The sequence below is a fragment of the Balaenoptera ricei genome, chromosome 12 (assembly GCF_028023285.1).
Source record: "Balaenoptera ricei isolate mBalRic1 chromosome 12, mBalRic1.hap2, whole genome shotgun sequence".
Taxonomy (NCBI): Eukaryota; Metazoa; Chordata; class Mammalia; order Artiodactyla; family Balaenopteridae; genus Balaenoptera; species Balaenoptera ricei.
Genome location: NC_082650.1, coordinates 66,822,997 through 66,895,085, shown reverse-complemented (window position 1 = coordinate 66,895,085; position 72,089 = coordinate 66,822,997). Strand labels below are relative to the sequence as shown.

The following is a 72,089-nucleotide window of genomic DNA, read 5'->3' as shown; positions in this document are numbered from 1 at the left end:
GCTCAGGCCTGACACCAGACCAGAGCACTGAGACCCTGTCAGCCACAAAGCTGGAACCACATCAGAAGAGCAAGGAATAGACAGGGCTTCCTCAGAACTAAAATCCTCCCTGTTGTCCTCCTGGCTGGGTCTCTGCAACACGTAATCCCTTACGTCATAAGCTGATGGCAGGTCCAAAGCATTGCTCTCCTCTGACTGGGTTCCTGGAGTGGCTTCCTGAGTTGGCATAGTCTCCCCCCGCAACAGCTGCTGCCTCGAACTGGAAGTGATGGTGCCACGATTGTTATTGGAAAAGTGGAGTTTGAAAGGAAGTCGCCAGAACCATCTTTTGGCAAAAGTCATTTTATTTAGTTGAGGTCTTCTGATACCAACTGTTCGTTCACCACCATAGATCTGTTCCAATGTCCATTTAGTGAGGATCACTGAGAATGATTTGTACAATTGATTGGTGACACTGAGCACAGACTTGATGCTTCCTCCTTTCGGGAGCCCTTTCTAGAGGAAACAGAATTGTCAAAAAAAATGCAGGATAGTATTTCATCTGGGTGACACTGGATATCACAGTTGCTAGAACTCTGCTTATGTAAATCCTGCATATTTTCTCTCTGCTTTTTGACACCAAGCAGGGACTAACTCCCCTGAATACTAGAGTGTTTTATATTTGTATTCATGGTAGCTGTGCACTAAAACTACTGCAGATAATTTAGGTAATTGGCAAACCACAGGGGCACTTAGTCTGCTCACCTAACTATTTTAGGTTGCCTCATCATCACTCTAATTGGCAGTGGGTAGTTACTGGTCCATTTGCCATGTATTATGACAAAAGATGCTGATGGAGCCCGGCAGTGGGTGTGTTGTACCTTTGCCCTGCTTCTGGCATGCAGAGAGCAATCCCACTGTTTTTGCATAGCAAGTAGCATGGCTGGACATTTTTCCTACGTCAAAAGAGTTTTTCCTCTTGTAAAATGACAACTTTCCCCAGCAAAGGCCTGATCTCAGAACTGACACATATCCTTTCTCTCAACCACTGCATAGGACATTGTCCCTAAAAACAAGGGTGCATCAGTCAAGGTAATTTTCGTCATTTTCACCACATTTTTATTATCAGAACTCCTCTGAAGCTTGAAATTGAAATCTGTTTCTTTCTTGACATTCTTCTCTATATTGGACATGTAATTATGGGCCCAAACTAAGTTCAAGGGGAATGGATCAACAAAGCCCACAGTTAAGTACACTAAACTTTTATCTTGAAGGAAAATATGAATTCCAAGGTAGATTTGGGCAGCTGTGCTATGAATGCCACAGTGAACAACTGTGGAATCAGAAGAAATATCCCATGGTTAACTGACTTTTTTTTAACATAAATGCAAGGAACATAAAAACAGAAATCCAGCTCTCCTAGCACAAGAGAGTGCTTCTTAGTATTTTGAAGATAAGACCTCATTTTAAAAATAATAAAAAGGTGTCCAGTTGATAATAATTGTAATTCTACCATTTATTGATTGAGAATACATTAGTCTTAATTAAATAATTCAAAGAAAATATTTATTTTATTAACTACATCAGCAACCTCATATAGAGAAAAAGACAGTATAAAGAACATAAATTATTCTCAAAACTGTGTTTTGTGTTAATAGATAGATTGACAGATACATTACAATAGGCTTGTGGCTTATGGTCTAAAAATCTCTGATGTAGGGCCTGCAGAGAAAGACCTAGTTTAGTTTAGGTTTGTCGTCAAATTGTGGTGATAAACATTCATCAGGCTAAGAAAATGGGTTAACGATGTTATGACATTGTGTGGGAAGTAATCATAGGTGTGTTTACATTAATTAACTAAAAATTAACCTAGAACTAAGGAAAAATAATTAATGTTTACTGATTAGAACGCTGTTAAATTATCTTTTATTTCCAATTCTTTGCCAGTTTGAAGTTACCTGTAGTCTTTAACACGAGTTGGTAGGTATGCTAAATTTTTAATCGTGTGCTCAAATTTTAGACAACATTATGGAATTCATTCAGAACAAAGACTGCAGGCTCTGGCCACATTTTCATGTCATGGCATTAATAATTAGGTAGAGGATTTTTAAAAGTTGATACTTTCGGAATGGCTGCAGTATGCTCCTGCCTACAATTCTATTCTCATCAGTTTCAGCTTGCCCCGGACATTGCTTTCTGCCTGATTTTTAGCTGGGATAGACCCAAGTACACTTGTATTTGCTATTCATGTTTGAAGATGCTGCTGATGAAGAGTGTAGTCCGTTGAATGAGAGCAAAGTTACCGATGTGGCCCACAGCCTTGTTTTCTCTGGTGGTGGTATAGAGCCAAAGCTTCGGGAAGCTTTAACACTTCAGTTGGGATCTCTGTCAAAGAGCACTGGAAATAGTCATGTTTTGAGGCTTGTCCGCCATATGACTTTCCCATCATCTATATGGATACCACTTTATCAGCTATGCTACTCCTTGGGGCCTTACATATTTTGTCAGAGCACTTTGCTAATGGTTATCTCACCTCAGTCCGTCTATGGAGGTCTTACCAGCCATCTTATCTCTGTTTAAGTCACAAATGGTACATCTGTGCTAGCTTAACTCTATTCTGGGACTTCAGGATAAGTGTTCCCTGGACCAAGGTTTCTCAACCTTGGCCATATTACATTTCGGAACAGGAGGACTGTCTGTGCCTGGTAAGGTGTGTGGTCTCTGCCCACTAGATGTCAGTAGCACCCACTCCCTGGGTGGTGACAGTCAAAATGTCTCAAGACTTTGCCAATGTGCTCGTGGAGCTAAAATCATCTCTAGCTGAGAACCTCTGCCCTAGTCTGTCAAGTGATGCTCAATATGGCCCATATATAAGAATGAAGAAGATGTAAGAAGGTCGATATGATATTTATTATAGGCCTAAAACAGAGGCCTTTAATATAGGCCTTTAATCAGAGGTAAAATGGGACAGTATTGTGACCATTGCTGAAATAACTTTCTAGGCTCAAGATGGAGCCGCTCCTGCCAAGGGTGCCACATTAGCAAACTCAAACTTAGATCATGTTCACGTCCCTGTAGATGCTCCACTTGATCAGAAACGCAATGTATTCAGTCAGCCAGTCCCCAGACACTGAGCCAACTCTGGGCCTTCTCACCCCAGACAAGTTTGGCTCCAGCCAATCAGAAGTTTTCTATTTTTCTCTCCCTTGTTCTTTATTCTTTAACCTATCAAAGCTTTCTGCCTCCTGCCCCATTTTGCAGTTCTCCAAAAAGAGACTGTTTGCTTCATGAAGTGTTAAAATTTGTTTGCATCACCTAAATTGTCTTCTTCAATCATTTTAAAACACCATTTTATAGCTCTTCAGTTCAGGGAGGATTACAGGGTCACATTGTCTCTGCACAATATCATTCTAGCTTCTAAAGGAATAACGAATGGATACATAAATCATAAAGGGGTGTGTGTGTGTGTGTGTGTGTGTGTGTGTGTGTGTGTGTGTGACTTTTTCAGTATGGTTCCTCTGGAGGTAAATGTGCTAAAGTCAGGTATGGGAATGCTTGGTTCTAATATGTAAAGTCATAGAGAAGCAAATTGCCTGTTCCATGGACTTGAAATTGAAAGGGATTTGTAAATGTTATCACACTGATTTTTTTTTTTTAGCAGAGTGTGACCTTAGTAGGTATATAGAAATAAACTATATATATATATATTTTTTTTTTTCTGGTCTTTTGGGAAAAAAAAAACTTGATCCAGTTTAAATAAAAAGCCTATGTATGAATAAAATGGGTTCCTCACAGACCTTAGGAAAATATTGGAATCAGAGACTGGAAAGCTGTTTGGAGTCTTTTCATATTTGTTCATGCGTTCTTTTAACAGATATTTATTGAGCACTTCTTCTGTGCCAGGGCTATGCCAGCCTCTGAGTACATATTAATTGTCAAGGCACACATGGTCACTCACAGAGCTTGGGCTTTGTCTGTCTCTCTCTTTCTCACTCAACTCCCTGCATTCCTGCTTCAGTCTCTCTCTGTATCTCTGAAGACCAGTTTTCTGTGTTTCCCAGTGTCTATGCAAAACATAAGTTCCCCTCATAGCCTATAAATGTTAGAAATCGCTCCCAACTGAAAATATAATCTCTTCCTGCCAACCACAGATCTCAGAGGGAGGGACTGTCATTGGCCAAGTTGGGTCAGCTGCCCACCCTGGACCTATCAGATGTGCCCAGGGGATGGTATCCCAGAGGACAAACACGTCTGCTGGGAGCTTTCTCCCATATGAATGGGGAGGCAAGATTCCCAGGGAAGGGAAGTTGTGTAGATCATCCTCAAATATCTTGTACCACAACTTGGAGTGAACTGCTTAGTGATAAAATGCAAATGTGCAGCATAATAAATGAAGAAAATAAGAGGAAAAGGGTTCCAGGCCATAGATGGACCAGTGTGTGCTCTGTGATACAAGTCCTCATCTTCAGAGAAACAGAAAGTTAAAGAGAGCAGACAGAATTGGAATCAGTGGGACTAGATATGGTACAAGGCACAAAAGTGGCTTAGTTCCTTTCTCTCTAGTCCTTTAGAAAGTCAGGGGACATCATCTGAGGATAACTCAAGAGTAAGTATAAATAGTCACAGTTATGAGAAGGAAGTAAAAGACCCTGGGAAAACCACAGAAGCCTTTATTATAAGGTTCACACAGACCAATCAGCTCTATGGCTGGGGAGTGTCAACCTATAGATATCAGAGGTTGTTCGGGAGGCCACGAGCTGGAGGATAATGAGAGAAGGAGAGACAGGAGGCAGCTCCTTTATAGCCATGCAGGCTCCACTCCAGCCCTTCAGTAATCTTGCCTTTTATCACCACTGGGTGCAACTGTACAGCCCTGGGGTCCTCTGCCATGTGTGGCCTCTACAGTTAATCTTGGGATCAGCTGACTCTTCCCAGACCTCTCATCTCTGTAATCCTCATACACTACCAAAATTTAGAGAGGAGGGTTATTGTCATCTTTGAAAAGCTAACTCATAGTTGAAAGAGGCACACTGACCTTGTAGTTTTGTATTTGATAGGACCCTGAGCATCCTACTTCCATCACGGTTCATGAGCACTTATGTTTGGGAGGAATTGTGCTGTGGTCTAGCTAGTAATGAAGCGCCTCATTTCCCAGTTTTTCTTCATTATCTTCTTCAGGAACCCACGGAGGAAAAGGGTGCTTTGTAGATCATGGCTTGGAGAGTCCAAAATCCTGTAGTAAAATAATACCAAATGCTCTCAAACGTCCATCCAATTCCCAACCCCGCCTCATGTATGTATGCATTTACTTACGCGATACAGACAGAAAAGATAACCATGATCTTAGTTTCTCAAGGAAAGAGTAAAAATGCTTTCAGAAAAAGACCAACAACTCACTTGCTGTGAATGGCTATAAGCAATATGTAATATATGTTCTTTATTCATGGTATAATGGTACTCCTGGGTTTACTGCACATCCAAACGTGATTAGTGTTTTCATCTTTAAAATCACCATGTAGAATACATTTTATTAAAAAGCAAGTGATAAAAGTAAGCTAATTTAAATCTCAACTGTAATGGTAGCAACTGTTCAGGCTTAGACTTTTTTTAAACAAAAAAAATTTTTCTGGGAAGGATATTTAATCACTATCAGTGTATGTCCATAATATAAAGCAGACCGGCTTTTAGTTGTTTTTATTATTGTTCTCAAATTCTCTATATGCAATGCAGCCTCTCATTATCTGTCAATCTATCTATCTATACCTATCTATCTATCTATCTATCTATATCTATCTATCTATCTATCTCTATCTATCTATCTATCTATCTATCTATATCTATATCTATCTATCTATATCTATCTATCTATCTATATCTATCTATCTATCTCTATCATCTATCTATCTATCTTTCTATCTATCTAATCTATCTCTATATACATTGCTGTCCCTCATTTTACACATGTATAAATATATCTAATATATACATCCTTATCCATATATAAACTTCATTACATTGTGTGTATTGTATATTGAACTGAGACAGACAGCTTCCCCTCATCTCCCATGTCCCCCACTGATACATCACTGCCTCTGTTTTGAATCATTTCCTCCTCTTGTGTACTCCTCAGTATTTCCCACATAGGGATAATAATAGAACCTACTCTCATATATTTATTTCATATGTTGTGAGGGTTCAATAATATATGTGTCTGGCATATACTGAGAACTCAGTTATTGTTACTGATTCAAACAGGAAATTGGGATATGTTTAGTACCTCACATTTTGCATCACTAGGCAAGCTGTAGACTTCAACTGGATTGATGAAAACCTTGCTAAAAAATGCTAAGAGTTCCAACATTTTTTGAAATTACCATGTAGTGAATCAGATGACATTTTAATTTTCCTGGCAGAAATGCAGGGAAGCCCTTATTACAGAAATGTTTGGCAGTGTCAGTAGAGTTTGGATCTACCTATAACTAAACACATTTTGTTGATCTGAGAAGTTTGCCATGGTGCTAAGGCTCTTCACTATGGTAGAAATAATCATACTGTTGTTGCATTCTTTGTTGTCTTGTTACACTAGGGGGTAGATAGCATTTTTAGTGACTCTAGTTTCCTTTAGTTTATATGACTGTATCCAAAAAACTATGATGCAATTTGGAAGCTGACATCTAAATACATTTCTCATTCTCTTGAAAATGTATTGCTTTCTACAATCATGGTCACCCAGACACACACACACACACACAAGTAAAGAAGAAAATATTACTTCCAAATAAGGTTGAAAAAAGAAAAGATTTCCTAAGGAAAGCAATTCTGAATTGTTTGGGATTGAGGTGGTTTTGTTGAAATTTCTCTTTTAAGGGTTATTGAGATAGGATTGGTTTAACATGGAAAAGTTAATAAATGTGGAGCTGGTGAAGGAGGGTTGTACTTGCTAAAAAGAACATGGGTATGAAGATATTGATATCTACTGTGTATGTGTATGTGTGTGTATATATTACAGTATATAAAGTGTATAGTATAGTATAGTGTAAAATGATCTTGCTGTTGGTTGACAGAAAGGAGGATTTTATAATCAGAGTTGCTGTCTTGTAATGCAAACCACTACTGGGGTCATTTGGCTCCAGTATATTCCAGTTTCTCAGGTATTAGAGTTTCTCAGTAATATATTAGTGTGTTTCAGGTTTAAACTCATTAATCTTGAGATTGTTTTCCTTCTTTTTTGCTCTAGTATACCACCTAAGTTTATGGATATTCAATGTCCTATGATGGCATAGGGAGTGCTGGGAAGGGAGATTGAGAAACAGGGGGCTACACAGTCTGGTCCTCTATTTTTGTTTGTCCTTATTGACACCTCTTGAGTGTCTACATTTCCATTTAATTCATCTCTGGTTTATACCGTATTCCTCTGTGGCATCCCCTTGTCAATTCCCCAAGACACCTTCAGGTCTGTTGACACACAAACTCTCACTCTCAACTAGTGTCCCCTTCTGAAGGGCACATAAAACTTCAGCTGCTTTCCAAAGTCATTTTGTGCAGTAGGAGACACTGAAAGTGCTGCCTCAGGCTCTCTCTACACCTGACATGTCATGCAGTGCCTTGTTGCTACTCTAATTTTCTGACTATGGTGACATGGAGAACTTCTAAGGAAGTGTTACCTTTACTTTCCAGTGTTGCTGATGGGAAGCAGGTCCAAATCAACTCTTTTGTATTAAGATTCTCCATACTTAGATGGTTGGTAATATCACCTTCCATAAACTCCTGTTAACAAAGGATAGCCCTTTGTTGGTATGTTAGAGGGTGATCATAGCTCCTTTTCAGACATCCCAGTCGGTTACAACTCTTTTGCTTTCTTTAGAATATTCACTTCACTTTTCAGACCATGGAAGTTTCACCAAGTATAGGATAAACAAACAAACAAACAAACAAAAAACTAGTGAGCTAAAAGAAACGTGACTCTTATATCACCATTGTTTCCAAGTTCATTATTTATGACATGGGTTTGGCTTTTGGGGATCCTTGATTAAGATTTTTTTGACTCTAAGCCCTTTCCTTGTCACCTCCATTCTCTGGGGCTATGGGAAAGGTGAGCCCTACCTGCTGCCATGTGGTGATAGAGGGGTGGGGAAAGGGTTGCCAGGCAGAAGGGAATTACAAAATTTGAAAAGAAAGCATTGGTTGTTATCAATGAATCACCGTGCTATACATATGACTGTATGCATACCATTCAGGGTCATACCTTGAACTCTACTAGAGTGTGAGCTTCTTGTGGACAAGGAGTCAAAATGCAGCTTTTTGTTAGCTGGCATATGGTAGGTACTCAATTTTTTGATAAGTGAATAGTAGTTATTGGTAAATAATTTTCCATTGACGGGTTGATCTTTATTAAACTGAGCTTACATGCTTATGGTTTGTAGGTCTTCAAAATTCTAGCAAGAAGAGACTCATGGAAAGTAACAGTAATTCAGTTCCATAAGATGATTGAAATCTCAGGTATTTAATATGCTTATTCTTGAAAGTCCACTTGATAATTAAAGTTGATCTTATTTTTTAGAAAATAATATTTGATATTTATGATTTATCCATGTTCCAAGATTATAAAGTTATTTGAAGTATTCTGTACAGGAGAAGTGAAGACATAGAAACCAAATATTTGATTACAGTAGGTTTAAATTAAATCTATCATACTTGGTTAATTCATAGTCTGATTAAGAAAAGAACGTTTATTCTTTAAAGTCTCCAAATAAATATACCATGAAATATTAAAGTGGAAAAATGTATATATTTTCTCATTTGTCTTTATATAACAAAGCACACATGAAATAAATAGAAACTTTTTTTTCTTTTTTTTTACTAAAAATGTGTGCAGTAAAAAGTAGTCTTCCTAGATTGGACCAAACTCTTTTTTTTCTTTCATTTGATCCTAAACTGCATCAGGAGAAATAGTTTTTGTATGCTTTGATTTTTCTGAGAATTGGAGAGAGAAGCTAGTATACCGCAAATTGCCACTATTGTTCAAAGCCATCAGACCAAGCCTATATAAACCTCAATAAGAGCACTTGTAAGATTCTTTTATAGGGATAACTACAGTGGAGGAAGATATAGCACTTAGAAATGAATATAAGGTGTTACAAAGGAGGATTGTGGACTGTTTGAAACCCTGTGTGATAGTTACAGAATTGGATTTAACTCTTGAATTACTTTCAAAACCCATCTCTCTCTCATGTTCCATATATGTATTGATTAGCTTGGGAGGTGATACCACCCCAATATTATAATGATTTACATAATCAATGACACTGATTACATTAAAAAGAAAAGTACAAAGAACAATTTTTAAAAACTACTAAAAGCTACATATTATGGTCCTTAGCTTCCTGGGAAAGATAGTCTTTCTTCAATATATTTCCCATCCTAAAATGGATAGACTTTTCTGTTCTGAAAAGAAACAGTAGTTTAAAGAAATAAAATGATCATGAACCTAAATATACTAACAATATATCTTTTGATATAGGATATATCAAATATATAAATAATAGATAAAAGTAGTTAAAGAAACAAGGCCAGGAATGTAAGAAGAGGTAGATAAATTAAAAATTGTATTTGGAGGTTTTCAACATAACTGTATAAATATTTGAAAGATCTAGCAGACAAAAAAGACAAGATTTGATTAATATGCTTAAGTTTATACTTCTATATGTATCTGTACCAATATACATATTAATAGAAATAACTTTATACCTAACAGAGAATATATTTATTTTTAAGGTGATGTTGAATCAACCATTTCTTAGGCCGCAAAGGAAGTTTCAGTAAGAAAGAACCACCATCTTCTAGTCTGTGTTTTTGGGCCATAATTTAATGACATTAAAAAATAAATAACAACATGAGAGTGTCAAAATAAAAAAAAACTCTTTATGTCAAGAAACTAAAACTGTCAGCATTTCGGTAAAAGAGAAAATCATAAAGGAAACAATAAAATATTTATGCTTGAACACCAATGATGGCATTATTTTTCAGAATTTGTGAGGCCCAACTACAGTACTTAGAGATAAATTTATAGCTTTAAATACACAATGGAGAATAAATAAAAACAAATGAGCTAAGTATTCAAAATGACATGAGAAAAAGAGCAACAGAATAAGCCCAAAGAAACAAGAAGTAAGAAAATAAAAAATAAGAGCAGAACTCAGTGGAATAGAACATAAAAATAACAACCCCTAAATTATGCATATTACAAAAGAAAGAAAAAGACTATGACATGAGACATTAAAAAATATTACGCTCAAATCCATAAATTCTAAACTTAGACAAAGTAGTACAGTTTTACAGGGAGAAAGATAAAAATTGAATTTACTAATAACCATTAAAGAATATTAAAATAGTAATCAGAGCTCCTCAGTAACAAAATCCAAAGACAAACTAAGCAAACAAAATCCCAACAAACCAAGATCCCATAAGACATGCACTCCTCACACTCACACCCATATAGTTGTACAGGTATGTTCTACCCAACTTTACAGAGACAAGTAGGTTGTTGCACAAAATAGAAAATGAGAGAATATGGTCCAACTCATTTTTAAGGCTAGTATAACCTTAGTTTTTAGGGCAAATAGTCCTTGAAAAGAAAATTATAGCCCCACTTCATTTTAAACATAGATACCAGAATTTAAGTTAAATATCAGTTAAGTGAATCCAGGCATATATTGTCATGAAGCACTATTTATGCTACAAACATGAGAATATTCACATACCTATAATTTATCATATTAATGGCCTAAAAAAGAAAATCACTTGGTTATCTCAATAGATAAAACAATAGCACTTACAAATATTCAATATCTCTTTATGATAAGTCTCTTGGAAAGAAATAGGAGGAAATATCCTGAAATTACAGATTCTATCTAACAAAAATCTTAAGTTAGCATCATACTTAGCAGAAAATTTCCCTGTATATCATTCCATTGGAGGTCAACAATAACACAGTGCTGGGAAACCCAAAACTGGAAGGCCCTGACCATGTTTTCACTTGGGTTATTTGCAGGATTGTTGTAGCCTGAAATTCTAAAAAGTGAGATAATGCTTTGCCAGAGTAGGTCACATAATCCTGCAATAGATCTGGTCTCCCTTCAGACAAAGTGCAGTCCTCCTAACTGCTTGTTATAAAAGCACAGGACTCCTCCCCTTTGCAGAACCCTATTGTGTATGGAGGCTCCGCCCAGCACTTATGACACCCTATAGGATTTGGGGCTTGGGGAACTACTGATTATGTTACTACTCTGGCTACTGCTATTGTTATGGATAATAAAGTCCTTTGTGTCTGACCCTGGTGTTTTATATCTTCTGCCAGCATCCATGAAACTCTGGCAAACCAGCTTATTATATTTTAGAGCTATTTTGGTGGGAGTTCTCTTACTTCAAGCTCCCCCCTGCACTGTCATACTTATTTGAGTCTGGTAAAATCTTGATATACAAGAAAGCTATCCACTAGAACAGCTGTTATTGAATTTAATACTAGAGGTATTGGTCAAAGATGAGAAAAGGAAAAGAAATAATAGCTATAAAAGTTGAAAGAGGGCTTCCCTGGTGGCACAGTGGTTAAGAATCGGCCTGCCAATGCAGGGGACACAGGTTCGAGCCCTGGTCCGGGATGATCCCACATGCCGCGGAGTAACTAAGCCTGTGCGCCACAGCTGCTGAGCCTGAGCTCTAGAGCCTTCGAGCCACAGCTACTGAAGCACGTGTGCCTAGAGCCCGTGCTCCGCAACAAGGGAAGCCACCGCAATGAGAAGCCCGCACACAGCAACGAAGACCCAACGCAGCCATAAATAAATAAATAAATTAATTAATTAATTAAAAAAAATAAAAAGGGAAATCTCTTTAAAAAAAAAAGTTGAAAGAGACAAATGGTTCTTTTTTACAGATGCAAATTATCTACATATAAGATTCATCAGAATGAACAGTCCCTCAACAATTAGAACTAATAAATGAATACAACAATATTGTTAAGTTCAAGGTAAATTTACAAGTTAAGACTGCTTCTCTAAACCAAGAATAGAAAGCAGGAAAATATGACAGGAAATGAAATACGTTCATGAAAGAATTAAAGCTATAAAGTATTTCAGAAATAACCTAATAAAATAATGCATTAAAACTAAAATACTTTAAAGGAAATAAAAAACTAAATACTAGAGGAGATAAGTAAATAGGGAATAACTAAATAGTAAAGAAAATAAAGTAATGGAACAACTAAAGTAAATAAAAACTGTAAATGAAGAGTTAAACTACATTTATAGATGATATAAATTACAAATATAAAGATATTTTTTCAAATTAATCTACAAATGTAGTGCCACTATAATCAACATTGCAGTAGAAATTTTGAGAAAATTGATTCTAAAATTAGTAAAGAAAAATACATGTTCATGATTAGTTAAGATTAAAGAAGGAGACACCCTCTACCAAATACTAAGACATACTACTTAGACAATTGGGACAGAAAAGGCTCCTGTCTAAATGGTAATCTTGTCAGATCATGGTAACACCATTAATCAGAGAGGAAAAGATAGGCTGTCCCATAGACGATATGGAGAAAGTGACTAACTGTATGGGGAAAAATAAAGTTTAATCCCTGCCTGAGAACATATTTAAACTTTTAACCTCCAGACTAAATACTTAATATGAAAGGTGAAGCTTTAAAAAGATAGAAAAAATATAGAAGAATACCCTTATAACCAAGGGATGGGAAAGAACATTTTAAGCATGACTCCAAAAGCACATACTGTAAGAACAACTAAATTTGACTATTAAAATTCATTATTTTATTTGTTTAACAAAGGACACATACAAAGAACTAACAGGTAAGTGACACAATATTGAAGCAATTCTTCAATAGAAAAATGGACAATGGTTATAAATTCACAGGACACGAAACTTTAATGGTTACAATGGTATGATAAAGATGTTTAATCTCACTAATAATCAGAGGTATTCAAATTAATACAAAAAGTGAGATACCATTTTAAATTCATTGGCATGACTAATTGAAAAATCATGCAATTGCAAGCATATCTGTTCATGTTTTCTGTTAGTTTATGAGTAATAGAATATCCATCTAACATTGGTCTAAGCAACCAAGACATCAAAATATCTTACACAGTGATGAGTGTAGAGGTGGATGGCTCTCGACTGGTACAAAAATTCAGCCATGCCATCAAGGCCACCTTCTTTCCTTTGGCTTCCTCATTTGTTTGGCTTTTCATCTTAAAGTGGTCACTTTGAGGCGATAAGGTGGTTGCTGATATTCTATGCATTATATGGTCACAAGACAACATTCAGAGAAAGAGATGAGCGTGTTCAAAGAGGGTCTCCTTGCATGCTTGTCTCTTTCTACAGGAAAATGAAATAATTCCTAGAAGAGTTCCTCTTGCATCTCACTGCTTAGAAGTATGTCACATGACCAGTCCGTAGCTGCAAGGATGCTGGAAAATCATGTATCTAGCAAAGAGAAATCAGCTTAGAACAATTGCCCCTGGAACTCATTGTCAATCCAAACAAAATTAGTAAGGCAAAAGGATGGATGGAGGACTTTGGAGAAGACAATTAATAGCTTCTCCCACATTGACTGTTGTGAGGATGTGGAATGATGGAGACATTCATGCACTAATAGTGAGGGGCATGCAAACTGCTACAGACATATCAGGATTTAGTGAAATTAACTCAGCATATAAATTTTGAGCCAACAATGGGCACAGAATTAAGAAAAACTCTTACAAGATTCCACATTGAATAAGTCCTGACACAGAGTGAAAAAGAAAGCCAGGAAGCTGGATGGGCAGCTGGAGACCTGGGTTCTGACCAGTTTTGCTAATAACAAGATGTCATTAAATGGGTTGTTCACTGCTCTGGGGCTTGCTCACTTCATTTATAAAATGTGGCAAAAAGATTAGATTCATGGTTCTCAAACTATGCTCTTAAGGAACCCTAAAGCTTTATGGATTTGGTCCAGCTTTTCTCTCGATAAAATGAAATATTGGAGGTTTTTACCTGACACTTAAATACTGAACTTGAAGTTTTCCTCCAATCATTTTTTTCTTTAACTTTTGGTGACTGCTACTATTTTCCTGCTACTGTGTGTTAGCAGATGACAAAACAAATAAATTATATAAATAATGAAAACATTCTGATATAACCAAAAATAGCTTATTATTCTAATGCAAACATACGGCCTTGGTTGTGATGCCATATTTTGGCATCTGATATAGACTTATTTTTTGCTAATAAAGTTATCCCACATTTGTTTGAAGCCATTAAACAACAAAGTTGGCATTTCACAAAGAGCACCCGAGGGTCAGGTGTCTCCTTTTGAACAGCTGGAGGGTCAGGTGTCTCCTTTTGAACAAGCTGGAGGGTCAGGTGTCTCCTTTTGAACAAGCTGGAGGGTCAGGTGTCTCCTTTTGGACAAGCTGGAGGGTCAGCTGTCTCCTTTTGAACAGCTGGTGGGTCAGGTGTCTCCTTTTGAACAGCTGGTGGGTCAGGTGTCCCCTTTTGAACAGCTGGAGGGTCAGGTGTCTCCTTTTGAACAGTTGGAGGTCACACTGGGACCCTTACAGTTATTTTTGCCTTCATTAGTCTCTCCTTTAAATACTATCTTATGACAATAACAATTACATGTTTATAGCACTTCTGACAAGGTTGGATAATTAATGAGCACTTATATTTTTGGGTGGAGATATTCTAAAACTAAATTATTAATATAGAACCTCATCTATACTCCTAGGAAGAACTTTAATTGTGGGAAACTCCCTTCTGCAAATTATTACAAGCCTTTCTAAAGAAAAGCAAACTTTTTAGAACCTAATTGTATGTAGCTCTTATAGTACATACATAGTATAGATTTTATAGTACATAAATAGTTTAAATTTTACATACTCACCCTAAACAAGGTAGTAAGTACAACTAATAAAACAGTGGAGACAAATAACATATTTCTGGCTCCCCCTGTAAAAAATAGTATGACCTCCTTAAATTCTAACACAATAATATTAAGATTTCAGCATTGGGATCTCTTTTTCTCCTCTCACCAGGGACAATAATATATTACACTAGCAATTTTGGCAACTATCCGAGTCCAAAACTCAATGTAGAAGAGCTAATATGTTTGTTTTATCAGCTGGGGAGTACTTTGTTCAAATCAAATAGTTTATAAAACACATGCACACAAATGCATGCTGGAACTCCCTGGGGAGGTGAGAGGGGTGTCCTATGGATGAGTGTGGACAAAGCCTCCCCACCCACTTCCCCTTGCAAAGCTTTTCCCCTGGATCCTCCCACCGGAAGTGAAGAAATCAAATAGAAGCAATCCAAGAATTGAGAAAATAAAATCTCTTCCCAAAGAAAGGTTCCCCCAAATGGTTTTAGGGCAGAGACTATGAGAACGGCCCCTCCTCTCAGGGTGAAGGCTGACATTCTAGAGGCTGCTGAGTAAGCATATACAGGCACGTTGCCCTCCCCAAAAAGCCCAGTGCTTTGATTCAGAAAGGCATCCGAGATGGTTTCCCCAACACACATAGTAACAACCACAGACGGGTTCTGCTTATGCCAAATTATTAGGAAAGCTAAGAAACTCTGATTTCTCTCAATTTTAATGTGAATGAGAAACAAGGGAAGATGGTAAAACATTGAAGTGACTCTTTTATTCACGTGCAAAAAAATGTACATCTTTTTTCTCATAGAGCTAAATAACTCTTAGAGAATGTATCACCTCCTAGCTGGCCTATTGCAAGGGGGCTTACAGAGTCTTTTTATTGACTTGGAGTTCATGTTCAAACTTATTCATGAGATGTGATAAGCGTCTTTAAAATTCCCCTGGATATTTGGACTTAAATGTTACAGCTATAATAACATTGTTTATTTTTAATAACTTGCTTGTTTTTAATAAAAGTATGCCAATAAATTGCCACATGTAGTCTTAGTAGAGAGAGAGGGGAAACTTTCATAATGAGAGACAGATTAGTCCTCCCTAATTGTAGACTGAATAATTTTACTCATCTATCACTTTAATGAATTGGTACATTGATAGCTACTTACGTTAGAAACTTAATTTCATTGAGCAAGTTTCATAGTTATTAAGGACCATAGATGACGCTACTATGTCTTCACTGTCCTGAATCTCAGACTTGAAGATATTGAGATGACCCTAAATCATCTTCCATCACACTTGACCCATATTCCCCTTTACACCATAAGTAAATTCTCCGCTATCCAAAAATTAGATTTACTTTCAGGGCAACTGATCCCCTCAAACAAGGGAAGAGCAAAGATGTGGCTCTATAACGCCTCCACAATATCTCTTTATTTAAAATTACGATTGCCTCATGATTATCAAGAAAAGAACAAGGCTTCTCTATTGGACTCATCTTGTTTTGCTTGCGTGATTACTGGGTAGTACCTCCCTGCTCCTTTGTCTGAACTGCATGATCAGGACCAGAAGTCTGTAATGTGTTCAAGACCGGGACAGAAGCTCATCGCAGGTCGGTCAGCGTGGGGCCCCGTGGAGGTCTGACTTCTGCTTGGCTGACAGGTGAGGAGCCTGGCCTCCTCCTCCTTGCAGAGCCCACAGTCCCCACAGTCCTATGGAACTGCAGATGGAAGGGTTCTCTGCAGACCATCACAGAATTGAGATGAATTTCTGTGGGAGCCCCAGCTTTGTTTTCTGATTCATTTTCCATCTCACAAAGGCAGCTATCTTAATTTGACAAGTGATAAAATCTCAATATTAAATTCTTCCCTCTTCACCATCTCAGGAGGATCGAGGTAGAAATAAATTGTTTACCTAATCTGAAGATGCTGTACCAGGGACAAAACCCTTCTGCTGTCTGATAATACCCTGACAATGTGTTGTTACGTGACAAATCATGTGCCCACCTAGACGTTTCTAGCTAACAAGTTGAATTTAAAAATTCTCCCTTTGTTGCTGTTGGCAAATTAGTGTAATGCACTTCTTTCGCTAGTGTTCTGTTGAAGATTAGTGCTTCCAACAAAGAGACAGCCACAAAAGACAATTATTTGCTTTAAAATATTTTTTGACAAATTTCAAATTACGCAATTGCCTGTAATAGACAGACGTAACTCCTACGTTGAGTAGAGATCACTTGATATGTTGTTGAACTTTAGTTCTTTAAATTATGAAAATGTACTTCTTGGAGAGGTGAGAATGACCTTTTCTGAACACTTCTAACTTATCCTCTGCTTGGAGGAGAGAAAAATACTTTAGATAAACCATCTGGAAAACTTCTAATTTGTTCTATGAAAAACTAAACATTCTGCTCGGTAGAAATAACCCAACTGGCAAGTCTTCTTTCCATTTGGATTATTTCTTATCTAGCCTTTATTATTGTTGTAAATTGAATGCTTACATCTGAACTCGGCACCACATAAAATACAGAGGACAGCTTCCATCCTGCTCTTCTATAAAATGTTTTAGAGTAGTGTAAAGATAAATAGATATCTGTATGTAGTTGGCCAAAGCAAAGTGAAGACTAAGGAGAAATGTGTAAATTATGTGGTTGTTTGTCCTTTCGTACCCACAGATTTTAACATGAGGGTCACTTTGTTTAAATATATATTAGCATCAGACAGATTTTGGTGAGGAAACTTCTTGGTGCTATGTGCGACTTAAAAATTTAAACACATTTAAGGAATGTCAAATTTGCCACACAATCAATTGTTAGCATCATTGTGTGTTTTCTTTGTTCCTGACCCTGTACTAAATGCCTTAAATGGGCTAATGAAATGGACAGTAGTATCATCCCATTTTACAGATTTTAAGAGGTCCAGGCAGATAAACCAACTTATTAGTTCATGAGCCTAATAAGTTTTAGAACTTGGATTTGAACCTAGGAATTCTGTTCTCAGAGACTGTTAACTCAAATGCTATTCTGCTGGAAGCTTTTATGAAAGAGCAAGTGAGTTTTAAGGATAGAAGGATACACTCAGTCAACCAATACTGTTTTAAATTCTATAGTTTTAATTTGAAAGACTTTACATATGGGCTTTTGCTATGGTATATGGTCAGTGGACATAATGTAAGTATATGTAAAATAGTGTGAGTGCACATAGATGGTAACTTATTACCTTTTAAGAAGTAGAAGTGAAATAAAACAAAATGTGGTAGCAAATAGGCATGAATTCAGGAGCTGCTGCGACAGTACAGGAGCAGCACACTGGTTGAAATGGAGGTGGTTTACAGGTGGTACTGTGGTCAGAATCTTGCCCCAATGACCCAACTGCTGAGGTTGAATGGGCAGAGCTGGGCGGAGACACATGCCATGTAAACACTCCCAAATGAATCCTCTCCTTTCCATCTCCACTGTTATGGTTTATTCCTTTTATTTCTGTCCATGTTTAGGTCAAAAGGCTCATTGCTGTGTTCCTTCCTCTGGTTTTCCATCTCTCCGACCCCTAATTCACCAATCCATTCTCCACACTGCTGCCTGAATGAGTTCTATACAGTTCAATTCTTCTTCTCACACTTTTCTATTTAAAATTCTTCAATTGCTTCCCATTGCCTTCAGGACAAAACCCAAACTCCTCAGTCTGACATCCAAGGCCTTTCATGTGCAGTAGCTATAAATATCCAAGTTACAAACTCTGATGTGCAAAAATGTAACTTCCTTTATTTCAATAACTCAATCTGATTTTTTGACTCTTGGAATTCTGTATAATGACAGACAACTTGATCTAGACCCTTTCCAGGTTGCTCTGTCCAAATCACACATTTTTCAGTCAATTCCTGTTTGAAATACAGTCATAATCAGGGTGACTCCTATACGTCTTCTGCCCTGACCACATCCCTCAGGGGGTTTATTCAAAGGGCACCAGGGTAAGTGTGATACAGGGTGCAATTGTGTGTGAAATCTGATCTGAATGGGTTCCAAGCTGGTTTCCCTAAGGATACTGATGTCACGCCCATCTTGGGTCCCTGGAACTGGTGGTCCAACCTCCTTAGATTATTATTGGAAATGGTTCACTCCCAATATGCTGTGCAGTGCCCTTGGCAAGTCCCAGAGAGTCTTTCTCTCCACTCACTTCATCATCCTGAGGGGCCATTGGAAAGTTCAATATTCTTGTTTATTTCATCAAAGAGGAGTTCGAGACTCAGCAGGGCTCTCTCTGGAATTCTTTCTTCCTGGACCCATCCCACATCCCCGTATATACCCCCTCACCATGCCCTTGTGTCAAGGGGTGCATTGGTGAGGTAGAGTTCCAGAAGTAAAGAGATACTACTCCCAAATTCTGAATTCAGATTCTGCTAAATCAACAAATGTGAAGAACTGGTAAATAAATTATCATGTCCCTAGGTTATCTGAGGGAGGGGCAAAGTGGATCCTACAGTACATCTAACTCCCCTCTCCTCTCCAAACATGCTCTCCTCCCAGGTTGAAGGACATTCCTGCTCTTGGTGTGCGAGCCAGAAAAGGACTCTTTCAATTTGACAGTGTCTTCTTTCAAACTTATTCTGTTTTATACTCTTCTCACAGTTACTTCAGGCTGGAAGTGGAAATCTGGTGCATTTGTTCAGCCTAATAATTCCTATCTGGGTGAGCCGGTCTTCATGTTTTGAGTGGGAGATGCTGCTGGGACAGTGCTAGGAGAAGAATTGTTGATAATCCACAGTGAATATTCCAGACTATTATTCCATCACACACGTTGACTTCCAGTTTATAGTTTCTAGCTGCATCTGTTTCAATTATCCATCTTGCAACACACATATGTGTACATGTACTTCATCTGGGTAACTTTTAATTACCTTATAATATTCAGCAAAGGGATCGCCATACAACCTGTGAAATCTGATTGTCTTCTCGGACTGCCCACCCCACATCAGCCTGAATTTGGTGTCCTTCCTATTGTTTCCATAGCAGCTTTCATTTATCTTCATTATGACACTATAATGTATTAACATTTTACTTGTTATTTTTCTCAGTAGACTGTGAACTCTTTAAGAACTCTTATTTTATCTCTTGGTAACTGCATACTCCCAATCTCTCACACTTTTCCCAATTACTGACACTTACTAGTTCTTTGTATATGTTGGATTGGATGAATGAACAAATGATGAGCAAATTGGAGCCTCAATAATTCAGAATAATGTAGGGACGTGGTCCTCAAATAATTTTTTTTCTTTGCATACTCCGTAAAAGAATGTTGAACATTATTTATCTTCTTGCATATTTTTAAGGTTGATATTTTAAAATCTTCAATATAAGTTTAGATAATTTTAAAGGGTATAATGGTCAGAATGCACTAAATATTGAGATTTTGAAATAAAACTGTTGTATTTTTTTAAGCGCATCAAGTGGAGTACAAATAACACAGTGATTTGCTATCTTCCACTGTTCATTTAAACAATACATGAACAAGTGCTTCTTAAATAGTTGGAATTTTTATATCTTTCCTTTGTCTCCCTGAACTTATGTTTCAATTCCAAGTTCCTTCACAGACTTTTATTCTAAAATAATATCCTCTAATGTTTGGAAGTTTTTATGGATCATCTATCATTTCCTTATAATCCAAAAAAAGGTGTGGATTGAAAATTTAATTGTTTCTATTAACTTCCTGTGACCATTTTTTTAAATGGTCTTGCTTGCATTATTACAACCATTATTAGTAATATATACTTGATCAAAGCATATTAAGTAAGAAATTTTGATAGTAAAAATAAAATTTATTGAGACTGCATTTCTTAATAAAAACTATTGGAGCATGTGCTTCTATTAAAGGAGCTGAAAAATTATTCCTTTGTCTGGCACTCTAGAGGTTTTCACATGATTGTAAAATGCCAGCTGAGCGAGGGGTACATCTTTTATTTCCAACTGGGAGAAATGTGATTCTGAAAGGAGATGTGGGAAAGGAGAACTTGAGGTCTGACCCTTTCTTGGCAGATCACTTTTGCAAAGAGAACATATGAAATTTGAGGATCTGGAAGCTGGATTTCTTAAATCAGTTTTTAGACACTCAACAGAAAACCTTTGTAGCTGTATGTGGACCTGAGTTAAAGTCAGAACCCTGATCTAGAAGATGCTGGTATTGTTTAATAAGTAGAAATCGTAGAAGTTTTAGCTGATAAAATGTATTTACTTTTAAATAATGCTAAACAAATAAGTAGGGTCACATTTCTCTGAAGATAGTTTGAACAATGGAGTTAATGAATCAAAAAGGATTTTGTGATATCAATACATTCATGGATTCCATGCAAGTAGAGAACCCTGCACTACATAGTAATACTTTAGGGCTTTCCTGGTGGCACAGTGATTAAGAATCCGCCTGTCAATGCAGCGGACACGGGTTCAATCCCTGGTCTGGGAAGATCCCACATGCCACGGAGCAACTAATCCTGTATGCCACAACTACTGAGCCCAAGATCCACAACTACTGAAGCCCACGTGCCTAGAGCCCATACTCCGCAACAAGAGAAGCCACCGCAATGAGAAGCCCGTGCACCACAATGAAGAGTAGCCCCCGCTCTCCGTATCTAGAGAAAGCCTGCGTGCGGCAACGAAGACCCAACACAGCCAAAAACAAATAAATTAAAATAAAATAAAATTTAAAAAATACTTTATTCTTCTGAGTAAGGATATTTTCAGATAACCTATAGTTATTTCTTGCTTGGCAATTTCCTTTGAAAAGATTATGCTAAGAAACACTTAAACCTAATTAAATAGTAAAAACCTCAGAACTAGTAGTTTAATAAGATGCCTAAATTTTGGTTCAAGTTATACATAAATGTATATATTGCTTGTTAAAGATTTCTTTCATCAGAACCTTTTAAATTAACTGAAAATAGTTTCTTCTATTTTCAACATTTTTTCCCCACCCTCAGTAATATGATTTTGTATGTGTGTTTGCTGTTTCCACACGGCTACCACAGATACATGAACATGTCAATGCAATACTGGGTGACTCTTAATTATGCGAATGTAAAAATTCAGCAAAATATACTCAAGTGTGTTATGCATATACTTTATTTGCAAAACTTTCACATATTCCTATAAGTGTAATTAAAAAAAATTTTCAGTCTTAGTTGAATGCCTTCTTACATTTTATTGTGGCCTCTGCATACCCTTCCCCTACCATGTCCCACTTAACTCATTTCAGGCTTTATTATGCCCACTCTTGCGGTGAAATGTCTAGGATCATCTTAGTCCAGTTATTTTTACTCTGCATGTAGAGCTCCCTGAATCTCTCGTGTACAGCCAGACCCCACCAAAACAACACTGCACCTGGGCTTTACCCTTAGAGTGTAAATGAGAAAGTGAAGGGCATGAGGCATAAGAAAATCTCACCTCTTACTGATCCACTACCATCATCCTCTAAAGGGTCATGTCTTATAAATACAGTGGTGGTTGAATGTCTTCACCTAGAGGATAGACCAGACCAAAACTCTAGCTGTAAACCGTATGTGGGTCGAATTTAAAAATGATACCAACGGGCCAATCTCTGGGGATCTCAGAAGGAGAGATGAAGTGTGAATGGGAAGGCCCTGAAGACCGGAAATTTTCTCTATGATATTATCTTACCAGCAAATCCTGACCCCCAGGGCCTAGTTGGAGCTCCCTAGAGGACGATCTTGACTCCCAGCCCTTCTGACACTCACAATCCAGGTAGACTCCTGGCCAAAGCCAAGGGCACCCCAGCAGCTTGGAGTTGGTCCTTGTTCTCCGTGGTTGACAGGTATGAGCTTAGTAAGAGTAATGAGCACTCCCCAGTTCACATTATGGTGGGCAGGGGGTGGTGGGAGGGGAGGAAGGGGAAGGTTTATAAATTCCCCATGAAAGTTCATGAAAAACATATTTAGTTAGGGTATTTCATCTTATTGCCTTCACAGATATTAATAGTATAGCCTTATATTAATTTATTAGACATTAGGATGCTTTTGTATCATAGACTAGGACTTTCCCCCTCATTTATAATCATTTTTCTCCTAAGGAGAAATATTTTATAAATTTTCAGGAGTGGATTTTAAGAATAATTGTATGGAGAAAAATCAATTTATATATTGGTAAATGCCTATATGTATAAGTGTGTGTTTGTGTGTATACTTATACACGTACACATGTACACAAATACATATACACACATGTGTACACACATATAAATTTAAATTGAAGATGAGTTGTGAACAGAAGAAGGGACACTTGGATTCTCTAAGCACTGGTACTCTGGCTTCTAATTTGACACCTATTTGTTTCTGTACATTGCAGACAGATCTTTTGGATCTACATATTGAGACCTCTGCCTCTGCCACATGATGAATCATGGAAAGAAGATTCATAAATAACTAAGTTATAACAAATTATTGATTAAGATAGGGTCATGCCGCAATTTGCAAAGAGAAGATAGTATACAGTGTGAATGGCTGGGGGAGGGGATTCTGGAAAGGACAGCAGTGGGAAGGGGCAGTATTGACAGCTCTTTGTCCAGTCAAGTCTTTCTCCTTCCTGGGCACATGGCTGACCAGACTCCCCTGAGGCCAAGTGTGAACAGTTGAATGTGAGGGAAAGTGAGTAGCAAATTTTGGGTCACTTGCCTAAAAGTAAGTCCCTCTCCCTGGACTTCCTCTCTTTTCCTTTCTCTTGATTCAGAACAAGGAGATGCCCACATCCAGCTTCAACCATGCAGATGAGGACAGGGCAGTGGAGATGGTGGGGACACAAGATAGAAGGAACTTGAGTTCCTGAATGACTTGAACACCATTGCATTTTTAAGTAAGGTCACTGTATTTTTGGATCTCTTTGATGCCACTACCTTTACAACTCTAAAAAGGTTCAGGATTGAGTCTGTAGTGAAGAAGAAAGTCTCTGGGTAATGTGATTCCATGTGGTAGATATACCAAAAAATCTTGGATCTTTCGGAAAGACTATGGATAGAGGAAAAGATAGACAAAACAAGCCCATAGAAGAGATGAACATTTTAAAAGAAATGCTGAGAGAAGAGCTTGTGGAGGAAGTTAGGAGAACTGGTAAGCAACTTCATGCCCAAAGACGGGAGAAAATAATTTGGGGCCCTAGAGCCATGCTTCTCATACATGAATGTGTATCAGAATCACGGGGATGGTTTGTTAAAACACAGATTGCTGGACCACACCCCAGAGTTTCTGATTCCGTAGGTCTAAGGTAGAACCTGAGATTTGCGTTAGTAAAAAGATCTCTGGGGCTTCCCTGGTGGCGCAGTGGTTGAGAATCTGCCTGCCAATGCAGGGGACACGGGTTCGAGCCCTGGTCTGGGAAGATCCCACATGCCGCGGAGCAACTGGGCCCGTGAGCCACAATTACTGAGCCTGCGCGTCTGGAGCTTGTGCTCCGCAACAAGAGAGGCCGCGATGGTGAGAGGCCCGCGCACCGCGATGAAGAGTGGCCCCCACTTGCCGCAACTGGAGAGAGCCCTCGCACAGAAACAAAGACCCAACACAGCCATAAATAAATAAATAAAAAATTTAAAAAAAAATCTCTGGTGATACTGATGCTGTTGGTTGGTTGGGGCGACATTTTGAGAACCACGGCTAGAGAGTCTAGGGAGACTTGGAACATTTTCCAATTGGTCTGTAGGTTTTTTTCGGAGAAGAGTCTTGACCACCACTCATCAAGGGAGTTGGCAGCCAGACTGAAAAGACCACTCTAATCACACATTGGATGCTGCCCAGGGGGTTGAAAGAAGACCCCTGCGTCTGTGAAAGCCAAGCCTTCACAAACCTCTGCCAAAATGAACTGAGATATGTGACATTATGCACCTGTTATCTATTAATTCTGTTTAGAATTTGACCTTAAACATCCTTTGCATTTATAATAAAATAATCTTGTTTTCACATAATACTGAGTGAGCTTTCTGTCTTCGAGGAAAATCTGTAAAGAAAAGGGGAAATGGCTGTGGATATTGGTCTTTGGAGGAGAAACCATTCTGCAAAATTAACTCAAGAACAAAGGCGTGGAGAAATTGAAGCAGGAAGCCTTTTTATTGAGATGACTTTCATGAACTTTATTGTCTTTCTATTAAATATAAATTATTGAGGATTTGCCTACAAGTAAGAACTAGAAATTATTGTTTATGCAGATTCTGAGCTGACAACTTGTTTCACAAGCTGTTTCTGCCAAGTCTGAAATCCATATTCAGTATTCAGAAGACGAGCTTTTGACTATGCATTCTTGGTCTGACAATCACACTGCGAATGTTGGTCCCTAGAATGTGACACTGCTGTTCATTGCCACTGTAATAGTAACATTTCTTAAAAAGGCTATAGTAATAATAATAGTAGTAGTAGTAGTAGTAACGTTTAATGATCCCCCAAATACATACATGCGGAATATTAGATGTAGATATTTATAAAATGCTTTACTATTAATTCAAATTCATTTGTACTATAATCCAATAGAGAGATTTTAAAGTTATAATACTCTCACAGGGAAAACTTGATGCCCCCAGCTAATCACTGTTTTCCTTGATGTAGCTTGTATAGAATATGCACTTGAATGCACTCAGAATGTCTGAACTTGCTTTAGCTGACTCAGAGATTGCTTCCATAAATGCCTTCTTTTGCAACCATGAAAACCCTCATTTTGGGGGGCACTTATTATTCTTTATTTTAACCACCTAAACATTTCTTGTATCTTTTTGTTTATGTGACTGTTGTCCATCTTTCCTAACGGACTGCTAGGAACCGTAAGTGAGGGATCATGTATGTTGCATTCATCAAGGTATCCTCAATGCCTTACACAGCATCTGGCTCCTAGGAGGACAAACATTTGCTGAATAAGCAAGGACTAACTGAAAACAGGAGCTATGGGTTGACTAATTTTATGCTAGTTAATTAAGTACATACATATTTGTGTGTGTGACTTATGTGTATGCACACACACATACCACCTTGCATAGCACTTCCTTACTATAAATTTTGCTGTGTTTTAACTGAAATCAGCTATTTCCATTCATTATTAACATATATACAAGAATAATGATAGTCTTTAACAGTTCATATTTCCTCCACCCAACTGCTATTGCTGAGTGGTTCTGTATCTTTATATTCAGTGAGTTATATGAAAAAGTTTACATAACCTTTAGTTCTTTGAGACACACAGGCTTGGGACACGTCTTTTATTTGCAGTGTTTTGCCCCTGCTGAAAGGTTTCTCTGTTTTTCTGTTGGTTTTTGTCCTTGGATGGAACTATTTGGAAAATGTCCTTTTGCCTTTTAGTTTTGGTTAAGCAAGAATCTCTTCCTTTGTAGTTATTTTTCCTTTTTTTTTTTTGGTTATAACAATGTTTCAGAATCTTCTGTTCTTTTTCAAAAACCATTTGATCGCGAGGGAACTGGAATGTTACCTTTCAAAAATTGAACGCCTCATCCTGAGAAATGAAAAGCTTTGAAATGGAGGTATCCAATGTCCTTGCATTTAGACTGGAGCTCAGAGTCTGGACTGACTTGAAAGCTGAGACATCAAAAGTATACAATTTAGCTGAGTTTTCTCAAACTAATCTTTAAGACAGCTAAAATGCAAGCTTTGCTCATTGGCCTCTTTTGAGTTCCAGTATCTTGTTCAATTTTTGAATCATAAGAATAAAGGTTTTATTGGAAATTATCAGTTAATTGAACCGTGGCTATTGTATGAATAAGAACGAAGGGACAGACAAATAACGACAAAATTTAGGATAATTTTAACATTTTCAAAGTAATTTCATCACTTGTTAATTTAAATAACTTAAATTCAATAATCTTTTCTTTGAATTATCACATAATCAATACATTTAATATTTTTTAAATTTTTATTTATTTATTTTTTAACATCTTTATTGGAGTATAATTTCTTTACAATGGTGTGTTAGTTTCTGCTTTATAACAAAGTGAATCAGCTATACGTATACATATATCCCCCTATCCCCTCCCTCTTGTGTCTCCCTCCCACCCCTCTAGGTGGTCACAAAGCACCGAGCTGATCTCCCTGTGCTATGCAGCTGCTTCCCACTAGCTATCTATTTTACATTTGGTAGTGTATATATGTCCGTGCCACTCTCTCACTTCGTCCCAGCTTACCCTTCCCCCTCCCGGTGTCCTCAAGTCCATTCTCTACGTCTGCTTCTTTATTCCTGTCCTGCCCCTAGGTTCTTCAGAACCCTTTTTTTTTTTTAGATTCCATATATATGTGTTAGCATACGGTATTTGTTTTCCTCTTTCTGACTTATTTCACTCTGTATGACAGACTCCAGGTCTATCCACCTCACTACAAATAACTCAATTTCGTTTCTTTTTATGGCTGAGTAATATTGCATTGTATATATGTGCCACATCTTCTTTATCCATTCATCTGTCGATGGACACTTAGGTTGCTTCCATGTCCTGGCTATTGTAAATAGAGCTGCAATGAACATTGTGGTACATGACTCTTTCTGAATTATGGTATTCTCAGGGTATATGCCCAGTAGTGGGATTGCTGGGTCGTATGGTAGTTCTATTTTTAGAACTATAGTAAGGAACCTCCATACTGATCTCCATAGTGGCTGTATCAATTTACATTCCTCTTGCACTGTTGGTGGGAATATATTTTTTAACTCAGCATATACCAGAGAGTTTGATGATGTATTATAGTGTCTGAATAGCTATTTACACGTCTAACCATTGTTATTACTTTAACTGACAGCAGAAAGTTTATAAAATTTTGTTCAAGGAATCTAATACACTATGTTTTTACATCTTATCTATTTTTCTTTTATTTTCATTATAAAAATTTTCTAGTACCAATATATGGCTGCATGCCCTTTTTAAAAAAAAATTTCATTATGTGATATACATTCATTGTAAAAATGTGTCTGATAGACAATATTAATATATTTCTTTAACCAGACACGTTCATATAAAGTTATATTCTGTCTGTTTTCCAAGATGGCTACTTTCATGTTTTGTTTTGTTTTTTAAATCAACTTTTAACATTTTACTTATGGACTTTTCTTTATTCTTTTCTGAATATCAGAAATGCCTCTTTCTTTTCCCATTACACTCAAGTTAAATCATGCCTGGAAATGACCCTAAACTCCCTGCTTTTATGAGAAACATCTTTAACAAACCACTTTCTTGTGATTTCCAATTGAACATATTGTTTATATCGTGCTTTTGCCACATTTTAAACAACAGATATTTTAAAGCAACTACTGTTTTCTCCTGAAGTTATAAACAATCTCAGGTGATTTTTGTAACTTGCTAGCAAAATAGATGCACATAAAATTGTGAAAACACAGATTGTATAAAAAATAAAGCATTAGAATGTCACAAGTGAATTACTTTTAGTGATGTGGAAGTAAAGAATAACGTAGATTGACATGCTTCAGTGATATTCAGAGTATTTGGTGAGTAATTTTGATGCAATGAGGTAGTGTCCAAGCAGAGCGACAGTTTTATGGAGATGTAAGTGGCACATATTGTAATTCAAAGTTGCTGGAGGAACTTACAGGGCAGGGCACAAGGGAAGTGAAAGCTTTGTGTGTGGGGCATGGGGGTGGAGGAAGGCATCTCTGTGGAGGTTCACTAGTTCACTACAGGTTTTCACTCCAGCACTGGGCTCCACATGAACAGGAGAAACTTCCTAGACTTTGCAGAGAGGGTCCCGCAGGGATAGGGGCTGAACAGAGCTGCCACCGGATGTGAAGTACTGAGAGATGGTGGGGCTCTGGCACAGCTGGGGTGGAGAGACTTCACTGAGTACTCTGGTAAGAAAGCCAAAGCTTCCAGGTAAGAACCATTCTTAGGGTAAGGGTCATCTCTAGGAGCTAAAACTCTTAGAACCAAACCGAGCTACAACTACCCTAATAAAGAATAAAGGCGAGTCATTCAGGGACCCAGGATTCTTCCATCTTGTATCTCTTTCATCTTCAGCACTGGGCTCTCAAGGTCATCATGCTGTTTGTATCAAGCAGCTGGAAGGAGAAAAAGATGAAGATCTCATGTGGGAGATTGGTAAGAGCCAGGCATGGAAGAAGTCCATGTTATTGGTGTTTAGATCCCATTACTTAAGAACACAAGCTCATGTCCATGCCAAACTCCACGCAAAACTGGGAAATGTGGTCTGGCTTTAAGCCAGTAAGGAATGGAATTAACTCTGGTGTGTAATTAGCCAATCTCTATGCATAAGAGGTGTGGAGGGCCTGTCGGTAGCTGGGGAAGGGAGAGAGGCTGGAGGGTTTCTCTGCCTGTGGAAACATGATCTACTCTGGATCATTCATCCGGTCTTGGACCCAGGAGCAGACATGTTCTGCTCAAGAGTACCTGCCCAACCCTTTCCCTTCCATCCTCAGAGAGAAAAATTGCCAAAATTGTATGAACTTATGTTAAGTGATCTCACTGTGGACAAACTCTGCTGGTTCCAGAAAGTTCATTTTCCATGAGCCAGCATATCAGCTGCTTTGACTTAAGTTTGCCGTAGGTCCAGATAGATGGAACTACAAATGCCTTCTGTAGGACTTCTGCTGTCAGCAAGAAGCGGCCAAGCATCTGAAACCTGGCCTTTTCTGACTCCAAGTACGTGCCTAAATTCCTTGCCCATCCAAACACACAATAAATCGTACACAGGTACTTTAGACGCTTAACAATTTGATATTTATGGTCATTTGAGAGTTTAGTCTGTGAGTACATAGAAATGAGTCAAAATACATAATACGCGTATTTCTAGCAGATGAATGTAAGGAAAAAAATATTTCAGAAGGCATCTGTGCACAGTGGATTCTTTTAACGTTATCAATCAAATTTATTACCAAAGAATCTGACACACGTCCTCTGTTTTGCTTCTACTGGCACAGGAGAAAGGTGAGGGGGTGGGAAGGGAGGGGAAGAGTGAAAGAAGATGAAGCAGATGGAAATCAAACCTCCAGTGCAGGCAGCGTATGGGGCATAAATGGCCATTCCCGGTAAACTCTGGAAAAGCCTCCTTTTGTCTTTGTTGATGGCAATGATCCCATGTGTGTGGAACACTGGAGCCCATTTAGATTAAGTGTCTCTCCAGCCTGGTTCCTAAGCTCTTGAAGATCCTAAGAGCAGAGAACAGAATGATGCCAGGGATCTTATCCTGAGCTTTGAAGAGATTATTCCCCCAAGCTGGCTGGCAGGCCTGCCAAAGGTGACCTGCCTGTTTATGTCAGAGCACTCCACACCGTGGAGATCATCAACACCATTATGGCCCATAGCACCCGTAAATGCCCTTAAGCAGCTTTAGATAGAAGATCTATGGCTTGGGCTTGGAGCAGCAAATTTCATCACCACGATTTCTCTGCTGGGCCCTTGTTTAGGAACATTGCTCACATCTTTTGGTTTGACGGGAAAACAGCAGCTGTTTTCTGATCATGCGGCCATCTGTTCTTTATGGCTTATATTATTAACATTTACAAGGGCTAATTGGTATTTTGAAGTGACTAAGGTGATTGATCAAGAAATACCCAACTATGTTCCTCATAAAGTCTGCCTTAAAAATGCCAAAGGTAACAGGAATTACTTAATATTATCTCCACTCCAACTATGATGTGGTCCTCCTGACCAAATTCTCTCAGTTTTAATAATCAGAAAGCAAGATGAAAATAATTACTTTTTTTGTTTTAAGTTAAATCTGCTTAGCCAAAGTCCTTCCTGGTCAGTCCACACGAAGCCTCCCTGACTGGGGCAGTCCGTAACAATCTCTTTTTCACTTAATAAGTATTTCAAATAGGCCTGGCATTTAAAAATCTATTATTATTAATTATGTGTACATTGATTTATTTATTATTTTTATGTTTGCCATTATGTCCTTTGTGCTAGGTTAGTGTCTAAGTAATATGCTTTCTCGAAGGCTAGGACTGTATTTTATAATTCTATCTTTTCGCGTCACCATATAACATATTGAACAATGGCCGGCCCTTAGTGAATACATCCTAAATGTTTAAGAACAGACAGCTGTGGTGTGAGCCAATTCTAAATGATAAAATAATAGTAGAGATTCTGTTTTTGGATTTGAAGAGTGTAAACTGTTAAAATTGCTGGTTTATACAACTAACATTTATTGAAAACCTCCCAGGTACAGTCATTTTGCCTGAATTACTATAATACCCCTCAGCTTCTTTGTGTGCCTTTAGCCTTTTCTTCCTGAGTTCGTTCTCCATATCACAACTAGAGTGCATGATCCTTCAATGATGCAAATCCCTTCACGTTATTAACCTGATTAAAATCTTTCAGTAGTTCCTTATGTATTTCAAGACAAAGTGCAAACTGCTTGGCATGACACTGAGAATTCATCATGACCTGGCTCCTGTAGGCCTCCCTGCCCTTGCCATATTATCTAGTTTTATCCAATTACGTGTAAGTCTTTATGTTATGGTCCCTCATGTCCCCTTCCTCTGCACAAGCTCCTGTCTCTGCCTAGAAAGTATTTCTCTCTTATTTCATCTGGAAAAAACTCTCTCAGACCATAAAGAGTTGACAAAAGTGTCTTTCTCCAACCTCCACCCCTCCACCAGCACTGGATTATATCCCATCCCTGTGTTCTCATAATACTTGGTACATCAATACCCATCTCTCTGCACCATGTTGATCACATACTACTTTGCTCTCCTGTTATGCTTTAAGCTCTAGAGTTTAAGAGACATCGTTATTTCTCTCTTTCCAGAGTAATCACAGAATCTGGCATCCATAGTTTTTCAATAAATGTTGGGTGAAGATTTATAAATAAAAAATTAGAGCAACAACATTATTAACTGCTAATCCTTTTTTTAGCACTTAAAATGTAAGTATAAAGTGTTTGTCATATTCATTATCTCATTTAATCTTTATAATAAGCCTTGGAGGAAAGCACAACTATTTTTTTCTCCACTGTATACCCTACTCTATGCTTGGAGCAAAGAAGTGTCTCAATAAATATGTGCTGAATAAACCCTCATAAGAATTCTCTAATACAGGTACTACAAACATAACCATTTCATTGGGATCACACTTAGTTTTAAAGAAGTTAAATAATTTGTTCAATATCTGATGTTGCTAAATATGAGATTCAGGATTTGAACCAAGATGATTTCCACAACCTATGTTCTTTACCACTCTTAGGTACTACATCTCACATATAAGTAAATTCTAGATTCTGAGAGAAAGAAGAATACAAATATTAAGACAAAAGTATAATTATGCTAAAGCATTTATAATCTATATTACAAGACAGTGTGATGAAGTTCATACTCAAAAAGTAAATGAGATGTGGTCAGTTGGCAGTGAAGTGCACCAGAATTCTACTCTTGGATATAAGGGAAAACTAATGCATAAGAAGTATTAAACTGAACCTTGAATAGTATCAAAGACATATAGCTAAGGAAAGCCATACTCAACTTTGGGATCATGTACAAAATGCATAGATTTTCTCGGTATGATCAGGGTAGAGAGAGTGCGACGGGAGTGGACATGATGGGAGAATAAAGAAAATGCTATCAGTTGAAATCACAGAGCTGAGGAAATGCCTTGAATTATATGCTAAAAACTTTAGAACTTCATTTTATAAATACTGATTAAGGGATTTTGGGAAACAAAAAAGGACTAAAAGACACATGATCTCTGATTTACTCTGATTTACTTCCAAGGGCTACCTTGGAAGAGAAAGAGATGAGAAGCTGTCCATTAGGAGACTACTGCAAAGTCCAGGTAAGAAATGACAAAGGTTCAAATAAATCAAGGGCAGTGAGGATGGAAATAAAGGCGTAGTTATAAGCTGTATTGCAGATTAAGAGTCCACTGGATTTTAGTGACAAGATGACTATGGAGTATAAAGGAGAGGAAGACATCATAATGAATTTTGCAGCTTGTGTTATCATAAAGCCTTGAGCTGCTTCATTAGAACTGATTTAGAATATTGCCTCTCATCAGAGAGCCATATTGTAACCATGGTAACATTATTTATTTATTACTGAAATGCATTTATATTACACCTGATTCCAAAGGTTATATGACAACCCATACTAACAATAATAGGCTTTGTATTTTCAAAAAGTAAGACAATTATTCTTTTCTTGCCAGAAAGGGCAGGCTCAATTTTTATGTATCAGTTTCTTCTTAGGGAGATTGCATTTTCTTTCTGCTTCTTTTCTAACATCAGGTGCCTGAAAATTAGCAAATCAAAATCCAGCATTCAGTAATTTGGAAACTACCAAAATCCAATGACTAGTGTAGGAAACAAAGACGTTGGAAAGGAGACTAATGTCAAGTGTTTCTGGTCAGATAACAGAGAAGGGAATCAAAGGAGAGATACAGGCGTGCTCCAGTTTGACATTTATGAAAGTCAGGGTTATGTAAGCTTCATAAGTTTTTTGGTTTTTTTAACATTTTTATTGTAGTATAATTGTTTTACAATGGTGTGTTAGTTTCTGCTTTATAACGAAGTGAATCAGTTATACATATACATATATCCCCATATCTCTTCCCTCTTGCGTTTCTGTCCCTCCCACCCTCCCTATCCCACCCTTCTAGCTGGTCACAAAGCACTGAGCTGATCTCACTGTGCTATGTGACTGCTTCCCACTAGCTATCTATTTTACATTTGGTAGTGTATACATGTCCATATATACACTACCACTCTCTCACTTTATCCCAGCTTACCCTTCCCCCTCCCCGTGTCCTCAAGTCCATTCTCTAGTAGGTCTGCATCTTTATTCCCATCTTGCCCCTAGGTTCTTCATGACCATTTTTTTGTTTTTTAGATTCCATATATATGTGTTAGCATATGGTATTTGTTTTTCTGACTTACTTCACTCCGTATGACAGACTCTAGGTGCATCCACCTCACTACAAATAACTCAATTTCGTTTCTTTTTATGGCTGAGTAATATTCCATTGTATATATGTGCCACATCTTCTTTATCCATTCATCTGTCAATGGACAATTAAGTTGCTTCCATGTCCTGGCTATTGTAAATAAAGCTGCAATGAACATTGTGGTACATGACTCTTTTTGAATTATGGGTATATGCCCATAATTCTCAGGGTATATGCCCAGTAGTGGGATTGCTGAGTCATATGGTAGTTATATTCTTAGTTTTTTAAGGAACCTCTATACTGTTCTCCAGAGTGGCTGTATCAATTTACATTCCCACCAACAGTGTATGAGGGTTCCCTTTTCTCCACACCCTCTCCAGCATTTATTGTTTGTAGATTTTTTGATGATGACCATTCTGACTGGTGTGAGGTGATACCTCATTGTAGTTTTGATTTGCATTTCTCTAATGATTAGTGATGTTGAGCATTCTTTCATGTGTTTGTTGGCAATCTGTATATCTTCTTTGGAGAGATGTCTATTTAGGTCTTCTGCCCATTTTTGGATTCGGTTATTTGTTTTTTTTGATATTGAGCCGCATGAGCTGCTTGTATATTTTGGAGATTAATCCTTTGTCAGTTGCTTCATTTGCAAATATTTTCTCCCATTGAGGGTTGTCTTTTCGTCTTGTTTATGGTTTCCTTTGCTGTGCAAAAGCTTTTAAATTTCATTAGGTCCCATTTGTTTATTTTTGTTTTTATTTCCATTTCTCTAGGAGCTGGGTCAAAAAGGATCTTGCAGTGATTTATGTCATAGAGTGTTCTGCCTATGTTTTCCTCTAAGAGTTTTATAGTGTCTGGCCTTACATTTAGGTCTTTAATCCATTTTGCGTTTATTTTTGTGTATGGTGTTAGGAAGTGTTCTAATTTCATTCTTTTACATGTTGCTGCCCAGTTTTCTCAGCACCAATTATTGAAGAGGCTGTCTTTTCTCCATTGTATATTCTTGCCTCCTTTATCAGAGGTAAGGTGACCATATGTGCATGGGTTTATCTCTGGGCTTTCTATCCTGTTCCATTGGTCTATATTTCTGTTTTTGTGCCAGTACCATACTGTCTTGATTACTGTAGCTTTGTAGTATAGTCTGAGGTCAGGGAGCCTGATTCCTTCAGCTCCGTTTTTCTTCCTCAGGATTGCTTTGGCTATTCGGGGTCTTTTGTGCTTCCATACAAATTGTGAAATTTTTTGTTCTAGTTCTGTGAAAAATGCCATTGGTAGTTTGAGAGGGATTGCATTGAATCTGTTGATTGCTTTAGGTAGTATAGTCATTTTCACAATGTTTATTCTTCCAATCCAAGAACATGGTATATCTCTCCACCTGTTTGTATCATATTTAATTTCTTTCATCAGTGTCTTATAATTTTCTGCATACAGGTCTTTTGTCTCCTTAGATAGGTTTATTCCTAGGTATTTTATTCTTTTTGTTGCAATGGTAAATGGGAGTGTTTTCTTAATTTCACTTTCAGATTTTTCATCATTAGTGTATAGGAATGGAAGAGATTTCTGTGCATTCATTTTGTATCTTGCTACTTTACCAAATTCATTGATTAGCTCTAGTAGTTTTCTGGTAGCATCTTTAGGATTCTCTATGTATAATATCATGTCATCTGCAAGCAGTGACGGTTTTACTTCTTCTTTTCCGATTTGTATTCCTTTTATTTCTTTTTCTTCTCTGATTGCTGTGGCTAAAACTTCCAAAACTATGTTGAATAATAGTGGTGAGAGTGGGCAACATTGTCTTGTTCCTGATCTTAGTGGAAATGGTTTCAGTTTTTTAGCACTGAAGACGATGTTGGCTGTGTGTTTGTCATATATGGCCTTTATTATGTTGAGGTAAGTTCCCTCTGTGCCTACTTTCTGGAGGGCTTTTATCATACATGGGTGTTGAATTTTGTCAAAAGCTTTCTCTGCATCTATTGAGATGATCATATGGTTTTTCTCCTTCAATTTGTTAATATGGTGTATCACATTGATTGAGGTAGGATTGTATTGCTATAAACTTCCTTCTTAGAATTGCTTTTGCTGTCCTATAGTTTTTGGGTTGTCGTGTATTCATTGTCATCTGTTGCTAGGTATTTTTTGATTTCCTCTTTGATTTCTTCAGTGATCTCTTGGTTATTTAGTAGCTTATTGTTTACCCTCCATATGTTTGTATTTCATACAGTTTTTTTCCCTGTAATTGATACCTAATCTCATAGTGTTGTAGTCGGAAAAGATCCTTGATATGATTTCAATTTTCTTAAATTTACCACGGCTTGATTTGTGACCCAAGATATGATCTATCCTGGAGAATGTTCCATGAACACTTGAGAAGAAAGTGTATTCTGTTGGTTTTGGATGGAATGTCCTATAAATATCAATTAAGTCCACCTGTTTAATGTATCATTTAAAGCTTGTGTTTCCTTATTTATTTTCATTTTGGATGATTTGTCCATTGGTGAAAGTGGGGTGTTAAAGTCCCCTACTATGATTGTGTTACTGTCGATTTCCCCTTTTCTGGCTGTTAGTATTTGCCTTATGTATTGAGGTGCTCCTATGTTGGATGCGTAAATATTTACAATTGTTTTATCTTCTTCTTGGATTGATCCCTTGATCATTATGTAGTGTCCTTCTTTGTCTCTTGTAATAGTCTTTGTTTTAAAGTCTATTTTGTCTGATATGAGAATTGCTACTCCAGCTTTCTTTTGATTTCCATTGCATGGAATATCTTTTTCCATCCCCTCACTTTCAGTCCGTATGTGTCCCTAGGTCTGAAGTGGTCTCTTGTAGACAGCATATATATGGGTTTTGTTTTTGTATCCATTCAGCCAGTCTATGTCTTTTGGTTGGAGCATTTAATCCATTTACATTTAAGGTAGGTATTGATATGTATGTTCCTATTACCATTTTCTTAATTGTTTTGGGTTTGTTATTGTAGGTCTTTTCCTTCTCTTGTGTTTCCTGCCTAGAGAAGTTCGTTTAGTGGTTGTTATAAAGCTGGTTTAGTGGTGCTGAATTCTCTTAGCTTTTGCTTATCTGTAAAGGTTATAATTTCTCCATCAAATCTGAATGAGATCCTTGCTGGGTAGAGTAATCTTGGTTGTAGGTTTTTCCTTTTCATCACTTTAAATATTTCCTGCCACTGCCTTCTGGCTTGCAGAGTTTCTTCTGAAAGATCAGCTGTTAACCTTATGGGGATTCCCTTGTATGTTATTTGTTGCTTTTCCCTTGCTGCTTTTAATATTTTTTCTTTGTATTTAATTTTTGATAGTTTGATTAATGTGTCTTGGTGTGTTTCTCCTTGGATTTATCCTGTTTGGGACTCTCTGTCCTTCCTGGACTTGATTAACTATATCTTTTCCCATATTAGGGAAGTTTTCAACTATAATCTCTTCAAATATTTTCTCAGACCCTTTCTTTTTCTCTTCTTCTTCTGAGACCCCTATAATTCGAATGTTGGTGCGTTTAATATTGTCCCAAAGGTCTCTGAGACTGTCCTCAATTCTTTTCATTCTTTTTTCTTTATTCTAGTCTGCAGTAGTTATTTCCACTATTTTATCTTCCAGGTCATTTATCCGCTCTTCTGCCTCAGTTATTCTGCTATTGCTCCCTTCTAGAGTATTTTCAATTTCATTTATTGTGTTGTTCGTGATTGTTTGTTTGCTCTTTAGTTGTTCTAGGTCCCTGTTAAACGTTTCTTGTATTTTCTCCATTCTATTTCCAAGATTTTGGATCATCTTTACTATCATTATTCTGAATTCTTTTTCAGGTAGACTGCCTATTTCCTCTTCATTTGTTAGGTCTGGTGGGTTTTTTACCTTGCTCCTTCATCTGCTGTGTGTTTCTTTGTCTTCTCATTTTGCTTAACTTACTTTGTTTGCATCTCCTTTTTGCAGGCTGCAGGTTCGTAGTTCCCATTGTTTTTCGTGTCTGCCCCCAGTGTCTAAGCTTGGTTCACTGGGTTGTGTAGGCTTCCTGGTGGAGGGGACTAGTGTCTGTGTCCTGGTGGATGAGGCTGGAACTTGTCTTTCTGGTGGGCAGGTCCACGTCTGGTGGTGTGTTTTGAGGTGTCTGTGACCTTATTATGATTTTAGGCAGCCTCTCTGTTAATGGGTGGGGTTGTGTTCCTGTCTTGCTAGTTGTTTGGCATAGGGTGTCCAGCACTGTAGCTTGCTGGTCGTTGAATGGAGCTGGGTCTTGGCATTGAGACGGAGATCTCTGGGAGAGTTTCGCTGTTTGATATTACGTGGAGCCTGGAGGTCTCTGGTGGACCAAAGTCCTGAACTTGGCTCTCCTACCTCAGAGGCACAGTCCTGACACCTGGCTGGAGCACCAAGAGCCTGTCATCCACATGGCTGAGAATAAAAGGGAGAAAGAAAGAAAGAAAGAAAGAAAGAAAGAAAGAAAGAAAGAAAAAGATAAAATAACATAAAATAAAATTAAAAAGTTATTAAAATAAAAAACAAAAAATAATTATTAAAAAAAATTTTTTTAAGTAATTAAAAAAGAAAGAAAGAAAGAGAACAACCAAAGCAAAAATCAAATCCACCAATGATAACATGCACTGAAAACTATACTAAAAAAAAAAAAAAAAGAAAATGACAGACAGAACCCTAGCACAAATGGTAAAAGCAAAGCTATACAGACAAATTCACACACAGAAGCATATACATACACATTCACAAAAAGAGAAAAAGGGAAAAGAAAATATATATCGTTGCTTCCAAGATCCACCTCCTCAATTTGGGATGATTCGTTGCCTATTCAAGTATTCCAGAGATGCAGGTACATCAAGCTGATTGTGGAGATTTAATCCGCTGCTTCTGAGGCTGCTGGGAGAGATTTCCCTTTCTCTTCTTTGTTCGCACAGCTCCTGGGGTTCAGCTTTGGATCTGGCCCCACCTCTGCGTGTAGGTCACCTGAGGGCGTCTGTTCTTCACTCAGACAGGACGGGGTTAAAGTAGCAGCTGATTCGGGGGCTCTGGCTCACTCAGGCCAGGGGGAGGGAGGGGTATTGATGTGGGGCGAGCCTGCGGCGGCAGAGGCCGGCGTGACGTTGCGCCTGCATGACGTCGCACCAGCGTGAGGCGTGCCGTGCGTTCTCCCGGGGAAGCTGTCCCTGGATCACGGGAGCCTGGCAGTGGCGGGCTGCACAGGCTCCCGGGAGAGGAGGTGCGGATAGTGACCTGTGCTCACACACAGGCTTCTTGGTGGCGGCAGCAGCAGCCTTAGTGTCTCATGCCTGTCTCTGGGGTCCGCGCTGACAGCCACGGCTCGCGCCCATCTCTGGAGCTTCTTTAAGCGGCGCTCTTAATCCCCTCTCCTCGTGCACCAGGAAACAAAGAGGCAAGAAAAAGTTTCTTGTCTCTTCGGCAGCTCCAGACCTTTTCCCGGACTCCCTCCCGGCTAGCTGTGGTGCGCTAACCCCTTCAGGCTGTGTTCACACCGCCAACCCCAGTCCTCTCCCTGGGATCCGACCAAAGCCTGAGCCTCAGCTCCCAGCCCCCGCCCGCCCCGGCGGGTGAGCAGACGAGCCTCTCAGGCAGGTGAGTGCTGCTCGGCGCTGAGCCTCTGTGCGGGAATCTCTCTGCTTTGCCCTCCGCACCCCTGTTGCTGCGCTCTCCTCCGTGGCTCCGAAGCTTCCCCCCTCTGCCACCTGCAGTCTCTGACCGCGAAGGGGCTTCCTAGTGTGTGGAAACCTTTCCTCCTTCACAGCTCCCTCCCCGAGGTGCAGGTCCCGTCCCCATTCTTTGTCTCTGTTTTTTCTTTTTTCTTTTGCCCTACCCAGGTTTGTGGGGAGTTTCTTGCCTTTTGGGAGGTCTGAGGTCTTCTGCCAGCGTTCAGTAGGTGTTCCGTAGGAGTTGTTCCACGTGTAGATGTATTTCTGATGTATTTGTGGGGAGGAAGGTGATCTCCACGTCTTACTCTTCTGCCATCTTGAAGCTCCCCCCTCAGCTTCATAAGTTTTAAATTGTCTACATTATTTCTCTAGGTAGTCCACAGACAGATGAAGGCTTAGCTTAAAAATAACTCTTCTTAAAGATAAATAGGATGTGGCTCTAAATTCCTTGATTTATCTGTTTTAATTTCAATCTAAATTATGTGTAATAGTTGATATTTATTGACTTATTTAAGTATGTTCTTTGATATAAGACAAGAGATTTTTTTTCTGAAAATAGTTTGCTCTGATTGCAACTGGTCAACATATCCTAGGTGTGTTATGCTGAATGAAAACTCCTTATTATCTGCTTCTTATTTTGATATTACAGTTTTCATTTTTATTGCTATTATTATACTATGACATATTACGCTATTTCATTATATATGTATATAAGTATATTTATAAATACTCTCTCTAAATTTATATTGCTCTGCATCCCCTAAACAATGAACTCTTAAAAATAGTCTACTTTGCAGTGTATTATTTAGAAAATATTTTCTTCTCAGTTATACATATTTTTCTAATTTAACTCTCTTGGTTCTGTATATATTAAAAATCCATAGATAAAAACACCAAGGGGCATTAACCAGTAAACAATGTTTGGGGTGTACCTCAATGCATAAATTAGAGAGAATGTGAAGCCAACTAATAGTGGTTCCAGAATTGTCCAAACATCTCCCCTTACCCATCCCACCACCTTCACCAAAGATAGAAATGGTAAGGACACCAGTGCTAAAAGAAAAAGAAAAAGAAAAAGAGGAAGCTTTTTAACAAGGTACTCGTCTCCTCCTCCTTGAACTCACCCATCCTTCCTTTATGTGCTGTTGGGATCCAACTTGCTACCGCAAAATTTCTACTAAATGTAGCGGCTGCTGAGGTGCACTGCACAGATCATCCTTGAGGATCCAAGTGTTCATTTCCCAGCCGCTGGGAGTGAGGATGCTGACGGCTCACAGCTGAGTCTTCCTTCTCTGCCCAAGCAGAGCTGCCTCCCCCAAGGCTGTACCTTCTCACTGGGGGCAGCCCGCATTCAAAGACGGGGTCTTGTAGGGGCTACAATTCATGGCTCCCTTGGGACATCTCTGCAGGATTATCCCAGCTCCACAGCAAGTCATGGAAGCTGCTGAGTCCTCTTTGGACATTGTATCTCCATCCACCCTTTCTTCTACTCAGTCCTCACTCCCTCACAAGGTTTGTGACCAAGAACCCTCCCAGATAAAAATCTCCCATGCAAATCTCCATCTCAGATTTGGTCTATGACAATAACCTTTTTTACTTTAAAGAAAAACATTTTATCTTCCAATTATATTTTCTGTTCTTCCAAATGTGGTTGAAACAAACTACGAGGAGGAAACTATTCCGTGAAGAGTGAGAAATGCAAAGGTTACGTTGTTTTGAAAACAGGTATTTTGACTGTGTGCCTGAGATTACTATGTGACTGGGAGAATTATTTACAAATTACATGTACCTGGACTTACAGCAAACTCAATGCGAGTCATTACTAGAATACTCCATTCCAGAGACTTGACCTGTTACTTAGTTGGTTCAACGACAGTTTTGTCCCAGATCTCTTAAGGTAATTAAGTGAATCTGGGGGAATAATAGTGCAAAGTCTATGCTTTTAATAATTTAATCTGGGTGGAGCCAGTACTCGTAGATTCCTGTTTTTGAATGTGTATATCTTTAAAATAATATATTTATGTGAAGAGTAGAAAAAAATCTCCCTAAATTAAAAAAAAATTACGAAATAAATCTCTGCTTCAATCTTGACTTGGCACTTGTTTGTGTGTTTGTTAAAATTTTGTCAACTTAGTATATTAACTCCTTTACTGTTGGTGTCAAAGAATTATTATACTTACTACAGTGCCTATAAACCTTTGACCCCAGAACTTAGACTGGTATGAAAACTGCACCAGAATTAGGACACAAAGTCAATATAGGAGTTTTCAAAAGCCATATATGGAATGCTAACTCATAACAAAGATACAAGGCCCTTGCTTCCTGTTTCTGTGAAACATCTTTGACTGTTTCTATGACTGTAACTCAAAGCCAATACACACATGTGCACACACAAAAACACACTTTTCTTCATCTTCACCAAATAAAGAAAAATGGTTAATTAGGAGTTAACTATTCATAGGATAAGAGTGTTTGTGAAAGTTTTGAGCATTTTATTTACAAGAATTTATATAAATATATATTCACAGTCAAGCTATTTATTAAGTACATAATTTAAGCAATTACAGCATTCATCATTTTGTATTTGAAAAACTCAAAATTTGTCTAAACCTTAGCTGTCCATAAGTGTCTATTTAAAATCAAAGTTAAGTGAATTAAAATTAAATAAACCTGAAGATTAAATTTCTCAATTGTATTAGCCACATATCACATGTGAGACATATTGGAAGCTCATAAAGTGGTAGTCTTACAAAGTTACTAAGGTTCAATGTGGTAGCCACATAGCTCCATGTCCAGTGGCTGTTTTATTGGTTCCTACAGAATGGAACATTTTCATTATTCTCATCATTGTAGAAAGTTCCATTGGCTATTGTTGGTTTTAATATTATGAAATTTAGTAATAAGTTTGTCTAAAATATTATATGTACAATGTAATATTATGTTGTATATACTATATATTTTATTTAAAATCATGTATATATGTTTAAATTTACTTTATTGTCTGGTAAGCAAACATGACATGATGACAATTTAAAACTTTCTAAGAACTAGACCAGTTATTTAGCTTTCTTATCAACTATTTTGTTATCACGGGAGACCTTATAATCTAAATAAATGAGTAGTGAGTGAGTTAGAATTCAGGTAATGTTGTAAAAATCAGTATGTTAGCACTGCTCTTGTCAGGAGTTGCAGAGCAGTTTAGCAAATCATCTGGAGTGGGTTTGCCTGAAGTGTCATGATCATGTTTTTAGATAACAGGTGTGTACATGTGTTACAAAGGATAAAGAACTGGACGTGTATTCTCTATGGAGGGCTACAGAATGTTTGCATGAATGGAGGATGTAAAACAGCCTAAAGACAAAACTAACAGTATTTATATAGCACACTGCTAATTTTGTGCTCTATTGTGCAAAGAATTTACTAGCAGGACCAAGAGTTCTGGAGAAGTTGGAGCAAGACAGCAATCAATTGCTCATCACTGCCATGCAAACTTTGAATCCTGACAAATCTAATACCTTTGAGGATGGTTCCATCTGATTGGTCTCCTAGGTTAAATACTCTTCAAAATGTACTGCCAGATCAATAAATGAGCTAAGATGATCAGCTGAGATTTTGCAAGGAGAGATGATGATTTTGATGGTTTTGACAAATGTCGTATAGAGCTATTGTTTATGGTAATATTTGGTCAGAAGGTCAACAGAATAGAGGAGAAAGTTAATCTTCTTGCTTGTTAAGGCAGTGTCTGGAGAAACTAAATAAGGATAATTAGAGTGATTAGGGCATGGCGTGGTGTTATGTCTCTTTAAATTAAAATATTATTTGTCACAATTCCACTCTGCCTATTCAGTGACTTCTGGTGGCAATGCTTAAAAGGTCTAAATGCATGAAAGCTCTAGGATCTATGTAAAGGCCGTACATCTTATGTGGAGATCAGAGATGTTCAGTGTCCTGTGGAGCTTTTAAAACTGCTGTTCCCCAGGTCTTACCCACACATATTAAATCAGAAGCTCTAGGGATGAAGCCCATAAAGTGGTACTTTTACAAAGCTCCTCAGGCGATACTCATGGTCAGCTAGATTTGAGAACTTCTGACTTAGATTAAAGGGTTTAAAATTCTCTTTTTAGTTTTTCAATTTTTTATTAGATATCACACCTCATTTACCAAAACAGAGATTTTAATTTTTTAAAATAACTAATGTTGCATTTATTTCATGGTCAACGCCCTTTAGAACAATGTAATATTTGTATACATTATTTGCGAAACAATATAGAATATAAACTAACATTTACATCCCATGAAAAGCATTTTCTTCTAGATTCAATTTTGACTTTTCTTAGTAATTAATAATAGCTTATGAGCTTCAGCACATCAGGCATTGCAGACAGCCACTGTATTCTGGATTTCACACCACTACTTTTAGAGCTTCACCTTGCCCTTAAGCAAGGAATCACAGCTTAAATTTGTCACTGAACTAATTGGCACTTAAGCCGTTTGAATGGGGTTGTCTTTATTCAATTATAATTCAGGTAATGAGACTGTCGACTCTGCAATCCTCATTTTCTTTGCACTCTTCTTTTTCCCAGCACCCCATCTAACTTGGAAGACTATAAGAAATAACTGCCTTTAGCTTCCTGTTACTTCTAGGGCTATTGAATGGCAAGTCTCAAGTAGAAATATAACTGATCTAGCTACACACCCAATCCTCTGTTGTTCTCAAGTCATGCCTGGGACTTAATTTCAGTCAAGGTTTTCTCCTATTTATCTGTTTAATGAACGCTTGGTTAAAAGGGCCATGCTTAACTGAAATTTACATGGCATAATGTTAAGTGGTTTACACATTGCTTTCTACGTGGATTTTCATTTAATTACAATGACAACCCTACAGGTTAGGTACTATTCCTCTCACTTTTTAAGATAAAGACTAAAAAGTTTAGAGAGATTAAATTTCTTGCCTAAATTCTCACGGTTAATGAATGGTAGTGTTGGGACTTGGATATAGTATTCTGAACACAAGCGCAGTGATTTTCCTATTATATCATGCAGTGATTTTTTTGTTGACGTTGACAGATATATTTTACATTTTTCTGATTTTTCATGATCATAAAATGAAGTCATTTACTATATATTTAATTACATAATGGCAAAATTTCCCCCATAGTAAAGGAACATACTTTTTCTTCTTTATGTCTCAATAGTAAGTATTCTATTTTATCTTCTGTATTTAAGACACAGGGAAGTAACTACTATATGCAGAATACCCATATATGTAAGACACAGTACAGAGAACAAATTAGGATTTGAATTTGGAATCTAAGTACCCATGAAATTCACTTTGGAGATTAACAGAATTAAAGCAGGTCGAGAATTTCCAAGTTTAAAGCCTATTTTCTAGTTCCATTATTGCTAACTTCAAAAGAATATCAACTGACTGGATGATCTTCTATTTCACGGAGGGAGTTTTCCTTACAGCTTTAGATGGAGGTGATTCTTCAGAGAATTCTCATCTTAGAATGACAGAACTATGTATGACAGAACTTTTTGATTTGTATTTGGAAGATTTTGCAGATCGATGATTAGGTGTTGAATTTATTCACATAAATCCTAACGATTTCAAATCTTTTTTGTACTACTTTCATCATTATTACTGAGTTTGAAATCTTTGTCTATGAAGCTTCAGGTTTGTATTTCCAATTATACTCTGACTACTGGGTATCTTGTAATTTCCTTTATTCTGGAAGTTTACTGTAAAGAAGACTCTTACCCTATATTTTGGCCCAGAGGTACCTGGAATCTCAGAGAAAATTCAACCTACTTTATTTAATTTATTTTTTTATTGGAGTAAAATTGCTTTACAATGTTGTGTTAGTTTCTGCTGTACAATGAAGTGAATCAGCTATATGTATACATATATGTCCTCCCTCCCACCCCACCCCAACCCCCCATCTAGGTCATCACAGAGCACTGAGCTGAGCTTCCTGTGCTTTATAGCATGTTCCCACTAGCTATCTATTTTACACATGGTAGTGTATATATGTCAATCCCAATCTCCCAGTTCGTCCCATACCCCCCTTCCCTCTGTGTCCACATGTCCGTTCTCTATGTCTGTGTCTCTATTCCTGCCCTGGAAATAGGTTCATCTGTACCATTTTTCTAGCTACTTTAGAAGACTGCAGATAAAATGTGCCCTCAGGAGATAGTTCTTTAGTTGCAATACTCTTCCTTAAAAAAATACATGATTTTTAAGGTGATTTTGAAGTCATTACTTTCTGTTATTAAAATCTATTAGCCCTAATTTCTTCATTTTAATAATATAATTTCCCAGTCAGTGTTACTTTAATGGAAAATTAATGTCAATTTGTGCCAATTTTGCAAATAAATTGCCTATAAATCATATTTTAATGTTACAAATGAAACACTCAAAATATACAGAATATTTTATTGGTCTAATTTTTCTAGCAAAAACATACATGTTTTTCCTACTGCTGTAACATTTTATAAATCAAAGGAATACTAGATTGGAGTCAAAGGACTTGGAGCAAATCTTTACTAACTGTTTAATCTTGAGCAGGTAACCTGCTTTCACAAACACTCTTATCCTCTGAATAGTTAACTCCTAATTAACCGTTTTTCTTTATTTGGTGAAGATGAAGAAAAGTGTGTTTTTGTGTGTGCACATGTGTATATTGGCTTTGAGTTACAGTCATAGAAACAGTCAAAGATGTTTCACAGAAACAGGAAGCAAGGGCCTTGTATCTTTGTTATGAGTTAGCATTCCATATATGGCTTTTGAAAACTCCTATATTGACTTTGTGTCCTAATTCTGGTGCAGTTTTCATACCAGTCTAAGTTCTGGGGTCAAAGGTTTATAGGCACTGTAGTAAGTATAATAATTCTTAGACACCAACAGTAAAGGAGTTAATATACTAGGTTGACAAAATTTTAACAAACACACAAACAAGTGCCAAGTCAAGATTGAAGCAGAGATTTATTTCGTAATTTTTTTTTAATTTAGGGAGATTTTTTTCTACTCTTCACATAAATATATTATTTTAAAGATATACACATTCAAAAACAGGAATCTACGAGTACTGGCTCCACCCAGATTAAATTATTAAAAGCATAGACTTTGCACTATTATTCCCCCAGATTCACTTAATTACCTTAAGAGATCTGGGACAAAACTGTCGTTGAACCAACTAAGTAACAGGTCAAGTCTCTGGAATGGAGTATTCTAGTAATGACTCGCATTGAGTTTGCTGTAAGTCCAGGTACATGTAATTTGTAAATAATTCTCCCAGTCACATAGTAATCTCAGGCACACAGTCAAAATACCTGTTTTCAAAACAACGTAACCTTTGCATTTCTCACTCTTCACGGGATAGTTTCCTCCTCGTAGTTTGTTTCAACCACATTTGGAAGAACAGAAAATATAATTGGAAGATAAAATGTTTTTCTTTAAAGTAAAAAAGGTTATCGTCATAGACCAAATCTGAGATGGAGGTTTGCATGGGAGATTTTTATCTGGGAGGGTTCTTGGTCACAAACCTTGTGAGGGAGTGAGGACCGAGTAGAAGAAAGGGTGGATGGAGCAGGTAACCGCCAAACCACAGTTTCCACCCCTGTAAAAAGAGAGTGATATTTGCTCTATCTAATCGCATGAGCTTGTGATGCTGTGTTGGAATCTAGTGATCCTCGTGAGATCAGCTTTTGGTGAGTTGCACATGAAATATGTTATTACGTAAATGAGTTACTTGGTTTCCTCATGTATCCAAAATATACAATAACACAGCACCTATGCTTCATTAGACTCACATGCTGTGGTTGAAAGGCACGTATTAAGGATAGTGTCTGGAAATTCGACATTCCGTGGAATGGGCTTTTATCTGCATTCCTATGCAAAAAGGCCAATGGCCTATCATTCATTCAGTAATGATGAAGCCACGTTGCTGCCCTTAGTAGAATTTCTTTATGGGATTTTAAAGCCCCCTATTCAAGAGACACAGCTTCCTCAGTGAACAGTGCTGAAATCACAATGGTCTCTATTTCAGTGACGCTGATGTGTTTTGGGTTGTCGCCATGTTTGGATTTTATCTTGTCATTTCACATGTTATACTGTGCTTGCTGTGCGTAGGAAAAAGACCATGTGTCTAAAAGGATAGACATATATGGCCATTGCTTCCAAGTCATGCATCAAGATGTTGAATACCAAAGCACAGCTATTACTGTGTTGGCACTGACATGCACTTGACATTCCATGAATGTTTTGTTAAACACTGAAGGGTAGTATGCTAGCTTTCTCTAAACTGCACTTTCTTCTCTTAATATTATGTGCATTAACAAAACCTGTGAGTTTCTGTGGCAACTATGTCATTCCAATAGAGTCCATATATTTTCCAAAGAACATTTGTCTTTTTGGCACTAAAAATCTGGCCAAAATGAAGTAAAACATTAGTGAAATGGTTCTTGACCTTGTGCATTTGGGAAATTATAACTGCATAGGTGATTTATGTCTTTAACTATTTTCCCTTTGTACTCCTTTCTTCCTTGAATTATTCAGATAAATTTAGTGGCTTACATCCATCCTAAATGAGACCTTTTATATCCCATCATTAAACACCCTACACATTGTCGACAACAGTTCTGACTCTAGGCAGTTGTTCCAGACCCTCAGTTTACTTCCTTGATCTGTAGAAAAATTACTGTCTCTGTTCCCTACAATTTAGAAACTTCCTGATTCAGACTCCCCCATTTCGTTTTTTAGACTTCTTGGACTTGCTTTTCTTCTTTCTTCCTCCATTCTGCCCTCTACTCTGGTGTGTCCTGTGGTTCTCAGAAGATCACCCCATTTCAACCCTGGTTTTACAGAAACTGCCTGACTGCTACAAGAGGGTAGAAGCAGAATTTGGATGTTTTCCTAGAACCCCAAGTTACCCTGTTCTCCTGCCACCCTCCTTAGAAAGTGGATGAGGTTTCATAGTCGTGTTAATGCTGTCTCATAATTCAAAGGTATTCTGACATGAGAGCTGTTAACTCTGCATTTGTTTGCAGGCAACACCAGTCTATGCCAGGAACTGCCCCATGCTCCACCCTTCCTCCATATGCCTCTCACCTTCCAGCCTCACAAAACCATTTATAGCTTGGTAATAATTATGTCACAGTGATGTTAACATGCCTTTGGGTCTTTGACTATGCAGTGCCCTCTTCTTGGATCACCTTCTTGTCTGTTTGCTAAACAACTCCTGATCCATTAAGATTCAGTTTGTATTCACCTCTCCCTGATCATTAAATATGCATTCTTTCTATAACCGCAACACTGGATGATTATGCCTAACAAAGCACATGTCATAAATGTACTGCAATTTTTAGTTTATCTGTCCTCCTCTTCAATTAGCCAGAAAGATTCTTGAGAACAGGGACTGGATCATTTTAATCTTTTGGTCCATATCACCTGGTTCAGTGTCTAGCATGTAATAAGTATTCTACAGTGACTATAAAAAGCTACTATAAAAGTACTGTACAGTTGAGAAATCTGAGAAACAGGAGATGTGATATAATTTGTCCGAGATTGGAGAGCCTGGTGTGGCCACCAGTTATATATTATGACTCTTGAAATCAAGCTGCTAACTGCTACTGAAGGTAAATTAAGACATTTCTTCCAGAACTACATTGGCTCATCATGCAAATCATTAATTTAACAAATATGTATCAAGTCTACGCTATATACTCAGTGCCTTGCTAAACTCTGAGAATCAAAGATAGATCATAGTCATAGTACCTGCCTACAAAGAGCTTATATTCTTAGGCTTGAATCATTTTCTCTGTTACTTCATTGGTCTACTGGATTTCTTGAATTCAGCTTCATTTCATTTCTGATATGCCCCACAGAGAGCTCATGGGCTTCTATTTAAACCCAATCATGATCTAGGACCTATGTGTATTTATGGGTCTTCTACTAACAATCCCTTCGTGACTCTGGTTCTTATTTTCCTTCATTCTGCTTCCATCTAGAGAGTAAAAGTAATATATTGTGGGAAGGAATTTTTCCAGTTGGAGGCCCCAGCTGACCACAATGGGTGGTGACTATCTCTGTATTCTGTAGAGAACGGCCAGGGACTTCCACATACTCACCTCAAGGATGGATAAAAGGAAGCCATATGGGTCCTTCTACACTTTCCCCTGTAATTCTCCACCCAGTACCTATTAGCAGAAGACTAGATTGCATTAGGAAATTCAAAGAGGAAAAATAATTGTTTGTTGGGAGAGGAGTGCTTGGTGTTTTGCCTCTGTCCTCTTGCCAGAGGGGTTGGATTTTAAGCATCTGCCTTTAATCTAAATGAGAAGGTTCCAAGGAAACACAGAGAGAAAGAGTAGGTGGCTTGTCTTACTCTGTCTGGAAGCTTGCTGAGCTCACAGGCCCACTGAATACCATTTGACCAGAATAGGGTAATAGAATGGGGAAATTCAACCATATCTCTCAAAGTCTGAGGTGGGACAGGAACAAAATGATCGGTGTCTGACTCTTGTCTGAAGATTTGCAGGCAAGTATCTGACTGGAACAGTCCATGATGACAGGAAAGAAAAAGAATAGCCAAGTGTTGACTTACTTCAAGGGTTTCAAAGAAAATTGTAAGTTTTCTGAGGCCAGTGGATGCAGCAGATGTAGCTGAGCTTGAGATGCCATGATGTTATCCCTGATTAACGGAGGGTAGGACAGGAGAGAGCAGGTGCTAATGGTACATCCCAAATGGTCAGTTGGAGAGAGCATCCTTCACTCCAGAAGCTGTCCAGTGCAGGGGTCCCTATGCGTGTAGGGGGCAGGGAGGCAAGAAGGAGGGTCCTGAAATATAAAAAGCTGTCATCTAGAAGTCCCCCATGACAGATGGCATCAATAGCAAGAGAGAAGAAACAACAGCAGCAACTAAGTAAAGGACTTTTTGATTATTTTCCTTTTATTTACCGTCCCTCTCCTGACCTTGAAGGTCCTAACAGGAGGAAGGGGAAGATGTAAGAAAGAAAAGCAGAAGACTATCCTTTTCTGAGTCAATGGTTAGACCTTAACTGGAGAGAGGGGAAATTTGGGAGTCTGTCATTTCTGTGGTCAAGGGATGGGGAAGGGTGATTCATATTTGAATTAGAATGTGGAGAAAAATAAAATTTTCCCCATTTGCATGATTGCAAGTTCACTCTGTTGCATAAACAAGAAAAAGAAATAAAGCTCTAAGATAAATGCGAGTAGTCTCAGCAATTATATTTGTTTTACTGCTACTATATACAAATCTCACCAACATTTTCCTAGGTACATAACTTCTGCAGGAAAACAATCATTACATAATTCCAAATTACCTGACAAAATTATGTCTTTATTATCATTATCCCATTAATATTTTTTTAATCTTTATTGAAATACAGTTGATTTACAATGTTGTGTTAGTTTCAGGTGTACAACAAAGTGATTCAGTTATACATATAAATATATATATTCTTTTTTAATAGTCTCTTACATTATAGGTTATTACAAGATATTGAGTATAGTTTCCTATGCTATACAGTAGGTCCTTGTGGTTATCCCATTAATAATTAATAGCCAATTAATAGTAATTCTAACACATATGGTATAAAATACCATCTATGATTATTCAATCCACTCAGTTCATTCATTCATGAATTCAACAAATATTTGAACGTTTATACCACGTTAGGTACTATGTTATAAGGAATCTGGAGATCAGAGATGTTAGGTAAATTACTTGAGTCAAAAGTTGGTAAATGGTGTAGCAGAGACATGAAACCAGATCTTCTGACTCAGGATCCTATGTGCCTAACCATTAGGCTAGACCACCTGCATTAGGTCCATGATATCCTACTGATTGGGACAAGAGGAAAATACTACGATCCCTTGCTATGTATTGCTTAGGAACCTGCCTTGTTATGACAGTCATCAAACTTGAAACTACCTGTTTATTGCTACTCTTCCTGGCTGGCCTCTAAGCACCATGAAGCCAGGATCCGTGATTATCCTGTACAAGGAAGTCTCCTCTGGGCAGCTAGCACAGCACTTGACATGGGGTAGACATTTGATGAATCTTAGCTGAATTTGAGCAGTGGAATAAATCCTGTAAATTGCAAGCCTTCCCTTGAAAATAAGGTCATGCAGAAGAGCATCAAAATGTTCATGGGGATCACAAGAGGATCCACATTTCAAGAGTAAGTTGAGATTTGGAAATAGATAACATAAGGGAATCCAGGATTTTTAACTTTTAATTCATGAATGACATACTGGTTGTTCCATGTCTCAGTGTCACAGCAGTTATCAGAACTGAACTTGAAAGCATTTAAGTTAGGGAGTCTGTGATCATATATTTTCCAAGGAATAAAGAAAAACACATGTTGGAATGATGATAATACAAAAGGAGTGACTTCTTTTTATTAAATAATAATTTTATCATGAAATATTCCACACTTAGAAAAGATGTGAATAATATAATAATGTGAATATTATAAATGTGAACAGTATAGATTATATAAATATAAAGAAAAATAAAACATGCTAGCACACCCGCTACAGAGGGTAAGAAAGAGAATATTGTCAATACTGCTGAATTTTCCTCTTTTCCCCAAATATATCATTTTCTCTTCCTGTTCTCCCCCACCTATTCCCCCATTATTTAGCATGAAATTGTGTTTATCACAATTTTCTTTAGAGTTGTACTGATAATACATGATTCGTAAGCAATATGCTTTTATTTTGAATGTTTAAAATTGTTTATGCATGATAGTATGCTTGCATCTTTTTGTAAGTTGATTTTTTTCACTCGATTTTTGTATGCAGCTCATTCAGGTTGACGCCTGTAGTCATAGCTCATTCATTTTGGTGCTGCATTACGTGTATCCACTCTTCTGTCCATGAACAGTTGAGGGGTTTCCAGTTTCTCTCATTTCAATCGGTACAGCTACCACCTTTTTCTTTATCATCATCATTATCACCACCATAACCATCATAATCATCATTTATTTCAAAGTTACTTAGCAAGCATTCACTCATATAATACTCAGAGCAAACCTATGAGGAAAACACCATGTACCAGTATTACCCCTACTGCAAATGTAAGGAAACTGAAGTACAGCATGTTTTAGTAATGAGCCCATGGTTTAGTCCTAGAAATGTTAGAAGTAGATTTGGAAACCAGATGATCTAGCCTCAAAGGTCACACTCATAATTACTAAGTGAACTGTCTTCTAATCAACCTCATAGAAAGGAATGCAAAAGATTCTCTCAGGTATATAAAAGGGAAATTACTGGGGATCAAAATATGTACCTGTTTAATTTTACAGTATTTGTATCAATTTATACTTCCACAGGAAATGAATTAGTCTTTGTATTGTTTTATATCCCCACCAAGACTTGGTATTATTGGACTTTTCAGTTTTGCCTATCTCACAAAATGGTACCTCATTGTAATTTGAATTTGCATTTTCCTAAAAACTGATGAAGGTCTGCATACTCTCATGCTTATTTGCTATGTAAAACATGTTCTTGGCTTTTGATCATTTTTCTGTTTTTGTGTTATTGTTGTTATGTATATAGGCTACTCATATTTTGTTGGTTATACATGCTGTTAAGATGTCGTAGTTTATGACTTATCTTTTCCTTTGTTTATAGGTGTTATTTTGAAATAAAAATTTTAATTATAATCTGATGTACATAGCACCATCATTAGAAAGGCTTCCCCACCCCCAAGTTATAACAGTTCCCCATATTTCTATAGCACTTTTATGGCTGTTTGTTGGAGTTCTTGTTTTTCTATTTGTTTTTGGTTTTCGGCTTTTACATTTAGATAGCTACTCCTGTTGGAATTTATTTTGATGTATGGTGTGAATTAGTTCCCAGCTGGGTATCCAGTTGCCACCCAAACGTGTTTTTTTCCCTGAATCTTTCCTTTCCTGAGTGATTTGAAATAGTATCTTTGTAATACATTTCCATATGTACCTGCAGCTATTTCTGGCATTTCTCTTCTGTTTCACTGATCATGAGTCTACCTGCACACTGAGATCACACTATTTTAATTATACAGGGTTTGTTAGTATGTTTTAATATCTGGAAGGGCTATTTTTCCCCCTCACTGCTCTTCTGTGTAAGATTTTCCCAATCTATCTTTCCTTTTCTCTTCTTTTCTGTCCTTGTTTTTTTATTTTTTAATGAAACTTTTTTGGGAGATAACTGTAGATTCATATACAACTTTGTGAAATAATGAAGAGAACTCCCATGTATCATTTACTCATTTCCTCCAATGGTAATATCTTTCAAAATTGTAGTGCCATATCACAAGCAGGATATTGACATTGATACAGGAAGATATAGAAGAGCCCCTTCACCACAAGGATTCCTAGTGTTGCCTTTTTAAAGCAATGATTTCCTCCCTCTCCTTAACCCTTAACTCAGTCCTTAACCCTTTGCAACCACTGTAACATTCTCCATCTCTATACTTTTATAATTTCAAGAAATTTATAGAGATGGCATCACACAGCACGTAATCTTTTGGGGGCTAGCTTTCTTTTTTTTTAAATTTTTTTTTAAACGTTTCTTTAATTAATTAATTAATTAATATTTATTTTTGGCTGTGTTGGGTCTTCGTTTCTGTGCGAGGGCTTTCTCCAGTTGCGGCGAGCGGGGGTCACTCTTCATCGCGGTGCGCGGGCCTCTCTCTGTCGCGGCCTCTCTTGTTGCGGAGCACAGGCTCCAGACCCGCAGGCTCAGTAGTTGTGGCTCACGGGCTTAGTTGCTCCGCGGCATGTGGGATCTTCCCAGACCAGGGCTCGAACCCGTGTCCCCTGCATTGGCAGGCAGATTCTTAACCACTGCGCCACCAGGGAAGCCCGGGGCTAGCTTTCTTAACTCAACCTAATTACCTGGAGATTCATCTAAGTTGCTGCATGCATCAGTACTTTGCTTCTTTTAGTTGCTGAGTAATATTTCGTGTTATAGATATACTTCAGTTTGTTTAACCATTCAATGTTGAAGGACAGATGATTTATCGTCAATTTTTGGCTATTACAAATAAAGTTGATAAGAGCATTCATGTACAGGTTTTTGTGCAAACATAAGTTTTCATTTAACTGCGATAAGTGCCAAAGATTATAGCTGCTGGAGTGTATGGTAGCTGAATATTTAGTTTTTTAAGAAACTGCTGAACTGTTTTTTAGACTGTCTGCACTATTTTACATTCCCATAAACAGTATATGAGTGACCAGTTTCTCTACATCCTTGCCAGCTTGGTGTTGTCACTTTGTTTTTTTCTTAATTTTATATATTCTCATAGGTATGTAGTGATATCTTATTGTGGTTTTGTTTGTTTGTTTGTTTGTTTTAATTTATTTATTTATGTATTTATTTTTGGCTGTGTTGTGTCTTCGTTTCTGTGCGAGGGCTTTCTCTAGTTGTAGCAAGTGGGGGCCACTCTTCATCGCAGTGCACGGGCCTCTCACTATCGCAGCCTCTCTTGTTGCGGAGCACAGGCTCCAGACGTGCAGGCTCAGTAATTGTGGCTCACGGGCCCAGCTGCTCCACGGCATGTGGGATCCTCCCAGACCAGGGCTCAAACCTGTGTCCCTTGCATTAACAGGCAGATTCTCAACCACTGCGCCACCAGGGAAGCCCTCTTATTGTGGTTTTACTTGGCTTTACCTTAGTGTCTACTGATGTTGAATATCTTTTCTTGTGTTGTTTGCCATCTGCATAACCCTTTCATGAAATGCCTATTCATGTCTTTCGTTCATTGTGATGGGTCATTTTATGTGTCAACTTGACCGGGCTAAGTGATGCCCAGATATCTGGTAAAACACTATTTCTAAGTGTTTCTGGGAGGCTGTTTCCAGAAGAAATTAGCATTTGAATTGGTTTAAAAAAAAAGAAGATTGTTCTCACCTACGTGGATGAGCATCACCCAATCTGTTGAAGGCCTGAAAAGAAGAAAACGGTGGAGAAAGGGGTGATTTTCTCTCTCTGCTAGAGCTGGGACATCCATAACATCCTGCACTTTGATGTCAGAGCTCCTGATTTTCAGGCCTTCAAACTCGAACTGAATTACACCACTGGGTTTCTTGGCTGTCAAACTTGCAGAAGGCAGATAATGGTACTTCTCAGCCTCCACAATTGTGTGAGCCAATTCCTATGATCAATCAATCAATCAATCCTATTAGTTATATTTCTCTGGAGAACCTTGACGAATATATCCATATTCCATCTGGACTGTTTGTTCTATTAACGTTGAATTTTGTGAGTTCTTTATATATTCTAGAGACTACCTTTGACAGATATGTGGTTTGCCAATTTTTTTCCCCCAATCTGGTTTGTCTTTTTGTCCTTTAACAAGGCATTTCACAAAACAAAAAGTCTTTAAATTTGATGATGTCCAACTTATCATTTTTTCCTTTAATGTATTGAGCTCTTGATGTCAAGTTTAAGAACTCTTTGTCTAACTCTAGGTCTCAAAGATTTTCTTCTATTCTTTTCTATAAATTGCATAGTTTTATATTTTACCCTTAGGTCTATGATCCATTTTGAGTTAATTTTTTTCCTTTTTTAACAGTAATTTATGTATGTCCACTTATTCTTTTCATAATGTTCTACTGCTGGTCAAGGGCTATGTTTTGCTCACACGTATCATAGTAATTGACATAGAAATTTGCACAGAGTTGGCAATCAATAGATATTTAAATTGTAATTTTTGTATAACATGAGAAGTTTAGGTTTAGGTTCATTTTTTCCTATGGATATCCAATTGTTCCAGCACAATTTGTTGAAAAGACTATCCTTTTTTCACTGAATTGGTTTTGTAACTTTGTCAAAATTCATTTGGACATATTTGTGTGGGACTATTTCTGGGCTCTGTATTCTGTTTCATTGATTTATTTGTCTATCTCTCTGCCAATACCACATTGTCTTAATTATTGTAGCTATATAGCTGGCCTTAATAACGGGTAGAATGATTTCTACCATTTTATTCTTCTTTTTAAAGATTGTTTTAGCTATTCTACCACCTAAACCTTACTGTATAAATTTTAGTATTAGCTTGTCTATGTTGCCCAAAAACCTTGCTGTGATATTGATTGGAGTTGATTTGAATGTATAGATCAATGTGGGTAAGACTAAAACTTTTAAATCAACTTTTATAGTGCTAGAAATTAAAAGTCTTGTTTGGATTGTGACCATTTACATATTAACTTGTGAAGAATTGACATCTTTATGATGTTGAGTCATCTTATTAAAGCACAGATGACTTTCAATTGTTTACTTTCTTGTTCTTTAAGAATTTAAAAAATTAGTATGATTTTTAGAATAATTACTGTTAATTGTATTAAATATTCTTCACTGTGTTTACGAATGAGTTAACAGTTCTATCATCTCTTCTTACTTGTTATTTCTTCTATATATGATTTTTTTTTGTATTTTAGTTGTATATTACTAACCTGCTAACTTACTGAATTATTGTATTGTTTTGATCATTTTTATCAATATTCTTGGGTTCTCTATGTATACATTTATACATCTATAATTTTTATGCCTCTAATTGTTATTGTTTGAATGATTATAATAGTCTGTACTTTCCAAAAAATGTTAAATAGTAGTGGATCTATGGGAATATTTGCTTTTTTAAAAAACCTTAATGAGAATGTCAATAAAGATTATTAAGTAAAAAAGTAGAAAAAATAGATATTATTATATACACTGAAAAATAGATATGGTGTTAAAGAAATATACACAATTTCCTATTTTGATAAAGTGTTTATTTTATATTAAGGAAGTACGCAATTTCTTATTTTATTGAGAGTGTTTTTTTAAATCAGGGATGTGTGTTGAATTTTGTTAAAGATCTTTGCAGCATCTATGGAAATAATTATAGCATTTTCTCTTCATATTTATTAATATTGTAAATTATATTCATAGATTTTCTGATATTGAATCATTCAAATATTGAACCATTCATACCTGGAGTAAATCCCACATAACAATGAAGCATTTTTTAAAAGTGCTACTGGATTCTGATTGTTATTATTTTATTTAAGATTAGTGATATCCACTAATGAAATTGGTCTGTGATTATGTATTTTTTGCAGTATCTTTATTAGGTTAGCTATAAATGCTACAATTGATTCTTATATTTTGAAGCACTTTAACAAGCATTGGTATTATCTAGTGTTTAAAAGCTTAGCAGAATTCCCCTGTGAAACCATCTGGACCTGGTCTTTCTTCATAATCAAGTTATTTTATAGCTTTTTCTATTTATAGGAAATTAATCTTTTAAATATTATCTTTTCTGTGTTCAATTTTGGTAGATTGCATTTTCTTTGAAATTCTCTATATCCTGTAAGTTCTTGTATTTATTATTATAGAGGTGGGCATAGCACTGTCTTATTTTTTTAAGTTCCCTTTACTTTGATTTTTATTATTCACTTATTTTGTGTATTCATGTTTGAGGTTGACGTTCTGGGTCAGTTTTGTAGGTACAAAGTGAACGTTTTAATTAAGTAGGTTCAGGTTTTCTTTTATTTCTGGAAAGGTTTATTAGATCATAGTTTTAATTATTACTCATATCCATTTGTTGTTGTTTTGGTTTTCTTCAAGGACTTCAATTATACATTTGTTGGATCTTCTTTGCTTATCATCCATATTTATCACATGCTTCCTGATAAGTTTTATTAACCTTCACGATGCCTATTACAGTATATTCAATCAATTCTATTTTCCTTTAGACATCATGTAGTTTAATCTTATTTATACTTTTCCCCTTTGTTTTTCTTTTTCTTTTTCTGAGTTTGGTGAACACTTTCCCATTTTTCTGCTTTTTGTCTGTTCCTTTTTGAGTTATTAAACTTCTGATTTGATATGTTTTCATATCTGTCATTGCTTGTTTAAAAAATTTAATTGAGTGAAGTGTTGTTTTAGAATGTTCCTATGTTTTCTTTTTTTTTTTATGTGAGAGTGTATGTTAAGGAGAGGGGGCAGGAGGTGGGGGTTATGAGCAAAAAGAGCATGGTTTCATCATCCAAAATGTTTTTATTCCAGTTTTCTGTTTTCTTCGTATACTAGCTTTATACAGATATTCTTCTTTTTTTCTGTAATTTGTATTTTTTAAAAAGCTTTCCTAAGAAGCAGTAAGAGGTGAATTTATGTTAGCAGGTGATTAGGATTTTGGTGGCTTACTGAGTTCTCACTTCAGAAACAATCTTTTTACGTGGTGCATTGAATTGCAGTATTTTTTACTGATGGTATTTTTGTCGTTTTTGTTGTTTGTTTTTTTGTTCCAGACCAAGAGGTTGGTGTGTCTCCTGGTTTTGTAATCCTATTTTATTTCTCTAGAACACATAATTTTCACCACTTGTTATCTTCTTCTTTTTTTTTTTTAATCTTCTTTTTTTATTCTTCAAATTTCCAAGGTATCGTCCCTTATTTTCCATCATCTCCCTCTCCCTCAGAAGTTGTGTCTTGCCCTTGTCCCATACACTTTTAGGCTCCTTCCTTTTGATTTACCTGTTGTCAGTGTTATGTCTGCCAGGTCTCAGACTTCTATTTCTCTCTTAAGTTGGGATTCTCTCTTTCTAAGATGATTTCATCTTCACGGCTTCCACTGATCTCATCTATTTTCTGCACAATTTAACCTGATTCTTTTCTCTGCCTTGAGTACCATATTTCACTCTGTTTATCTTAGATATTTATTTCATTAATTATAAAGAAATTAAAGTTTGTTATGTTCTTTGTCATTTATTTGATAGAGTGGTTTATAAGTGGTTTTATTTGTTTGCCTTTATAATCTGTATGCTTTAGGGAGATATGTGGAGAAACTAGATTTAAATGACTTCCATTTTTATGCAAGAACTTTTCTCATGTAATTTAAAAACTCATGTCAGATTAATATGCCTTCTAGATACTTAAAGATCTGTTTTTATTCTTGGCTTTCAGTAAACAAATATATCTTTTTGAATGTCTGATTATCTCTGACTTCATCAGAAAAAAATAGTATACACAGTCTGAGAGTATGGATATATTTCTCCAGAGGGATTTACTTTTGCCTTTGGTTATCAGCTAGGCTAAGTGTAATAATAGTTCTTGACCACCTTAGTCCAATATGATATTGGCTTCAGTCCCTGTGAGGGATTATTTCAGTGTTTGGAGTCCTCACAAAAGTCTTGGTGTGTACCAGAGTTCCTCTTCTTTGTCTATCATTGAATTTCAATTTTTGTCTTCTTACTCTATATATCTGCAAAACAACTTTGTTCCGTTTCTTAGCTTTCAGTTCATCACTTTTGGAATCTGCAATTACCTTGTGTGGAAAGGGTCTCCAAAAGCCATATTTAGCCAAATTTACCTTTCTAGAACTCTTTTTGTCCTGGATTATGGACCTGCAAATCTTTTCTTCCTTAGACACTCTCCAATTAATTTAAACAGATTTTTGTTGTTACTGTTATGTGTTCTTCCAATATATGAATTACCATATATTCTGAATAGGAGGGTTGGTCTGAAAACCAAAGTTCACACTTACCAGAAAACCTAAAGTGCTTTATTTCATTTTTGTTGTTGTCAAAGGTTGTTGATTATTATTTCAGCTCTATTTTGATGTGTTTAAAACCACATATTTGATATTATTATACATACAATTATGATATACAATTATGATATTATTATTACTTACTTATATAACCAATGCTTGTATAGATTATCTAACATATGTTCCATTTTTTTAACTTGGCTTTACTTTTCAGAGCTGTTTCTAGGATAATTTTTCATCTCTTAGAATAATAACCTCTGTAATTTCCTCTGCTGAATTTCTGCTCTTGTTGTGCACTTTGTTTCTTTCTGTCTGCACATGCCTTTATTTCATCCTCATTCTTGACAATAGTTTTCTTTGGTGCTCTGCATTTTTACTAGTAAGTGTTTATGTGTGGGTTCCTTTTTTTCGTTTTTCTTTTTTCTTTCTTCTTTTTTTCCTTTTTTTTTTTTTTTTTTTTTGGTCCTTTTTGGAATTGATTGTGATTCCTGCATAGATGGAGATGGACTCATCTCTTTTATCCATTTGAGGGACTTCTCAAAAACTGTCTATTCGAATATTATTTTCCCTGGATTTTCTCTAGTCTCTTCTTATGGAAATCCAATTAGATATATGTTAAACCATATTACTCTCTTTTCTGTTTCTCATCTCTCTTTCACATTTTCCTTCTCTTTGTTTCTACAATTTGGTTTATTAATTCTGGATTGTTTCCCAGTTCTGGAATTATATCTTCAGCTGTGGCTAATCAAGTTGGCAAAATATTTTAGTGGAAAGTGGCCTTCGCAGACAGACTGCCGAGGTTGTAACCTTAGTTCTGCTACTCAGTAGTTATACAATTTAAGCAAATGTCTTAATCTGTTGTCCTTATGATTTTTTATCTGTAAAATAAAATAAATAATAATACTTACTTCATGGATTGTTATAAGTGTTAAATTAGTCAATTAATGTAAATGCTCAAAAGAGTAAACCTCACTAAGAGTTAGCTATTGTTAATCTCTATTAATCTGCTATCTAATCTATCCATTTACTTTTAAATTTCAAGTATTATATTTTTATTTCTAAAATTTCTATGAAATTTAAAAAAATTCTCTATAAGTTTTGATAGTTTCTTTTCTTTCTCCTCATGACTTTGATTCCCATTTTTATTTCTTTAGCAATACTAGACATATTTATTTTATTCTGGATCTAGAAATTCTAGTTGAATGAAGCCCATAAAACTCTGAGTAGTGCTCAAAATACCTATCATGAAAAATACAACTTTGCGTTATTACAAAGTTAATAAAATAATTGGGGTGAGCCATTATAACTAGCCAGTTATGTTTTGGGGTCCTGGGACCCAGTCATTAATATTTTTAGGTCTGAATTGTGGGAACATTTTTGATGGGTTTTACTGTATTGAAGTTTCTGTGGATCTAATTTTGATGTTTGCTTTTTCTATATATTTTTGTTTATCATGTTGTTTCCTTGTGCTTTTTTTTTTTCTTTCCTGAGAGCTTATTTTCATTCAGATATTTTTGTCTCCTGTATAAGGGTGTATTCCCTTAAAGAGGATTCGCACTTATTTATATCAAGTATCTAAATGTGCTACCTTGTGACAATCTTAAATTAAGTATTGGCTTGGATATTTTTCAGATCCACAAATCAGACGAAGATCAGCTCGAAACTGTGAACTTTTAGGAGATATATTTTGTTTTTCTATGGTAGGCTGAAAATGGTCCCCCCAAAATATTCACATCCTAATCCCTGGAACCTGTGAATGTTACTTTATTGGAGAAAAGAGTCTTTGCAGATGTGATTAAGTTAAGGACCTTGGGCTGGGGAGATTATCAGGGATTATGTGGGCTGGTCCTGAATGCAATTACATGCATCCTCATAACTCAGAGGTACAGTGGGGTTTAAACACGGAGGAGAAGGCAATGTGACTACAGAGGCATAGATTGGAGTGATACAGCCACAAGCTGAGGAAGGCCAGCCACCACCAGAAGTTGAAGGAGGCAAAGAATGGATTCTTCCCTAGAGCCTCTGGAGGGAGCACAGTCCTGATGACACCTTGATTTCGACCCAGTGTTATTGATTTCATACTTCTGGCCTCCAGAACTGTGAGAGAATATATGCATGTGGCTTTAAGCTACCTAGTTTGTGGTAATTTTTACAGCCACCACAGGAAACTAAGACACCCTCCATTAAAAGCCAGAGCTAGGACAAATTCTTCTGCCATTTTTCTTTGTGGAATGATAACAAAAACTAAATATTTCTTGATTAAATTTATGTTGATCATTCCATTTGTAAAACATAGTTCATGGAATTAGAAGAGGGTCCCAAAGCTCCTAGACCTTCATTTAGAGTTTCCTCCCATTCTAGCAACTTGACTGACATCACAGTTGGTCCTTAGTTGTCCAGAAGAATTACAGATTTCCAAAAGTATATCTTCAAGATGCCATATGTGATGAGAGCATCCTTATGTTGATCTTTAAACAGACCATCACACTGTATTGCACTAAATCACTAGGTTTTGAAAGCTAGTTGAAAACTTACGTTATTTATATTCTTAGACTTTGCTTTTATCCCATAAGTTTAGTCCCAAGTAACATCCAATTATTTGACTAGAGAAAAGTTTCCACAACTAGGCCAGTAGTGGGCTCTGCTGCCTTTGAATTGAAAGGGTTCTTCTCAGAATCACTGAAAATGAAAAGTTTATTTCGAATTCATACATTAGTCTTCTAAAGTCCTTTGATCTCTTGAAAGGTATTCATGGTCTAAATAACCACCACATTCTTATAGAAATAAGTAAAATCTGGATTTAAAATAATTGACACCTAAGGGAAAACTTATTAAATGTAGTAATCTTTATCTACCATGTGAAAGTTTTTTTAGATCAAACATTGAAGGTGAATAAATTCTTTTTTTCCCTTCTTTAAAATTAGTTATTTAAATATAAGTAAGGCTATCTATTCATTTCACTATTAAATAGAAAATCACCCTAAAAAACAAAGATAACTTAAGTGGAGGCATTCTGTCAAATTTAGCCACATTCAAAATATACTCCCCTCAATTCAAAATTTTAAAAAAACAAAAAAGAAGCACACACAAAAAACAGATGGTACATACAAAACAGTGACATATGATGACAAATTTAACAAGCATTTGCATCTTTTAACATAGCACCATTTTTCACTTAGGTGTAGATAGATGGGTTAATTCTTTAAAAACCAGTAATTCTTATTTGGAGTTGGGATTCCTATGGGATTTTATTTTATAGGGAATTTCTCACTATTTGAAAAAAATTCATTTTCTCACAATTGCATTTACTTTCATCAGTTGAAGTTCAAATTTTATTATACCTAAAGTTTGAGAAGGAAACTCATCTTGAATATAAGGAATTTCACTCTTGAGATCTCATTTCATATACTAAAAGCCATATGGCTAAATAATTACTATGTTCCATGGTTTAGAAGTGCAATAAATTGTGCTTTGGAGTGACACCTAAGGGAAACATAGGTTCTTTTGAGGAGTCAGAATTAAAAAAGCAAATATATAATAGTGAAATCGAGAGATTAGTCCTACGAAAGAAACAGGGAAAAGTCATTTCTGTGGCTCTTGAAAGGAATACCAGCACACATTTTACATTTAACACTGTGACTTTTGAGTATGGGGCATATTTGCTTCACTCTAAACTGAAATAACTTTGTATCTCTCTGTTGGTCTTACATAAAGTTGTTTCAGTTTTTGATTTATGCTGCATTTGTTCTATGATTGTGAATGGGTCATACAAAGATGGGTAAGATATTATTTCATGGATTTGGCATTCTTCCCAATTGTAACCATGAATTTCATATTTTATATGTATAAATGCTTTTCATGACAGACCACTTAGATTCCATGTGTACTCCTTTCCTAAGGTAAGTATGGCATCACTGTACGTCAATTCAAACCACTGGCCCACACATTTTTTTTCCAGAAATCTGATCCCTGAGAGTTGGTGTTTTAATGATTGTAACTTTCTAAGTGACACCAAATAAAGGTGCAGTTGAATTGACATGATGAAGAGAATTATTTTAGCTAACAGTACTTACAGTGGAAGAAGAATACAATGCAGGCTTATTAGGCTGAGCTTTTTTGACCATGTTTGTTCTAGACAACTAGTCAAGAAAAAGAAAATTTTTTCTCAGTGTATTTTCAAGAGTAAGAAAGCAGGTTTTAATATTCACAGTGATCACAGGAAAGAGAAAAGGATCCTTGAATAATGGTTTAAAGGTTAGGGGAAATAATTGTGTGTGTGTGTGTGTGTGTGTGTGTGTGTGTGTGTGTGTGTGTGAAGGGGAGATTTTTTAAAAGAAAATAACTGAGTGGTGCTCTTCAAGTCTATGGAGCATCATTATGAGTAATTAACTGATTGTTTCTTATCTCAAAAGGAATACCTGGAATAAACAAGAAGAAAGTTAAATCAGACATTTAAATAAACTTCTGGAGGTCAGGTTGGAGAAGTCATAGACTAGACTTTCAAAGGCTGATTTGAAAAAGTCAGTGGACAGTGTTAGGGATAACATCCATATGTGGCTTGTTGTCTTAGGACTTTACTATTGTCTGCAAAACAAAATGGTGTGGTTTTATTGCAAACAGCTGCCTGCCTTTGTCTGAAAACCTAAGTATCTTTGGAAATTAGACATTTAAAATAAAGATTATTTGCTGTAACATAAACCATATTTTGATCAGCGGAATTTCTAGCAGTTGTTCGAGGGTATCATAGGATTTTTTCTTTGTTTCCATATTTTCCCCTTGAATTATACACATTTCCTGACCCTTTGCCAAGCCCCTGGTAGTGAAACATTATTTAGAAGATCAAACACAGATCATATGAAAGAAACATCTGTTGTAGCTATTGTTTTTCAGTAGTTCAGGGTGCCCAAGAGGTCTACCAGGCAATATTTTCCAATCCTCATTTCTATACAACTGGGGGATCTTGGTGTCAGCAAAGGAGAAAAGGCTGTTAATTTAATGTTTGAGATGTGTGTGTCATGAAGTTATTTGTACTGAAAACATTTTGGAAGAAAAAATATCCATAGTGACTATTTTAGTTTGTTCTGCTCTGTAGCCAACTAGGGCTACAAAACCCATCATTGAGGGCGGATAAGAAAAAGCCAAAGAGTGGAAGGGATGCAAAGCAGCTGTTGTTTTAATTGTTTCTCCATTTCCTAGTTCCATCCCCATCTATTGCTTTAATCCTCAACGTTTTCCTAACCCAAGCCTCAAAGCAGAGCTCATTTTTAGGGGAGGAGAAGCTTCTTTCCAGGACAACATTGTTCTCTACTCCGATTTCTTCTATCCCCTGCTTCCCAGTCAGCTGTCAGGCCTGCAATTCTCTTTTAAAATAGATCAAAAAGGGAAAGGTAATTTATATTTTAATGACAAGGCTTGGTTATGTGTTGGACACAGAGGGTTTGTAGCCCTGGGAGGTAATTACTCAGGTTGAAAGGTGCTTCATCTGTTCAGATTGCAGTTTCCAACAGGGTGATGTTCTCAGTGAAACTGGTGATGACAAAACCATCTGAGACATCATGCAAAGAAGTTTCATTGAAGGAATATTTCCCTTGTTCTTCAATTTTACTAAATTTAAAATTAATTATGAATTTTATTACTTTCATTAAAACAATCCAACTCAAACCCTTACATGCTGTGTAAAATTTACTATGTGGGATGCAACAAAGGATTATCAAAAAAGCTTTGGACCAGGGGTGCTCAGTAAACCCACTAGTTCTGTGACCTGCACCTGACCTCTAAATTTCATTCTAGCTTGTGCCGCATGTGACCCTATAGAATATAAGAACAATCGTATTTTCCTCCCACAGTTGGTGTGGTCTTTTACATAGAATCTATTCTATCAGAAGGATGGGGGAATCAGAGAGAAGTAGGCAAATTATTTTCTTACCTTTGCTTTAGAAGATATTCACCTCAGTGTCATATTAAGCTTAAAGAAGAAATGAACTGATTAATTCTTTCACATAGAATTATCATCATCATCACACTACCTATGACAACAACTTTCAAAATATTGTACTATCCCAAGGGCTAGAAAAATATCATACTATCCTGAGGATCAAGAAAGGAGTCTGAGAACTAGTGTTATATGCAATAACAGTATGATGCTAATATTATAAGTGGAATTTACTATGTAACTTTTAAAACTTTTATTTTGAAATAATTTTAGGCTTTGAGCAGGGCTACAAAATTAACTCAGAGAGTTTTCATATATACTTCACCCAGCTTCCCAACACCTTGCATAATATTTGTATAATTTTCAAAATTATTAAGTTTGATGCAATACTCTTAACTAAGCTATGTATTTTATTTGGATTTCACCAATTTACTGCTGATCTATTTCTTCTATTCCAGGATCCAATCTGAGATATCACATTGCATTTACTTTCATGTCTTCTTTGTCTTTTCCAATCTGTGAAAGTTCTGTAGTTTTTCCGGTCTTTCATGATTGTGATGCTTTCGAATAGTACTGGTTAGTTATTTTGTAGAATGCTTTATAGTTTTCATTTGCCTAATATTTTCTCAAAATTATATTAAGGTATGCATTTTTAGCAAGAATGTCACAGAAATGATGTGTTCTTGTACATACACTTACAAAGTGTACATGACGGGTACATGAAGTTGATATTTCTTGTGTAACTTTTATCACCTGGTTGAAGTGGTGTCTGCTGTGCTTCTCCATTGTAAGGCTGCTATTTTCTCCTTTTGAACTAATAAATGTCCTGGGAAGATAATTTGAGACTGAAAAATATCCTGTTCTCCTCCAATTTTTGCCCGTTAGTTTTAGCATCCATCTTTTGATCTTGTTTGCCACAATTTTTACTGTGTTTTTCCAGTGGTGGTTCTCCATCTCCCTTAATCTTTCTATATTTATTAATTTAAAAATACTCTGTAAGGAAGAGCTGCTACTTCTCCCTCCTTTATTCATGTGTGCCAGTATTTATTTATATCGGTATGGAATGCTTAGTATTATTTTATCTGTGGGTTATAATCTAATGCTATCTTGGTTAATTTTATTTCTCAGAATTTTCCAGCTTTAGTCAACAGGGGCTCTTTCAGGTTGGCTTTTATGAACTTTCAATTTGACTACTTCCTTACTTTATGCCGACACAATATGCTCCAGTCTCATCTTGCTTTTTCTTTCTCCAGTCTGGAATCAACCATTTTGTCAAAGATGTCTGGTTCCTTTAATTAGACGATGGTATTTAGACATCAAGACCTGGATGGAAGGAGTGCTCATTGCTACCAAAACCTCGTTGTATCTAGACCCTCTCAGTGGATAAAACTTGGAAATGCACGTATATATAGTAACCCAGCCACACACACATACGTGCGTGCACGCGCGCGCACACACACACACACACACACACACACACACCCCTTAAATTATTTCTGTAAATATCAGCATGTCAGGTATAAAACCATGAGTTCATACTAGACCTGTGATTCCAATCCAATACCATACGTTTACTCTAGCCCTCCTGTATTCTTAACTGTAACTTCTTTCTCCTATAGTAAGAAACTTGGCTCCCATTATCTGCAATATACTCACTACTTTTTTCAAGCCTAGTATTCACAAAAATTAGTTTCAGAATTGCTGACCCATACACACCCCTGGGAGAAACAAATCTGCTAAATATAGTAAAAATATTTTCTTACAGTTCTTTCTGCTGTTGACTTACAGTCTCCAGTCAAAGTATTGATTCCCAAAGTAACTCAGGTTAGTTCTTATCTTCCCTACTCACTTCAGTGTGGATATTTTATTCATTTGTAATACGGTAGTGTTCATTCTTTGCCGTTTGTATTCTATTGATATTTTGCTTTCCCTTCTCATTCTGGTAGAGTATCTTCTATCTAAACACTTGATAAATAATATAAAAACTCTTTGCCTAACCTGTGATCACAAAGATTTTCTCCCAGAAGTTTTATGGCTTTGTGTTTTATGTTTTGGTCTATGATCCATTTTGAATTAATAGAATGTGGGTCAAAGTTCATTATTTACCCTGGACACACAAATGTACAGTTTTTCTAGCACCATTGTTGAAAAGACTGTGCTTTCTTCACTGAATTGCCTTTAAACTTTTTTCAAAAATCAGTTGATTATGATGCTGTGGGTATATTTATGGACTCTGTTCCATTGACTTATGTGTCTTATCACCACTATCTTGATTACTGGAACTTCTTATTAAATCTTGAATTGGGTAGTGTTAATCTTCCTTTTTTTGTTCTTCATTTTCAAAATTAATTGGATTCTTACAGTTTTCTTGCTGTTCCATATGCATTTTAGATTCAGATTATCAATATCTACAAAACAATCCTCCTGGGAATTTAATTTGGATTGAGTTGAATGTGTAGATCAATTTGGAAACAATTTATATCTTAATAGTATTCAGGCTTCAGTATTCATGAACATTGTATATCTCTCCATTTATTAAACATTATTTGATTTCTTTCATCCCTGTTTTATAGGTTTCAGCATATTTATCCTAAACATATTTTGTTAGATTTATATCTAAGTATATCATTTTTCTGTGCTGTTGTAAATTTTACTGTATTTTAAAATTTCAATTTCCAACTATTCATCACTAATATATTAAAATGCAAGTGATTTTTGTATATTGACTTTGTATCTTGTGAACTTTTCAAATTGATTCATGAGATTTAGAAGCTTTTTAAAGATACTTTAGGATTTTCTACATAGAAGTGTGGTTTGTGAATACAGACATATTTCTTTCTCTCTTTCTAATCTGTGTGCCTTTTATTCTTTCCATGTCTTATTCCTCTATCTAGGACTTTCAGTATAATGTTGAATAGAAGTTGTGAGAAAGGACATCCTTGCATTATTCCCAGTCTAATGGGGAATGCATGCAGTCTTTCATCTTTAAGTACTGTAATGACAACTCTCAATTTTAAGTAACATCCATCTAGCAGATCGAGGAAGCATTCAGAGATTTTTAGTTTCCTGAGATTTTTTTTTTTTTTTATCATGAATCAATGTTGAATTTTGTCAAAAGCTTTTTACCACATCTAGGGATGATTATTTGACTTTCTTCACTATTCTGCTAATCTAGTGAATTATTTTAATTGATTTACTAATGCTGGACCAGGCCTACATTCTTCAAATGAAACCTACTTGGTCGTAATCTATTATTCTTTTTATATATTGCTAGATTTGATTTGCTAATATTTTGTGGAGGAGTTTTGCCTTTATGTTCATAAGGGATATTGGTCTGTAGTTTTCTTGTAGTGTCTTTCTCTGGTTTTGTTATTAGAGTAATGCTGAACTTATGAGAGAAGTTAGGAAGTATTCCCTCCTCTTCAATTTCTAGAAAAGTTTGTATTGTTGTGGTTGCATTTCTTCCCCAAATATTTGGTAGAAGTTGCCTGTGATGGCATTTGGGCTGAGAGTTTTCTTAGGCAAAATATTTTTAATTATTAATTTAAATTCTTTTATAGATATTGGGATATTCTGTTTCTTCTTTCTTGAGTGAATTTTGGTAGTTTCTATCTTTTAAGGCATTGGTTGATTCATTTATATTGTTGAGTATATGGGGATAGATATCAATTCTATTTATATTTTTATATCAGTTTTGTTTTCATTGCTTTATTTTTATGTTTTAAAAAAATTGTATTCATGTCTGCTCTTACAATTATTATTTCATTTCTTCTTTTAGCATTGGGTTTAATTTTTTCATCTCTTTCTAGTCTCTGAAGCTAAGATTACTGATAGTTAACTTTACTTATTTTCCAAAGTAAGCATTTAATTATATATGTTTTCCTCTAAGCATGGTTTTAGCTGTATCCTAGAAATTTTGGTGTGTTGTATTTTCATTTTAATTCAGTTCAAAATACTTTTTAATTTCTCTTGAGGATTCCTCTTTGACCTAGAATTATTTCAGTGTATATTATTTAATTTCTAAATATTTAGAGATTTTCTAGATATCTTTTTGTGTTGATTCCTAATTTAATGCATTTAGGAACTTTTACTTTATGTTATTTCTAGTCTTTATAATTTGTTAAGATTTGGTTTATGGCCCAGAATGTAGTCTATTTTGATGTTTCACATATACTTGAAAAAATGAGTGTTCTGCTATATTCTGCCAAAAAGGTCAAGTTAATTGAAGGTGTTAAGTTTTTCATATCCTTGCTGGTTTACTTGTTCTATCAATTCCTGAGAAAGCAAGGTGTTTAAATCTCCAACTATAATTATAGATTCATCTATTTCTCCTTTCAGTTCTGTTGGTTTATGATTAATATATTTTGAATATTGAATATTGAAGAGTACATATCTACTCATAGATATGTAGACAGCATATATATGGGTAACATTTGATATGATACTAATTAGATATTAATTAGATATAATTAGATATAGACTGACACACATGAATTTCTCTCAAGATGATTAGATGCAATAAATTTTCGTAAAAAGTTACAGTAGACTATTATTTTATGTATATATATTGTAATACCTAAATCAACTACTAAGAAAATTCAGTCCTCAAGGATAGTATTAATACATCAGGATGGAATCCTAAAGAAGTGTTAAAATAACCCATGAGAGACATTCACAAAAAGACAGACAAGATGAAAAGGCAGAGGGCTATGTACCAGATGAAGGAACAAGATAAAACCCCAGAAAAACAACTAAATGAAGTGGAGATAGGAAACCTTCCAGAAAAAGAATTCGGAATAATGATAGTGAAGATGATCCAGGACCTCAGAATAAGAATGAAGGCAAAGATCGAGAAGATGCAAGAAATGTTTAACAAAGACCTAGAAGAATTAAAGAACAAACAAACAGAGATGAACAACACAATAACTGAAATGAAAAATACACTAGAAGGAATCAATAGCAGAATAACTGAGGCAGAAGAACGGATAAGTGACGTGGAAGAGAGAATGGTGGAATTCACAGCTGCAGAACAGAATAAAGAAAAAAGAATGAAAAGAAATGAAGACAGCCTAAGAGACCTCTGGGACAACATTAAACACAACAACATTCGCATTATAGGGGTCCCAGAAGGAGAAGAGAGAGAGAAAGGACCCAAGAAAATATTTAAAGAGATTATAGTGGAAAACTTCCCTAACATGGGAAAGGAAATAGCCACCCAAGTCCAGGAAGTGCAGAGAGTCCCATACAGGATAAACCCAAGGAGAAACATGCCAAGACATATAGTAATCAAACTGGCAAAAATTAAAGATAAAGAAAAATTATTGAAAGAAGCAAAGGAAAAACGACAAATAACATACAAGGGAACTCCCATAAGGTTAACAGCTGATTTCTCAGCAGAAACTCTACAAGCCAGAAGCGAGTGGCATGATATACTTAAAGTGATGAAAGGGAAGAACCTACAACCAAGATTACTCTACCCGGCAAGGATCTCATTCAGATTCGATGGAGAAATCAAAAGCTTTACAGACAAGCAAAGGCTAAGAGAATTCAGCACCACCAAACCAGCTCTACAACAAATGCTAAAGGAACTTCTTTAAGTGGGAAACACAAGAGAAGAAAAGGACCTACAAAAACAAACCCAAAACAATTAAGAAAATGGTAATAAGAGCATACATATTGATAATTACCTTAAACGTGAATGGATTAAATGCTCCAACCAAAAGACACAGGCTTGCTGAATGGATACAAAAACAAGACCCATATATATGCTGTCTACAAGAGACCCACTTTAGACCTAGGGACACATACAGACTGAAAGTGAGGGGATGGAAAAAGATATTCCATGCAAATGGAAATCAAAAGAAAGCTGGAGTAGCAATTCTCATATCAGATAAAATAGACTTTAAAATAAAGAATGTTACAAGGGACAAAGAAGGACACTGCATAATGATCAAGGGTTCAGTCCAAGAAAAAGATATAACAATTATAAATATATATGCACCCAACATAGGGGCACCTCAATACATAAGGCAACTGCTAACAGCTATAAAAAAGGAAATCGACAGTAACACAATAATAGTGGGGGACTTTAACACCTCACTTACACCAATGGACAGATCATCTAAACAGAAAATTAATAAGGAAACACAAGCTTTAAATGACACAATAGACCAGATAG

The 72,089-nt window shown here is 36.5% G+C and overlaps 1 protein-coding gene across 1 annotated transcript in view; it reads right to left on the bottom strand.

Annotated features, from left to right (window-relative positions):
* LOC132376104 (shieldin complex subunit 1-like) overlaps positions 1 to 228 on the bottom strand; it is a 234-nt gene extending 6 nt beyond the window's left edge. Inside the window, exon 1 of the mRNA XM_059941636.1 lies at positions 1 to 228. This exon is cut by the window's left edge and continues 6 nt beyond it. Within this exon, the coding sequence (XP_059797619.1) occupies positions 1 to 228 (228 nt within the window).
* Between the last annotated feature and the right edge of the window lie 71,861 nt (positions 229 to 72,089).